General features: G+C 47.6%; 7 protein-coding genes and 2 long non-coding RNA genes across 14 annotated transcripts; 4 read left to right on the top strand and 5 right to left on the bottom strand.

The window, feature by feature from the left end:
* The first annotated feature begins 25,817 nt into the window (after positions 1-25,817).
* On the top strand, positions 25,818-31,370 carry LOC103643027 (30S ribosomal protein S9, chloroplastic). The gene is made up of 5 exons (NM_001346498.3): positions 25,818-26,469; positions 27,294-27,734; positions 30,461-30,541; positions 30,772-30,866; positions 30,968-31,370. Exons 1-4 carry the CDS (start codon positions 25,839-25,841, stop codon positions 30,861-30,863), a joined length of 1,245 nt encoding a protein of 414 aa, NP_001333427.3. The 5' UTR covers positions 25,818-25,838; the 3' UTR covers positions 30,864-30,866; positions 30,968-31,370.
* A 2,364-nt stretch (positions 31,371-33,734) lies between these two features.
* LOC100276889 (uncharacterized) lies at positions 33,735-36,835 on the top strand. 2 transcript variants are annotated; one of them, XR_555384.2, is made up of 3 exons: positions 33,735-34,179; positions 34,278-34,508; positions 36,489-36,835. XR_555384.2 is itself a non-coding variant. In NM_001150591.2 (2 exons), exons 1-2 carry the CDS (start codon positions 33,810-33,812, stop codon positions 34,409-34,411), a joined length of 504 nt encoding a protein of 167 aa, NP_001144063.1. In that variant the 5' UTR covers positions 33,735-33,809; the 3' UTR covers positions 34,412-34,545. The 2 variants fall into 2 exon arrangements, 1 of the variants encoding a protein (NP_001144063.1); NM_001150591.2 differs by lacking the exon at positions 36,489-36,835 and having other exon boundaries at positions 34,278-34,545.
* Positions 36,836-37,803: 968 nt separating this feature from the next.
* Positions 37,804-40,982, top strand: LOC100191945 (uncharacterized). 3 transcript variants are annotated; one of them, XM_008652603.2, is made up of 9 exons: positions 37,804-38,185; positions 38,280-38,313; positions 38,466-38,699; positions 39,194-39,283; positions 39,824-39,889; positions 39,967-40,061; positions 40,367-40,414; positions 40,492-40,629; positions 40,733-40,982. In XM_008652603.2, the coding sequence occupies exons 1-8, from the start codon at positions 37,902-37,904 to the stop codon at positions 40,607-40,609; spliced, it is 969 nt and encodes a 322-aa protein (XP_008650825.1). In that variant the 5' UTR covers positions 37,804-37,901; the 3' UTR covers positions 40,610-40,629; positions 40,733-40,982.
* A 2,057-nt stretch (positions 40,983-43,039) lies between these two features.
* LOC103633522 (uncharacterized) lies at positions 43,040-46,917 on the top strand. 2 transcript variants are annotated; one of them, XR_004851624.1, is made up of 3 exons: positions 43,515-45,809; positions 45,924-46,477; positions 46,886-46,917. It is a non-coding gene; the product is annotated as an uncharacterized lncRNA (long non-coding RNA). The 2 variants fall into 2 exon arrangements; XR_002263896.2 differs by having other exon boundaries at positions 43,040-46,477.
* Positions 46,918-48,973: 2,056 nt separating this feature from the next.
* Positions 48,974-49,338, bottom strand: LOC118473005 (uncharacterized). The gene is made up of 2 exons (XR_004851625.1): positions 49,278-49,338; positions 48,974-49,191 (listed from the first exon to the last, which is right to left on the bottom strand). It is a non-coding gene; the product is annotated as an uncharacterized lncRNA (long non-coding RNA).
* Positions 49,339-49,384: 46 nt separating this feature from the next.
* On the bottom strand, positions 49,385-50,806 carry LOC103632878 (ubiquitin-conjugating enzyme E2 34). Its single transcript, XM_008654594.3, has 4 exons — positions 50,800-50,806; positions 50,407-50,434; positions 50,090-50,181; positions 49,385-49,773 (listed from the first exon to the last, which is right to left on the bottom strand). The coding sequence occupies exons 2-4, from the start codon at positions 50,407-50,409 to the stop codon at positions 49,503-49,505; spliced, it is 366 nt and encodes a 121-aa protein (XP_008652816.2). The 5' UTR covers positions 50,410-50,434; positions 50,800-50,806; the 3' UTR covers positions 49,385-49,502.
* A 135-nt stretch (positions 50,807-50,941) lies between these two features.
* Positions 50,942-52,507, bottom strand: LOC103634427 (L-ascorbate peroxidase 1, cytosolic). The gene is made up of 7 exons (XM_020541818.1): positions 52,406-52,507; positions 52,218-52,266; positions 51,889-51,974; positions 51,726-51,805; positions 51,468-51,570; positions 51,333-51,391; positions 50,942-51,257 (listed from the first exon to the last, which is right to left on the bottom strand). The coding sequence occupies exons 1-7, from the start codon at positions 52,490-52,492 to the stop codon at positions 51,242-51,244; spliced, it is 480 nt and encodes a 159-aa protein (XP_020397407.1). The 5' UTR covers positions 52,493-52,507; the 3' UTR covers positions 50,942-51,241.
* Positions 52,508-53,018: 511 nt separating this feature from the next.
* On the bottom strand, positions 53,019-53,557 carry LOC109941255 (calcium-transporting ATPase 5, plasma membrane-type-like). The gene is made up of 3 exons (XM_020541817.2): positions 53,425-53,557; positions 53,273-53,318; positions 53,019-53,195 (listed from the first exon to the last, which is right to left on the bottom strand). The coding sequence occupies exons 1-3, from the start codon at positions 53,502-53,504 to the stop codon at positions 53,034-53,036; spliced, it is 288 nt and encodes a 95-aa protein (XP_020397406.1). The 5' UTR covers positions 53,505-53,557; the 3' UTR covers positions 53,019-53,033.
* A 93-nt stretch (positions 53,558-53,650) lies between these two features.
* LOC103633521 (protein argonaute 18) lies at positions 53,651-57,623 on the bottom strand. Of its 2 annotated transcripts, XM_020541816.1 has the most exons (6): positions 57,180-57,623; positions 55,847-56,485; positions 55,712-55,775; positions 55,514-55,646; positions 55,371-55,444; positions 53,651-55,284 (listed from the first exon to the last, which is right to left on the bottom strand). In XM_020541816.1, the coding sequence occupies exons 2-6, from the start codon at positions 56,056-56,058 to the stop codon at positions 55,147-55,149; spliced, it is 621 nt and encodes a 206-aa protein (XP_020397405.1). In that variant the 5' UTR covers positions 56,059-56,485; positions 57,180-57,623; the 3' UTR covers positions 53,651-55,146. The 2 variants fall into 2 exon arrangements, with proteins under 2 accessions (XP_020397405.1, XP_020397403.1); XM_020541814.1 differs by having other exon boundaries at positions 55,847-57,623.
* Between the last annotated feature and the right edge of the window lie 10,330 nt (positions 57,624-67,953).

Below are 67,953 nucleotides of genomic sequence, written 5' to 3'. Positions count from 1 at the left end.
TAGGTCGGGCGACGTGGGGGCTCCTCCGAAGCCGAGGTCGAGTCTGTCTTCCGTGGCCGAGGCCGAGCCCGAGCCCCCGGGTCGGGCGAGGCGGAGATCGTTCGGCAGAGGCCCGGGCGGAGTCCGAGCCCTGGGGTCGGGCGAAGCGGAGTTCGTCGTCTTCCGGGTCTTAGCCCGAGTCCGAGCCCTGGGGTCGGGCGGAGCGGAGTTCGTCGTCTTCCGGGTCTTAGCCCGAGTCCGAGCCCTGGGGTCGGGCGGAGCGGAGTTCGTCGTCTTCCGGGTCTTAGCCCGAGTCCGAGCCCTGGGGTCGGGCGGAGCGGAGTTCGTCGTCTTCCGGGTCTTAGCCTGAGTCTGAGCCCTGGGGTCGGGCGGAGCGGAGCTTCCTATGGCGCCTTTGGCAAGGCCTGACTGCCTGTCAGACTCACTCTGTCGAGTGGCACTGCAGTCGGAGCGGCGCAGGCGGCGCTGTCCTTCTGTCAGACCGGTCAGTGGTGCGGCGGAGTGACGGCGGTCACTTCGGCTCTGCCGGGGGGCGCGCGTCAGGATAAAGGTGTCAGGCCACCTTTGCGTTAAATGCTCCTGCAACTCGGTCAGTCGGTGCGGCGATTTAGTCAGGGTTGCTTCTTAGCGAAGCCAAGGCCTCAGGCGAGCCGGAGATGCGTCCGCCGTTAAAAGGGGGGCCTCGGGCGAGACGGAAGTCCCTCGAGGTCGGCTGCCCTTGGCCGAGGCTAGGCTCGGGCGAAGCGTGATCGAGTCACTCGTATGGACTGATCCCTGACTTAATCGCACCCATCAGGCCTCTGCAGCTTTATGCTGATGGGGGTTACCAGCTGAGAATTAGGCGTCTTGAGGGTACCCCTAATAATGGTCCCCGACAGTAGCCCCCGAGCCTCGAAGGGAGTGTTAGCACTCGCTTGGAGGCTTTCGTCGCACTTTTTGCAAGGGGACCAGCCTTTCTCGGTTGCATTTTGTTCCGGTGGGTGCGCACGAGCGCACCCGCCGGGTGTAGCCCCCGAGGCCTCGGAGGAGTGGTTTCACTCCTTCGAGGTCTTAATGCCTTGCGTAACGCTTCGGCTGGTCTGGTTGTTCCCTCATGCGAACTGGCCGTAGCCCGGGTGCACGGTCGGGGCCCAAGCTCTCAGGTTGGTATGTTGACGCTGTCAACGGTCTGGCCGGAGCCGGGTTTGCGAGAGCAGCCCCCGAGCCTCCGCACAGGGCGAGAGGACAATCAGGGACAGACTCGGCTTTTTTACATACGCCCCTGCGTCGCCTTTCCGCAAGGAGGAGGGGGGGAGAGCGCCATGTTACCCTCGATGGGCACCGAACATGGTGTCTCCGGTGAGCTGCAAGCGGGTGATCCGAGTGGACGTCCGTGCCCCGTTCGTTGGGGGTCGGCTAGGGGCCCAGAGGCACGCCCAAAAGTACCTGCGGGTGATCTGCCGGACCCGGTCCCCTAGCGACGGGGTCCGAGGGCTTGATGCCTCCCTTCGATGGGATTCCGTTACAAGATCGTTCCCGCTGGTCTCGGAAATGTCCTAGGGTACCTCGGGAGCGCAGCCCGAGCCTCGGTTATGTATCGAACGTACCCCTGGTCATCCCTCGCTCGGCGTCTGAGGCGACTGTGAACCCTTCGGGGGCCAGCCTTCAAACCCCTGATCAGTAATGGGCGCGGAGCCCGAGTAGCCTGAGGCGGCCATGGAGCCCTTCGGGGGGCCAGCCTTCGAACCCCTGACCAATAGTGGGTGTCGGGCCCACGCGATCTGAGGCGACTGTTGAACCCTTCGGAGGGCCAGCCTTCGAACCTCTGATCAGTAGGGGGGCTCGGAGCCCGATTCCTTCGCGGAGAAGGATCCTTTTCGGGGTATCCCCCTTTCCCGGTCCCTGTTGCAAGAGATAGAGAAAGAGGAAAAAGGAAAAGGATACGAAATCGAACGATGTGGCATACCTTTTTTGGCGCGGTTATTACGGCGAAGGCGAAGCGTCGCCCGCTGCTCCTGCCAGAGGCGCCGCCTGTCCCGCCGCGGAGTTAATGCGACGGGGCGAGTGGTTGGCGGGGCGGCCGTTGCGCGAGCGCGAGCCGTTCGAGGAACGGATCACGGGCGCACCGTGTAACACCCGGATTTTAGGGGTCCAAAACCCGGGCGTAAACATAATCACCAGGTGTGCTGGGACCAAGTCTCACACATATGATGAATCATGGCACAGGATCGAATGTCACATCTTTACTATATAATAGGAGTTCTGTACAAAATAAATAATTACATTATAAGGAGACAACGGTCCAGCAAACCAAAGTTGACTGGGAGACGACGACCTAGACCTCTCACGAACTCGTCACCACATCCTTCATGCGCCTCATCCTGTGGTACCTGTTCTTGACCTGTGGGGGGGTGTGAGACAGCAAGAGTGAGCTCACATACGTTCATCGCTCAACAAGTTGTGGGGAATAATGTGCATGAACTCGCCAAAGGTGGGAGCTCACGTGAAGTGTAAGGCTTACCAAAGAGGATGGCTGAAGCTGAGCATTGCTTTTAAAGTTGGTCAAAATTTTATTAGCCATTACTAAGTATAAGTAAATACCAACCCAATTAAATAGTAGAACAGAAGTAACAACATCACCTGCGATGCAATGCATATGACAAATTGAATTTAAGTTCCATAGATTAATCATGTGAGGGTCCGAGCTGCTCATGACCGTGAGCACGGCTAGTATACCAGTTTTACACTCTGCAGAGGTTGCGCATCTTTACCCACAAGTCATGTTACCCATCTGCCAAGGGATCGCGACTTCCCATACACCTCTACCGAGGAGGCGAGGCAGGGTAACACTACGAGGCCTTTACAAAGTTCCACTAGCTTCAGAAAACCCGCTACAGTTTATAGGAAGTTCCAATGCAGGAATCCCTTGCAGGACCGCCATCACAGCAAAATCCTCCCGAGGGCCTCCCCAGGAATCCCTTGCAGGACCGCCATCACAGTGAAATCCTCCCGAGGGCCTCCCCAGGAATCCCTTGCAGGACCGCCATCACAGCAAAATCCTCCCGAGGGCCTCCCTACACTGACCACTCCCCTACTGCCCTTGCCCCTTTCGGGTAAGGTAGTCTTCCACTAGCTTTCCTAATTAATCGGCCAAGGGCGTCCCATTAAACCCTTGTGGTAGCACTGTTTTCCCGGGTGGTCACTCCATGTTCCAGTTAACATAATGATCTTATCATGAACAGTAATAATAAACATATAATAAAAGTGTGATCATGAATAATATACCTTCATACCCAAAACCACATAAAGCACTAGCAAGTACTACCCAAAAAGTTCAGTGGTAAACAAGGTATAAAGATAGACAAACTAGGGTAACCTATTGGGTCCCATCAAAATTAACCTATGCAGATCATTATGATTAATCAGAACATGGCTGGGTAAAAAGAAGTGATCAAGGGCACAACTTGCCTGGGACTTGAGATTTCCAGGTACCAGGATGATTTCTTCAGATCCTCGTGACCTCACTGCTAATCGTAGCAATACAAACAAACATGGTATAGGCAAAATAAACATCACACCAAACATAAGAACAAACTATGCAGTAATAATCTACACACTAAAATAAAATCCTAGGAACAGGAATCATAATTTTTGGAGTTATAGGTTTTAAGATATGAATTTTCCAAGGTTTTATGTATTTGATACGAGATTAATTAAGAAATAAATTTTTAATACCATTTTCATGTTAAAACAGAGACACTATGTGATAAAAAACATTATTACAAAATTATAGGGATTGGAATGAATCAATTTGGACTAAGTATGCATTTTCTATGAATTAAACACATTTTAGTATTTATTTTTACACTAAAATTCTACTTCCATAACATTTTCCTGATTTTTCTAACCCTTTGGATTGCGCCTCCATTATAGAAAAGTGCAGGGGTGACTTTGTAACAATCCCGAGACTCAGAGCATAGACACGAGGGATGGCGGGTTCTATTCATAAAAATGCATGGACTTATTTGCAAAACAGCGGATGAAGGGGTACGGTTAACTGTGAGCCGCCCGATCAGATATGAGCGATCAAGATTAGATGGTGGATGGTACGCAGCGAGGGCCGCAGAATCTGAGATCAAGGGTCGAATTAGGTTTAGGTTCCTTTGAAGCGGTATGAAATGCGGACCAGTGGATCGACGATCGACGGCCGCGATTTAAATAAACGGAACTGGATCCCCATCGCCAGGCCGGGATCCAACGGCCACGCACACATATCCCTATCAACCATACGGAGCCGTTGATCACAAGATCAACGCCCCGGCGTCATCTCCTTCTCCCCCGCGTACCTGGGCACGGCGGCGCCCGCACAGACGGCGACGCCATTACCGCACCACCCGCACGGTTCCCCCACCCCACCTGACCTCGATTTCGACCGGTCTTGCACGAATACCTATGGATCACTAAGAGAATAAGGAGTATCGTACCAGATTCTGTAGTATGGAAATCTCTGGCCACGGCAACGCGAGGTCTCCCGGCGGCGGAAGCAGTCCGGCGAGCAATTCCCGTTTCACCCGACCCTTCACTCGCCTTGAGGACGCCACCAGCGAGTACCAGATGCACAGGCGGGCCACCCAGGCTAGTGCCTAAGGGCTTGACGACGACTCCCGCGCTACAATGGCGGCAGCGACTCACTTCTCTCCCCTCGTCCTCTCTGCTTGCCGCCATGGCTCACAGTGTAGGTGCTCCACCCGTGACAACCGCGAAGGAGTTAGCCAGCGGCGGTCCTGGTTTTATTGCGCGGTGGTTGGTCTGGTTCCGAGTCTAGTGCCGCTTTGGGGGGAACTCGATTGGAGGAGCGCGGGGTACGCGCGTATCTGTTGCGAGGATAGCGGCGGACGTGTATTGGTGAGGAGGACGATCCTGACAGTGCGGGGCCCGCATAGAAGTGGTTAGAGCGAGCCAAGCAGCGGCTGGCCGCGTGGGCCTTCTTGGCCGGTGACCCAGAGCGCGCACAGCGTGGGAGGCAGAGCGATGGGGGTGAGAGGATGACGTGCGGGTCCCACGCCACAGCGACAGAGTGAGAAAAGAAAAGAACGAGGACGAGATGGGCTGGCGCGGGTGAAGTGGAAATGGGCCGCGCGGGAGGGAAGCCGAGTTGGGCCGCCAGCAAAGACTTTAGGCCCGAGGGCCAGTTCTGGCATTTCCCTTTTCTTTTCTATTTCTGTTTTTTTTTCTTTTCTTATTTCTATTTCTTTGTATTTTGAAACTTTCAAATTCGAATTTGACTCTAGTTTCATATTTAATATTCAGAATCAAAAACCAACATGTGAGGTAGTATTCATTTTACTTTATTTATTTGTTTGTTTATTATCCTACACAAGTAATTACTTTTGGACATGTTGCTCCACATAATTATTTTGACAAAAATAGCTTTGATTGTATAATCTCGATTAAACGATGCTCTAATATTTATCCTTATACAATACTTATCAGCTTCAACAAAGGATAATTTATATAAGAATCCCTTTTATTGTATCTTTGATGTAAAACATTTATATTAGGAGATGTGACTTCAAAAGTTTCGAAAGAAGAAAGAATGAAAAAGAAAATATTCTAACTCAAAATCTTTGGAAGTTTTTATATAATTCTCAAAATGAGATTTTGAGGTGTTACAAATCCTACCCCCCTTAACAGAAATCTCGTCCTCGAGATTTGTAAGAAAAGGGTGTATAACCATGTTATCTCAGAACATATGCACAAACAAAAAATCTCAGCATGATGCATAATTTATTAGCAACACATGGGTCAATTAGACCTTATGATTATTCTTAAAATAGTATCATACCATTTACTAACTAAAGTATCATTTAGATCTTACAAATAGTAGTAATATATATATATATATATATATATGTTTATGTAGTTTGGTGGAGTTGGTGGTGGTGGTAGTGGGTGATTAGGAGAGTATAGGTACCCAGCTACGTATTATGTAGGATATCAGCTGAATAGGTTGAGACAAGAAAGATTATGGCAAGGAAAATAACTTATCCAATATGTTTAAGTCTTGATTCATCTCGAGATTCGCTTTGACTGTTATATCCTTCCTTGTTGATGTCGATCTTTTCTTCTCCAATCTTGGTCTCATTAATTTCAGGGTTAATATGTATCAGTAGAGTTGGGGCATATGGTTGAAATAGTTATGGGTGAGATGGACTATATGACGTAGGTCAAAATCTTGTTTGATGTCAGGTGAGAACAGATAGATTATACAATCCATCATGACTCTATTGTCTAGGTTAGATCTTATGCCCATGGTTGAGTTGGTCTAATGTGCTAAGTTAAGTTAACACCTCGCTAGTAGGGTTTAATCTCTTCTATCAGTATCACCGATCTGTTTAAGTAGACCACATCAGATTAGATCATATTAGATTAGGTAGGGTCTAGATTGGATTGGATATAACTAGATTAGACTAGATGGGTTCAAAATTTAAATTGGTGTAATCAGATTAGACTAGATAAGATCTACTTAATTTATTTTGGAATAGATCATGTGTGTTACACTATTATGAGATAAGCAAAGTGGTGGGGATAGGTATGCTTGTTAGGTCAAGATGAGTCTCTAAGATCATGGTAGAATCTTTTGAGATTAGTTAGATCTATTAGGATGAGATGAAATCTTTTCAAGATAAGATGGGTCTATTAAGGTAAGAGAGTATCTTTTAAGATAAGATGAATCATTTAAGAAAAGAGAGAGTTTTTTTTAAGATATGAGGGATCTATATAAAATAGGTACACTTTAATGGAGGATAAACCGGGTTGTTTAGTTATCTTATGAATTTTATTTATTTATATTTATACCTATATGTATATGCAGATGTAATTGTGGACATTACTCCACAACTCATCCCACGCAATCAAAGATCCAAATCAAACAAGTATCATAAGAACAAACATTCAAGCATACCAATATCTACAAAAATAGTTTTGCTTTTGTTCCTAAGATTAGGTCTCCTATTCCTAAAGGTCACTTTAGGTACAGGATTTCAAAGTGTGAAATCCAAGTTTGTCTTTAGAAGGAAAAAGGTAAGAATAATCAGAGTAAAGCGGAAATAGATGAGAAAAGATTAAGAAAAGTTCAGAAAGAATCAGAATATCAAAGGTAAGTAGATAATGGTTGTCCAGTTCTATCTAGGTTTCGTCCTACAGTCAACATTCCTCTGATACCACTTCTGTAACACCCGGATTTTAGGGGTCCAAAACCCGGGCGTAAACATAATCACCAGGTGTGCTGGGACCAAGTCTCACACATATGATGAATCATGGCACAGGATCGAATGTCACATCTTTACTATATAATAGGAGTTCTGTACAAAATAAATAATTACATTATAAGGAGACAACGGTCCAGCAAACCAAAGTTGACTGGGAGACGACGACCTAGACCTCTCACGAACTCGTCACCACATCCTTCATGTGCCTCATCCTGTGGTACCTGTTCTTGACCTGTGGGGGGGTGTGAGACAGCAAGAGTGAGCTCACATACGTTCATCGCTCAACAAGTTGTGGGGAATAATGTGCATGAACTCGCCAAAGGTGGGAGCTCACGTGAAGTGTAAGGCTTACCAAAGAGGATGGCTGAAGCTGAGCATTGCTTTTAAAGTTGGTCAAAATTTTATTAGCCATTACTAAGTATAAGTAAATACCAACCCAATTAAATAGTAGAACAGAAGTAACAACATCACCTGCGATGCAATGCATATGACAAATTGAATTTAAGTTCCATAGATTAATCATGTGAGGGTCCGAGCTGCTCATGACCGTGAGCACGGCTAGTATACCAGTTTTACACTCTGCAGAGGTTGCGCATCTTTACCCACAAGTCATGTTACCCATCTGCCAAGGGATCGCGACTTCCCATACACCTCTACCGAGGAGGCGAGGCAGGGTAACACTACGAGGCCTTTACAAAGTTCCACTAGCTTCAGAAAACCCGCTACAGTTTATAGGAAGTTCCAATGCAGGAATCCCTTGCAGGACCGCCATCACAGCAAAATCCTCCCGAGGGCCTCCCCAGGAATCCCTTGCAGGACCGCCATCACAGCGAAATCCTCCCGAGGGCCTCCCCAGGAATCCCTTGCAGGACCGCCATCACAGCAAAATCCTCCCGAGGGCCTCCCTACACTGACCACTCCCCTACTGCCCTTGCCCCTTTCGGGTAAGGTAGTCTTCCACTAGCTTTCCTAATTAATCGGCCAAGGGCGTCCCATTAAACCCTTGTGGTAGCACTGTTTTCCCGGGTGGTCGCTCCATGTTCCAGTTAACATAATGATCTTATCATGAACAGTAATAATAAACATATAATAAAAGTGTGATCATGAATAATATACCTTCATACCCAAAACCACATAAAGCACTAGCAAGTACTACCCAAAAAGTTCAGTGGTAAACAAGGTATAAAGATAGACAAACTAGGGTAACCTATTGGGTCCCATCAAAATTAACCTATGCAGATCATTATGATTAATCAGAACATGGCTGGGTAAAAAGAAGTGATCAAGGGCACAACTTGCCTGGGACTTGAGATTTCCAGGTACCAAGATGATTTCTTCAGATCCTCGTGACCTCACTGCTAATCGTAGCAATACAAACAAACATGGTATAGGCAAAATAAACATCACACCAAACATAAGAACAAACTATGCAGTAATAATCTACACACTAAAATAAAATCCTAGGAACAGGAATCATAATTTTTGGAGTTATAGGTTTTAAGATATGAATTTTCCAAGGTTTTATGTATTTGATACGAGATTAATTAAGAAATAAATTTTTAATACCATTTTCATGTTAAAACAGAGACACTATGTGATAAAAAACATTATTACAAAATTATAGGGATTGGAATGAATCAATTTGGACTAAGTATGCATTTTCTATGAATTAAACACATTTTAGTATTTATTTTTACACTAAAATTCTACTTCCATAACATTTTCCTGATTTTTCTAACCCTTTGGATTGCGCCTCCATTATAGAAAAGTGCAGGGGTGACTTTGTAACAATCCCGAGACTTAGAGCACAGACACGAGGGATGGCGGGTTCTATTCATAAAAATGCATGGACTTATTTGCAAAACAGCGGATGAAGGGGTACGGTTAACTGTGAGCCGCCCGATCAGATATGAGCGATCAAGATTAGATGGTGGATGGTACGCAGCGAGGGCCGCAGAATCTGAGATCAAGGGTCGAATTAGGTTTAGGTTCCTTTGAAGCGGTATGAAATGCGGACCAGTGGATCGACGATCGACGGCCGCGATTTAAATAAACGGAACTGGATCCCCATCGCCAGGCCGGGATCCAACGGCCACGCACACATATCCCTATCAACCATACGGAGCCGTTGATCACAAGATCAACGCCCCGGCGTCATCTCCTTCTCCCCCGCGTACCTGGGCACGGCGGCGCCCGCACAGACGGCGACGCCATTACCGCACCACCCGCACGGTTCCCCCACCCCACCTGACCTCGATTTCGACCGGTCTTGCACGAATACCTATGGATCACTAAGAGAATAAGGAGTATCGTACCAGATTCTGTAGTATGGAAATCTCTGGCCACGGCAACGCGAGGTCTCCCGGCGGCGGAAGCAGTCCGGCGAGCAATTCCCGTTTCACCCGACCCTTCACTCGCCTTGAGGACGCCACCAGCGAGTACCAGATGCACAGGCGGGCCACCCAGGCTAGTGCCTAAGGGCTTGACGACGACTCCCGCGCTACAATGGCGGCAGCGACTCACTTCTCTCCCCTCGTCCTCTCTGCTTGCCGCCATGGCTCACAGTGTAGGTGCTCCACCCGTGACAACCGCGAAGGAGTTAGCCAGCGGCGGTCCTGGTTTTATTGCGCGGTGGTTGGTCTGGTTCCGAGTCTAGTGCCGCTTTGGGGGGAACTCGATTGGAGGAGCGCGGGGTACGCGCGTATCTGTTGCGAGGATAGCGGCGGACGTGTATTGGTGAGGAGGACGATCCTGACAGTGCGGGGCCCGCATAGAAGTGGTTAGAGCGAGCCAAGCAGCGGCTGGCCGCGTGGGCCTTCTTGGCCGGTGACCCAGAGCGCGCACAGCGTGGGAGGCAGAGCGATGGGGGTGAGAGGATGACGTGCGGGTCCCACGCCACAGCGACAGAGTGAGAAAAGAAAAGAACGAGGACGAGATGGGCTGGCGCGGGTGAAGTGGAAATGGGCCGCGCGGGAGGGAAGCCGAGTTGGGCCGCCAGCAAAGACTTTAGGCCCGAGGGCCAGTTCTGGCATTTCCCTTTTCTTTTCTATTTCTGTTTTTTTTTCTTTTCTTATTTCTATTTCTTTGTATTTTGAAACTTTCAAATTCGAATTTGACTCTAGTTTCATATTTAATATTCAGAATCAAAAACCAACATGTGAGGTAGTATTCATTTTACTTTATTTATTTGTTTGTTTATTATCCTACACAAGTAATTACTTTTGGACATGTTGCTCCACATAATTATTTTGACAAAAATAGCTTTGATTGTATAATCTCGATTAAACGATGCTCTAATATTTATCCTTATACAATACTTATCAGCTTCAACAAAGGATAATTTATATAAGAATCCCTTTTATTGTATCTTTGATGTAAAACATTTATATTAGGAGATGTGACTTCAAAAGTTTCGAAAGAAGAAAGAATGAAAAAGAAAATATTCTAACTCAAAATCTTTGGAAGTTTTTATATAATTCTCAAAATGAGATTTTGAGGTGTTACACACCGTCTTCACGCCGTGGGAGGAGGCTCTCTTGCTGTCCCTGGATGGGACGTGAGCCTGGCTGACGACGCGACTGCTGCTCCCGCCCGCCTGCCACCGTCATTACTGCCGGCCCACTTTCGGCCGCATTGACCGTCGCGCCTGGCTGGCGCTGCTGGGTCGTGCGCTGGATCGCCTCGAGTCGCGGCGTAGGTTCCGCAACCGAAGAGGTGCGACGGTGGTGCAAGTGGCGGTGCGGTTGCTTGTATGCAGCAACTGGCGCGCTGGTTGCGTGACGTGTGGGCCTGGGCTTCCAAGCTGGCGTGTCAGAAGTCAGAGAAGCGCGTCCACCTGGTGTGGTTGCATGTCGCCTGCATGGCTGCCCGCCCCTTCCGCCCGTTGGTCTGGGCGAAAGTGGGGGGTCGCTTGTAACCGCTGGGCGGTCGCGTGCACCGCGCGCGGCGGTTTGGCTTCTTCTGCTCTGAGCCGGTTTGCATGACATGCGGGACCCAGCCCCCGAGCCGCACGGAGGGCCTTGGAGCGTGTTGGAGAAGACTCAGCCCGTGACGTTTGGGGGCGCACGTAGGGAGAGTTGCCTTTAAAAGGAGGGCGACCCCTTTCGGAAGGCAACCATGCTTTCTTCCTCCCTTATGCGTCGTGTCTTTCCATCTTCCAAGCCCCCGGATGGGGGTATCCACCGTTTTTCCGCCTCCTCGTTGGAGGAACGCAACTCCGTGGGAGTTGGTACCTTTCAGCCATCGTTCGGCTTCAAGGATTTTCATCATGCAGCCCGGTCGCTTCCCCCCGCTGGCGGTCACCCAAGATGGTGACCTCCAGTTTGATGGTGGGGGAAAGCGAGCCGGGCTGCGGCCTCTGCCCCTCCCTCAGCCTCAAGGATTTTCGTCATCCAGGCCAAGATGGAGGACGAGGCGAGTCGGGGGGCTGCCCCCGCATGGGTCGGCTGCCCTTTTCTTCCCCCGACGCCTGGGGGAGAATGTCATCCTTCAGTCTCACGGGGACTTCCTCCAGCCATGCCGGGATAGGTAGGCCGCCGTCGCTTGGCTAGGGCACCAGTAGCCTTGGGTCTCCGTCTCCCGGCCTGAATGGCTGGTTCTCGTCCTCTGCGGGTGAGAGCCCTCCCATCGTAACACCTGCCCCGAAGCTGCTGCCGAAGCCGCTTCGCCGCCCGGGGCGGGGTGTCGTCGTAATCAGAACGGGCGGCGGCGAGCCGCTCGTCAGTCTTCTGTTGCTCCGCAGGCCTTCCCCATGGAGTGGGGTTGTTCGTACCTGCGGAGGGGGAACCGGGGTTCCGTTTGTAATAGCACTTCGAATGCCAGTGTTTTTGTTCATTGTGGCTATCGAGGCCTGAACATGTATGTAATTTCGGCACGGAGCCGTGTTTTTTCCTCATTTTCGAGCGCTAAGTCTCGCATGTTGATTATCTGAAACGCTTCACCAAGCATGAGTCGCCCCGTGTCAAGGTGACGAGTGAGGTATCCCTATCCCGGAGGCGTAGGAGTCCCTCGGCTCGATCGGCCTTGTTGTCTGAGGCTCCTCTAGCTAAGTTAAAGGGACCCCTTGGCCGCTCTTCGATGAGCCGAGGCCAGGGGTAGCGATATCAGTAAGAACAGAGGCGGAGTTGGCTCGAAAATGGGAACCTGGTTGGCCGGAGCCTAGCCGGGTTGCCCGTCAGCGGGGCTGACGCCGGAGTCGATCAACCGAGGCCTCGGGTCGGGCTGGCGCCCTTGGAAGATGGTTGGCCGAGGCCCCAGGGGTAACCGGCTGAGCCGCCTGCTCGGGCCGGATTCCCGGAGAAGTCCCCGGACCGCGTCGCCGTCCGAGGCTGGGTCGGATCTCGCTGAAGGCGTCGTCGATGCCGAGGGTGCTACAGCCCCCTTCCAGCGTGAAGACCCGAGCTTGCAGGATCAGATTATCTTGTAGCGTGTGCCTTCTGCGGCCGCCGAGGCCAGAAAACACACCCTCGCTGCGTCGTAGAGCCGCGTCTCCTTTCCTCTTATTTCGAGCATCTGGACTTTCCGTCGGTAACAGGGATGTTTGTGTGGGCGAGAGTTGCTTCTCGCGGAAGGTGATGAGTGAGGTATCCGTATCCCAGAGGCGTGGGAGTCCCTCGGCTCAGTCGGCCTTGCCGCTTACGCGTACTTTCGCCCGTCCATGAGGCCCTGTCACCGATTCAGTCGAGAAGGCTTGAAGGACCGCCTCGGCAGAAGAGCTTCCGAACGTGAAGACTTGTTCGGTCCGTGGAATCACTTTATCCAAACGCGAGTTACTTATCGCAGAAGGTGATGAGTGAGGTATCCGTATCCCGGAGGCGTAGGAGTCCCTCGGCTCGGTCAGCCTTGGCTGCTTACGTGTACTCCGTCGTTTCCAGGATCCGCTTTTCGAAGTAGTCAAAAAGCACGAAAGAAATTCTGCTAAAAAGAGATCCTTTTTCGAGGAAAATTTCGACGCGGAGGGGGTCTCCCCCCTTTTAGCCCCCGAGGGAGGGTCGGGCTTTGCCGAGGCGAGGCCGGCCCTTCCTTGATGACTAAACTTTGCGTGGGTGCGAGGTATATAAACAACTTGAAAACAACTTAAGGGTAGAAGCGACGTAGCTGTTTGATGTTCCAAGCGTTGCCGTAGATCTCGCCTTGATTGTTGGCCAGCTTGTATGTTCCGGGCTTCAGGACTTTGGCGATGATGAATGGCCCCTCCCAGGGGGGCGTGAGCTTGTGCCTCCCTCGGGCGTCTTGCCGCAGCCGAAGCACCAGATCGCCCACCTGGAGGTCTCGGGACCGGACCCCTCGGGCGTGGTAGCGTCGCAGGGACTGCTGGTACCGCGCTGAGTGTAGTAAGGCCTTGTCCCGAGCCTCTTCCAGCTGGTCCAGCGATTCTTCTCGGCTAGCTTGGTTGCTTTGATCGTTGTAGGCCCTCGTCCTCGGGGAGCCGTATTCCAGGTCAGTGGGCAAGATGGCCTCGGCCCCGTAGACCAGGAAGAACGGCGTGAAACCCGTGGCTCGGCTTGGCGTTGTCCTCAGGCTCCAGACCACCGAGGGGAGCTTCTTCATCCATCGCTTGCCGAACTTGTTGAGGCCGTTGTAAATCCGAGGCTTGAGCCCTTGTAGAATCATGCCGTTGGCACGCTCCACTTGCCCATTCGACATGGGATGAGCCACGGCAGCCCAGTCCACTTGGATGTGGTGATCCTCGCAAAAATCCAGGAATTTTTTGTCGGTGAACTGGGTACCGTTGTCGGTGATGATGGAGTTTGGGACCCCGAAGCGATGGGTGATGTTGGTGAAGAACGCCACCGCCTGCTCGGACCTGATGCTGTTCAGGGGTCGGACCTCGATCCACTTGGAGAACTTGTCGATGGCGACCAGCAGGTGCGTGTAGCCCCCGGCCGCCTTCTGCAAGGGACCGACGAGGTCCAGACGCCATACAGCGAAAGGCCAGGTGATGGGTATCGTCTACAGAGCTTGAGCGGGCAGGTGGGTCTGCTTCGCATAGAATTGGCACCCTTCGCAGGTGCGGACAATTCTAGTGGCGTCAGCCACCGCCGTTGGCCAGTAGAAGCCTTGCCGGAAGGCATTCCCGACAAGGGCTCAAGGCGCTGCATGATGGCCGCAAGCCCCCGAGTGTATTTCTTGCAGGAGTTCCTGACCTTTGGCGATGGAGATGCATCGCTGGAGGATGCCCGAGGGGCTCCGGTGGTAGAGCTCCTCCTCGTCGCCCAGCAAGACGAACGACTTGGCGCGTCGAGCTACCCGCCAAGCCTCGGCTTGGTCGAGGGGTAGCTCTCCCTGGCGGAGATATCGCAGGTATGGGGCCTGCCAATTTCGATCAGGCGTGGCCCCGCTCTGCTCCTCCTCGACGTGCAGTGCCTCGGCCCCTGGGGCCGAGGGTACCTCGGGCCGAACTGAGGGCGCCTCGGGCTGAGCCGAGGGTGCCTCGGGCTGAGCCGAGGGTGCCTCGGGCTCGGGCGTGTCGTCGACCTTGACGGAGGGTTGGTGCAGATCCCGGGAGAAGACGTCCGCGGGGACCGTCGTTCGCCCCGAGGCTATTTTAGCCAGCTCGTCTGCAGTCTCGTTGTAGCGCCGAGCGATGTGGTTGAGCTCGAGCCCGAAGAACTTGTCTTCCAGGCGCCGAACCTCATCGCAGTAGGCCTCCATCTTCGGGTCGCGGCAGTGGGAGTTCTTCATGACTTGGTCGATGACGAGCTGCGAGTCATCGCGGGCGTCGAGGCGTCTGACCCCTAGCTCGATGGCGATCCGCAACCCGTTGACCAGAGCCTCGTACTCGGCCACATTGTTGGACGCCGGGAAATGGAGGCGTAGCACGTAGCGTAGGTGCTTCCCGAGGGGTGAGATGAAGAGCAGGCCCGCGCCGGCTCCCGTCTTCATCAGCGACCCGTCGAAAAACATGGTCCAGAGCTCCGGTTGGATCGGAGCCATCGGCAGCTGGGTGTCGACCCATTCAGCTACGAAGTCCGCCAACACCTGGGACTTGATGGCCTTCCGAGGGGCGAACGAGATCGTTTCGCCCATGATTTCCACTGCCCACTTTGCGATCCTGCCCGAGGCCTCTCGTCACTGGATGATCTCCCCCAGGGGGAAGGATGACACCACAGTTACTGGATGAGACTCGAAGTAGTGTCGTAACTTCCGCCTTGTCAGGATCACAGCATACAGCAGCTTCCGAACTTGTGGGTAGCGGATCTTGGTCTCGGACAATACTTCGCTGACGAAGTAGACTGGCCTCTGAACGGGCAATGCATGCCCTTCTTCTTGCCTCTCGACTACAATCGCGGCGCTAACCACCTGAGTGGTAGCGGCGACGTAGACCAAGAGGGCTTCTCCATCAGCTGGGGGCACCAAGACAGGCGCCTTTGTAAGGAGCGCCTTCAGGTTCCCGAGGGCTTCCTCGGCCTCAGGGGTCCAAGCGAAACTCTCGGCCTTCCTTAAGAGGCGGTACAGAGGCAGACCTCTTTCGCCGAGGCGTGAGATGAAGCGGCTCAGGGCCGCGAGGCATCCCATGACCCTCTGTACGCCTTTTAAGTCCTTGATGGGTCCCATGCTGGTGATAGCTGCGATCTTCTCCGGGTTGGCTTCGATGCCTCGCTCGGAGACGATGAACCCCAGGAGCATGCCCCGGGGCACCCCGAAGACACACTTCTCAGGATTGAGCTTGACTCCTTTCGCCTTGAGACATCGGAATGTCACTCCAAGGTCGGCGAGGAGGTCGGAAGCCTTCCTTGTCTTGACTACGATGTCATCGACGTAGGCCTCGACTGTGCGACCGATGTGTTCGCCGAACACATGGTTCATGCACCGCTGGTACGTCGCGCCGCATTCCTCAGACCGAATGGCATGGTGACATAGCAGTACATGCCGAACGGCGTGATGAAAGAAGTCGCGAGTTGGTCGGACTCTTTCATCCGGATCTGGTGATACCCTGAGTAGGCATCGAGGAAGGACAGGGTTTCGCACCCAGCAGTGGAATCCACGATTTGATCGATGCGAGGCAGAGGGTAGGGAACCTTCGGACATGCTTTGTTGAGACCAGTGTAGTCTACACACATCCGCCATTTCCCCCCTTTCTTCCTCACAAGCACAGGGTTGGCAAGCCATTCGGGATGGAATACCTCTTTGATGAACCCCGCTGCCATTAGCTTGTGGATCTCCTCGCCTATCGATCTGCGCTTCTCCTCGTCGAATCGGCGCAGAGGCTGCCTGACGGGTCGGGCTCCGGCCCGAATATCCAGCGAGTGCTCGGCGACATCCCTCGGTATGCCGGGCATGTCCGAGGGACTCCACGCAAAGACGTCGGCGTTTGCGCGGAGAAAGTCGACGAGCACTGCTTCCTATTTGGGGTCGAGCCCGGAACCAATCCGGATCTGCTTGGAGGTGTCGCCACAGGGGTCGAGAGGGACGGCCTTAACCGTCTCCGCTGGCTCGAAGTTGCCGGCATGACGCTTCACGTCTGGCACCTCTTTGGAGAGGTTCTCCAGGTCGGCGATGAGGGCCTCGGACTCGGCGAGGGCCTCGGCGTACTCCACGCACTCCACGTCGCATTCGAACGCGTGTTTGTACGTGGGGCCGACGGTGATGACCCCGTTGGGGCCCGGCATCTTGAGCTTCAGGTAGGTGTAGTTGGGGACGACCATGAACTTCGCGTAGCATGGCCTTCCCAGCACCGCGTGGTAGGTTCCTCGGAACCCGACCACCTCGAACATCAAGGTCTCCCTTCGGAAGTTGGAGGGCGTTCCGAAGCAGACGGGGAGGTCGAGTCGTCCGAGGGGCTGGACGCGCTTCCCAGGGATGATCCCATGGAAGGGCGCAGCGCCTGCTCGGACGGAGGACAGATCGACGCGCAGGAGCTTGAGGGTCTCGGCGTAGATGATGTTGAGGCAGCTGCCCCCATCCATCAGGACCTTGGTGAGCCTGACGTTGCCGACGATGGGGTCGACGACGAGCGGGTATTTCCCCGGGCTCGGCACATGGTCGGGGTGGTCAGCCTGGTCGAAGGTGATGGGCTTGTCGGACCAGTCTAGGTACACTGGCGCCGCCACCTTCACCGAGCAGACCTCCCGGCGCTCTTGCTTGCGAAGCCGAGCCGAGGTATTCGCCGCATGCCCACCGTAGATCATGAAGCAGTCGCGGACCTCAGGGAACTCTCCTGCTTGGTGATCTTCTTTCTTGTCGTCGTCGTGGGCCCTGCCACCCTCCGCGGGTGGCCCGGCCCTGTGGAAGTGGCGCCGAAGCATGACGCACTCCTCGAGAGTGTGCTTGACGGGCCCCTGATGGTAGGGGCACGACTCCTTGAGCATCTTGTCGAAGAGGTTAGCACCTCCGGGGGGCTTCTGAGGGTTCTTGTACTCGGCGGCGGCGACAAGGTCCGCGTCAGCGGCGTCGCGTTTCGATTGCGACTTCTTCTTGCCCTTCTTCTTGGCGCCGCGCGGAGTAGACGCCTCGGGAGCCTCTTCCGATGGGCGGCCCTGGGGCTGCTTGTCCTTTCGGAAGATAGCCTCAACCGCCTCCTGGCCAGAGGCGAACTTGGTGGCGATGTCCATCAGCTCGCTCGCCCTGGTGGGGGTCTTGCGACCCAACTTACTCACCAGGTCGCGGCAGGTGGTGCCGGCAAGGAACGCGCCGATGACATCCGAGTCGGTGATGTTGGGCAGCTCGGTGCGCTGCTTCGAGAATCGACGGATGTAGTCCCGGAGCGACTCTCCTGGCTATTGCCGGCAGCTCCGAAGGTCCCAGGAATTTCCGGGGCGCACGTACGTGCCCTGGAAATTGCCGGCGAAGGCTTGGACCAAGTCGTCCCAGTTGGAGATCTGCCCCGGAGGCAGGTGCTCCAACCAGGCGCGAGCAGTGCCGGAGAGGAACAGGGGAAGGTTGCGGATGATGAGGTTGTCGTCGTCCGTTCCACCCAGTTGGCAGGCCAGGCGGTAGTCCGCGAGCCACAGTTCCGGCCTCGTTTCCCCCGAGTACTTTATGATAGTAGTCGGGGGTCGGAACCGGGTCGGGAACGGCGCCCGTCGGATGGCCCGACTGAAGGCCTGCGGACCGGGTGGTTCGGACGAGGGACTCCGATCCCCCCCGCTGTCGTAGCGCCCCCCACGCCTGGGGTGGTAGCCTCGGCGCACCCTTTCGTCGAGGTGGGCCCGACGGTCGCGTCGATGGTGCTCGTTGCCGAGGTGGCCCGGGGCCGCAGGCGCGGTGTTGCGCGTGCGCCCGGTGTAGACCGAGGCTTCCCGCATAAATCGGGAAGTCGCGGCGTGAGGCTCCGAGGGGTATCCCTGCCTTCGGGAGGCAGTGCTCTCGGCCCGTCGGGCCGCAGCGCCTTCCAGGAGATTCTTGAGCTCTCCCTGGATTCGCCGACCCTCGGTGGTTGATGGCTCCGGCATCGTGCGGAGGAGCATCGCTGCGGCTGCCAGGTTCTGACCAACCCCGCTGGATGCGGGCGGCGGCCTGAGCCTGACATCGTTGGCGACGCGGTGCTGGAGACCTTGGGGCAGGTGACGTATTTCTCCGGCCGGGGGTTGGCCCGCCCATACCTGCCCGACGTCCCAGCGGATCGTCTCAAGCGCCCCTGTTCCCTCGTCGAGCCTGGCCTGCGCCCCGCGGACTTGCTCGAGCTGTGGGTCGTGACCCCCCGCCGGAACGGGGACCACAGCTAGCTCCCGCGGGATGTCGGCGCGAGGCACCGGCCTAGGAAAATCACCGTCCTCCGGCATGCCAAGATGGTTGCCTTCGGAGGGATCCCCTAGCTCGACGTGGAAACATTCGCGGCTTGGGCCGCAGCCCTCGTTGCCAGGGCTGCGGCTTCCGTCGGAACAGTCGGAGAGGCAGTAGTCACATGCGGTCATGAAGTCCCGCATGGCACTGGGGTTGCCAAATCCAGAGAAATCCCAACAGATGCTGGGATCGTCATCTTCCTCGGACCCAGAGGGCCCGTAGGTCGAGACGTCCGTCAATCGGCCCCAAGGCGACCGCATACGAAACCCCAGTGGGGTTGAACTCGCCTCAATGAGAGCGCCCGCCAAAGCGTGGTCGCTTGGCGGGTTGAGGCCGAGTCGAAAAGACGTAAGATGGGAGTTAGTCAGTACCTTTTGGTCGACGAGGAGCGACGTAGTCACATCGGGGACTGGTTGCACCGTCGTCTCAGGTACGAGGGCGACGTCCCGCAAGCTCTCCGCAAGCGCGCTGGCGTCGTCTTCTTGCTCGGGATCAGCGTATCGCGGGGGGTCGGCGCCTGCCTTCGTCTCGAACGCGAGGTCGACGCCCGGCGTGCCCTCCGTTGGGGCGCTGGGAACGTCGATTCGCTCGACGGCCGACGAAGAGCGGCCTCACGCTTGGCCTTGGTTGCCCCGCCTCCTCCTCCGTTGGCGGGGGAGAGGACGGGGCGAGCTCGAACGTTGTTCTTCCACCGCGCGGGGAAGATGTCGTCGGTTCCGCCGCCGGCGGGCGGGATGTCGGCCGCCATTGTCGCTGTCGCGCGACGGTGGAAGGAGTATCATGTCGTAGCTGCCGTCGAAGGACATGAACTCAAGACTCCCGAAACGGAGCACCGTCCCGGGCCGGAGAGGTTGCTGGAGACTGCCCATCTGGAGCTTGACGGGAAGCTGTTCGTCAGCACGCAACAGGCCCCTACCTGGCGCGCCAACTGTCGGCGTTTCGAGACCGGGGGGTCCCCGAGCCGACGAGTGAGTGTGCCGCGTGCCCCAGCCCAGATGGGTCGAGCGCGTGGGCGAGCGCGAAGGGGGGAGAAGCGAGGTGGCCAGAGACGGGCGTGAGAGAGGTGGAAATCCCGCGGCCTTCGTGTTCGTCCCGCGCCCAGGTCGAGTGCGCTTGCAGTAGGGGGGTTACAAGCGTCCACGCGGGTGAGGGAAGCGAGCGGCCCTAAGAGAGCGCATGTCCCGTCCTCGTCCCGCGCGGCCAACCTTCTCTAAGAAGGCCCTGGTCCTTCCTTTTATAGGCGTAAGGAGAGGATCCAGGTGTACAATGGGGGTGTAGCAGAGTGCTACGTGTCTAGCGGAGGGAGAGCTAGCGCCCTAAGTACATGCCAATGTGGCAGCCAGAGAGATCTTGGCACCCTGCTGGCGTGATGTCGTGGCAGTCGGAGGAGCAACGGAGCCTGGCAGAGGGACAGCTGTCGGAGCGGTCGAGTCCTTGCTGACGTACACCTGCTTCCGTAAGAGAGCTGAGAGCCGCCGTCGTCATAGAGCTTGTGGGGCGCCATCATTGCCTATCTGGCGGAGCTAGCCAGATGGGACACCGGTCTTGTTCTCCATGACCCGAGTCGGCTCGGGGTAGATGATGATGGCGCTCCCTGTTGACGTGGCGGGCCTGTGCCCTAGGTCGGGCGACGTGGGGGCTCCTCCGAAGCCGAGGTCGAGTCTGTCTTCCGTGGCCGAGGCCGAGCCCGAGCCCCCGGGTCGGGCGAGGCGGAGATCGTTCGGCAGAGGCCCGGGCGGAGTCCGAGCCCTGGGGTCGGGCGAAGCGGAGTTCGTCGTCTTCCGGGTCTTAGCCCGAGTCCGAGCCCTGGGGTCGGGCGGAGCGGAGTTCGTCGTCTTCCAGGTCTTAGCCCGAGTCCGAGCCCTGGGGTCGGGCGGAGCGGAGTTCGTCGTCTTCCGGGTCTTAGCCCGAGTCCGAGCCCTGGGGTCGGGCGGAGCGGAGTTCGTCGTCTTCCGGGTCTTAGCCTGAGTCTGAGCCCTGGGGTCGGGCGGAGCGGAGCTTCCTATGGCGCCTTTGGCAAGGCCTGACTGCCTGTCAGACTCACTCTGTCGAGTGGCACTGCAGTCGGAGCGGCGCAGGCGGCGCTGTCCTTCTGTCAGACCGGTCAGTGGTGCGGCGGAGTGACGGCGGTCACTTCGGCTCTGCCGGGGGGCGCGCGTCAGGATAAAGGTGTCAGGCCACCTTTGCGTTAAATGCTCCTGCAACTCGGTCAGTCGGTGCGGCGATTTAGTCAGGGTTGCTTCTTAGCGAAGCCAAGGCCTCAGGCGAGCCGGAGATGCGTCCGCCGTTAAAAGGGGGGCCTCGGGCGAGACGGAAGTCCCTCGAGGTCGGCTGCCCTTGGCCGAGGCTAGGCTCGGGCGAAGCGTGATCGAGTCACTCGTATGGACTGATCCCTGACTTAATCGCACCCATCAGGCCTCTGCAGCTTTATGCTGATGGGGGTTACCAGCTAAGAATTAGGCGTCTTGAGGGTACCCCTAATTATGGTCCCCGACAAAACCAAACAACCCCTTACTTGTTCAACAAATTCCTATACATAAATACAACCTATATTTTTTTTAAAAAAATCTACATGTTTTCCTTGTGTTGTATCTAGGTTCTGCAATTAAGTCTACTAATACCCTGTTTGTCTATCATCTAGATTATATAATCCAATTTAAATAAGTCAATAGTCAAACAAACAACCTAAGTTATTATGATGGATTATATAATCTAGGTACCTATATTATGACAACCCATAAGAAGTCATTAGATTTTTTATTTAGGTTATTGTTTGGCTTTTTACTCACTAATACTTTGTGCAAACAAACACCTGTAATAGAATTATATAAACTTGATAATATAATTTGGATTATATAATCTATATAAAATAAGCTATATTATTATATAATCATGTAAGGGAACAAACACGTCCAAAATCATGATCTCTTTCAGTATAGTTAGTATATTTATATTAAGTAAGCCAAATGTAATGATTGAATTTTTTCTTTCTGCCCAAAACAGGATATTGGAATTTTCAAAGTGAAGGTCATCATTGTGTAATACTCCATCCTTCCCAAATTTTTTATATGTGTCAAGATTCATCATCCATTTAAAATATACATAAAACTAAGAGCTAAAATAAATACTACAACATTTTTAGGTTCGATGCGATGTTCATGCGGATTATTTAACAATTATAACGCCTAGCCTAACGAGTACATACTTATTTTGCCACACTAAAACAAATTGCCAAGGATTTCACACTAAAACAATGATGTAATCCTAACGCCTGGCTAGCGAGTACATACATTAGAGGTGCTTATTTGGGATTATAATCTACCCAGAATATATAATTCAACAAAATTCTAACTAACATTTCTCTATCTCTATCTTTATCTCTATTTCTACTATATTAAAACATCATTTTAGCGGTCATTCCGTGTCATTTTTTTACAAATAATCACTCACATCTACTTCAAATTAACTTGCTGCACGTCCGTCTCTTCCGCGCAACCAACCTCCATGTCCCAAACCACACCTCCACATATAGAAACGACGGTACGGCATGGGCCCGCTAGGCCCGACGCCCGTGGGCCGCAGAGTGTAAAATGTTAAAAAGCGGTGCAGGAGGTGGGGTTCAAACCCACGCCCTGATTGAAGAACGACAAGAGACACCGGGTGAAGTCGTCTAACTAGTAGAACATAGGGGTGAATATCGAGCCAGCTCGGCTTGACTCGACCGAGCTCGAGCTAGCTCGTTAAGGCAACGAGCTAGCTCAACTCGACTCGTTAAGCAACCGAGCCAGAGAACCAGCTCGGCTCGGTTTTTTTGCGAGTTGGCTCGTTTAGCTCGCGAGCCACAACAAAAATAGTATATATGTGTATATACAACAATATAACCAATTGCTAGTTAATTTCATATTAATTTAACACTAGAAAAGATTAACAATACTCATAATTTTATACATCACATCATTTAAACCCTAAATTAACATAGTTCATCACTTATTAATTCATCCAATAGCTCCATATATAGGCTTTGTTTTGTAGATAAATGCTAGCTCATTCGAGGTAACGAGCTGGCTCGTTAACGAACCGAGCTGAGATGTTAGCTAAGCTCGTGACAAAATTGAAACGAGCTGAGTCAAGCCGAGCCGAGCTGACCACGAGTCGAGCGAGCTCATGAGCCACGAGTATTTTGTCCAGCCCTAGTAGAACATCATGTTAAAATGTTTTTAATATTGAATATAAATTATACATATGTGTCGGGGACCATAATTAGGGGTACCCTCAAGACGCCTAATTCTCAGCTGGTAACCCCCATCAGCATAAAGCTGCAAAGGCCTGATGGGTGCGATTAAGTCAGGGATCAGTCCATACGAGTGACTCGATCACGCCTCGCCCGAGCCTAGCCTCGGACAAGGGCAGCCGACCCCGAGGGATTTCCGTCTCGCCCGAGGCCCCCCTTTTAACGGCGGACACATCTCCGGCTCGCCCGAGGCCTTGCCTTCGCTAAGAAGCAACCCTGACTAAATCGCCGCACCGACCGACCGAGTCGCAGGGGCATTTAACGCAAAGGTGGCCTGACACCTTTATCCTGACACGCGCCCCCCGGCAGAGCCGAAGTGACCGCCGTCACTTCGCCGCTCCACTGACCGGTCTGACAGAAGGACAGCGCCGCCTGCGCCACTCCGCCTGCAGTGCCACTTGACAGAGTGAGACTGACAGGCAGGCAGGCCTTGCCGAAGGCGCCATAGGAAACTCCGCTCCGCCCGACCCAGGGCTCGGACTCGGGCTAAGACCCGGAAGACGGCGAACTCCGCTCCGCCCGACCCAGGGCTCGGACTCGGGCTAAGACCCGGAAGACGGCGAACTCCGCTCCGCCCGAACCAGGGCTCGGACTCGGGCTAAGACCCGGAAGACGGCGAACTCCGCTCCGCCCGACCCAGGGCTCGGACTCGGGCTCAGCCCCGGAAGACGACGAACTCCGCTTCGCCCGACCCCAGGGCTCGGACTCCGCCCTGGCCTCTGCCGAACGACCTCCGCCTCGCCCGACCCAGGGGCTCGGGCTCGGCCTCGGCCACGGAAGACAGACTCGACCCCAGCTTCGGAGGAGCCCCCACGTCGCCCGACCTCGGGCACAGGCCCGCCGCGTCAACAGGAAGCGCCATCATCACCCTACCCCGAGCCGACTCGGACCGCAGAGAACAAGACCGGTGTCCCATCTGGCTAGCTCCGCCAGATAGGCAATGATGGCGCCCCGCGTGCCCTGTGACGACGGCGGCTCTCAGCTCTCTTACGGAAGCAGGAGGACGTCAGCAAGGACTCGACCGCTCCGACAGCTGTCCCTCCGTCAAGCTCCGTTGCTCCTCCGACAGCCACGACATCACGCCAGCAGGGTGCCAAGATCTCTCCGGCTGCCACATTGGCATGTACTTAGGGCGCTAGCTCTCCCTCCGCTAGACACGTAGCACTTCGCTACATCCCCATTGTATACCTGGATCCTCTCCTTACGCCTATAAAAGGAAGGACCAGGGCCTTCTTAGAGAAGGTTGGCCGCGCGGGACGAGGACGGGACAGGCGCTCTCTTGGGGCCGCTCGCTTCCCTCACCCGCGTGGACGCTTGTAACCCCCTACTGCAAGCGCACCCGACCTGGGCGCGGGACGAACACGAAGGCCGCGAGATTTCCACCTCTCTCACGCCCGTCTCCGGCCACCTCGCTCTCCCCCCTTCGCGCTCGCCCACGCGCTCGACCCATCTGGGCTAGGGCACGCGGCACACTCACTCGTCGGCTCAGGGACCCCCCGGTCTCGAAACGCCGACAATATGTATATATGATTTTTTATAAAATAAAAATATATAATAGTGTCGGGCCGGACCAGTACTATGGGTCAAGGCTACGATCCAAGCACGACACGACACTCGTGTCGGGCGGGCCCATTCACTATAAATGAGCCATGCATTGGGCTGGTCCGTCAGACACAATCCATTTGACCATCTATAACTCCGCACGATAATCATGACCATCGTCTGAGTTGTCGCCACCTTGTTCATCATCCTATTTCTTTTGTCTCTCCTCTTATGCCTCTGCCTCCGCGCCACCCTTTTCTCAGCAGAGGGCGTGGGAGCAGGATGTTTCACAGTAGTCCACGAGGACGTTTTACAGCATACACGCACGAGCAACCGACTAGTAATTTATAATTTGTTGGATTGTATAATTTGGGTAGGTTACAATTTCAAATGTTTGTGATTATAATCTATCTAGAGTATATAATTCAACAAATTTGGAACTAACATTTAATTTAAAATCTATACTAATATATTAAGAACCTAATGTGTGCATCTATGCTACCACGGCTTCAACTTCCCCACGTCTAGGACCTGCAAAAAAATGCAAAGTGCACACTCGAACTCACACCCCTCTGCTCTAGAAATTTAGGATAACCACCACACTACATGTACTTTAATGTTTAAAAATAAATAATAATTATATTTGCAGCTTAGACACCGCTCCACACGCTCTCCAGCCTCGTGGCAACGCACGATCACATATCTAGTAACAGATTATAATCTCAAACAATTATCCCTAACTTATGAGTTTTTGGAACTTATTTGAGAAGTTTATAAGTTGATGGATTAGTATGCATCCACTTGCCAAGTTGGCGTATGCGGTCAATTTATTCTTTCATTTTTTCGCCTTTGCTGTTGCTACTTCTACAGGACCACCTTCGAAGGCAGTTTACGCTTTCGATGTTGCAACACGTAACAGCGATTGAGCAGCATCTCTAGCGGAAAGGCGGAAAGGCTAAACAAAAACGAACCAAGCCGCTAAAACCCTAGACCCCCAGCCGAATGGTCGCCGTCCTCCTCCGCGCGCCGCCATGCTGCTCCGCCGCCTTCTGCACTCCACACGCCACTTCCGGCACGGCCTCCGGACCGTAACTCCGGCCACCACCACCACCACCACCACCACTTCCTCCTCCTCCACCCCCCTTCCATTTCGCTGCTTCCCGGACCTCCCCCTCTCTCGCGTCCTCTCCCCGCGGCTCCTCTCCACCTCCGGCCGCGACGACGACCGCAACAAGCCGTGGAGCTTCGAGGCGGACTCGGGCGATCCGGACCCCTTCGCCAATGAGGACGCCGCGGCCGCTGGCGCTGCCGAGGGGCCGCCGGTAGGACCCACGCGCGCCGCCGACAAGCTCTGGGCGACGGAGTTCGGCGGGGAGGACGGCGAGAACGGCGACGTGTTCGAGGGGATCTACAAGGAGGCTGCTTCGGCGGCGCCCGGGCGCGGAGAGGCGGCTCCGGTCGGAAATGACGAGCAGTGGACGCTGAGTGGGGACCACGAGGATAAGGATCCCTTTGCCGAGTCCGTGCTCGGGGAGGGGATCGAGGGGATTCAAGGCGAGTGTGATGGGCTAGATGACCTCGGTGCTGGGGAGGACCCCGAGGTTGAGCTGAAGCGGCAGCGGAACAAGGAGAGGGAGAAGGAGTTGATGGAGATACTCAAAGGTGATAACCCACAACTGCCTTTGTGTAAATCGTGTTTTGGTTTCTTGGTGGTGCGATGATCGAAACTGGAAGCATGATCTGGTTGTGTTCATCTATGATGTTTTGTGTTAGTTGGATAACAGAGCAAATGCTATGCTACACTTTGAAGTTACATAATTGTCTGAAACCTAATAGATTCCTGCGTTTGGAACGAGAACTACAAATGTTTGTTAGATATTGTTCAATAGTGTAAGAGTGACCTGGCTGGAAATGCACAATTTCTTGAGTGCTTGCGAGCTATGATACATTATTACATTTCCTTTGTGTTCTGCTTTTTATGCCATCCATTTCATTGTAGCTTAGGCCAAGGCAATTCATATTGAAAATGCAGATGCTGAAGGTAAATATTGACATCGAGTGACCAGTAGAGTTTCACTTTGGATGTGGCTATACATCTTGTAAACCGCCCAATATAATAAGGTAGCATCACAATGGGCAGATAGCTTATTTACTACTTCGGTGCTCACGACGTGTGTGCTGTTTGACTTGACTTATTGGCTATCATAACTACCATGATCACGGTAGTTGCCTTTCATTCTTGGTTGAGTTTTTTATTATGTGTTTGGCTGGGAATGGTTACTTCTAAATCAGCATTACTTGTAGATTAAGGGTGGGTGCAATCAACATTTTATGGTTGTAGGTCTAGATCGTGCATTTGTTGTCAGTTTGTTGCCTTTCATTTTCGTATTTAGTTTTTCTTGTGGATTTGGCTAGGAACGGACATTTCCAAATCAGTACTATGGACAGGCATCAGTGTTAGTGAAATCAACATTTTATGATTTCAGGTCCAAATCGTGCTTTTGGTGATCTCATTGAGGCCTCTGGGATCACAGATGGAATGATTGATAGTTTGATCCTCTTAAAGGATGTCAGAGACGTTCCAGGGTTGCCTCCCCTAAGAGAAATAGAAGATGAAGCTATCCAGAATATGAGTGTAACATCAAGCAGAGCTGAAGTTGAGCGCCAAAACCAAGAGGCCATTGCTAAGGCACGAGTAAGACAGGTTGATGAGAAAGGAAGAGCTTATGGAACAGGGAAAAGGAAATGCAGCATTGCTCGTGTTTGGATTAAGCCTGGTGATGGTAAATTCATTGTCAATGAAAAGGAGTTTGATGCTTACTTCCCAATCCTGGACCATAGAGCTGAACTTCTTCGTCCATTTAATGTGACCGATACTTTGGGGCGTTTGGATGTGACCTGTACTGTGAAAGGTGGTGGCGTATCAGGTTAGTGTTCATATTTTGTACAGCTATCTTCAATACATTTCTGCAATGGGGCTAGGTGTTTGCCTTTTCATGATAATTTGAGTGGTGTTGTTATGAGCGGCAGATAGCTTCGAGGGTTAGAGGGTGATGCCTAGGGTTATAGGGCGACGACTAGGGTTAGGGGCGCTGGGGAGGCCAGCTGTAGGGCTTTGCCCATGGCGGGCAAGAGAGAAGGTATTTCCTTCTAATCTCTTGTTTACCTTCAATTGATACAATCCTTCTCTTTATAAAGAGAGGGTTACTTGACCTCTAAGCACTAGATCTAATCTTATCTCTAATTCTAATCCTATCCCAAACTAGCCTTATCTTTATCTAACCTACCGAGGGGCATGATGCTACAGTACCTACGTCACTGTAGCGGGCCCTATTGGGCCCTGGCACTACACCCCTCCTGGACAAGCAGGTCGTCTTCGAGCTGCAACCTATCGATGACGTTAACAATGACTTTGCTAGACACAAACCTAACACCTAAAAATAAGCCTTTTATATCCTACCTTATTTTATTATTCTGAACTCGAAATAGAATGCGACTATTTTTTTGACCCCTTAAGATGAGACATACACCTTCCGTGCACTGGACCTGCGCGTGTGTAGCCACCTGGATCCCATGGGCACCATCTGGACGAAAGGGGAGCACATGGATGTCCACCTAGAATGGGTCGCAACAATGACAAATGGAGGCGCCCTCGTGGCGGTCGGTATCAGAATGTGGTGGCGCTAAGCAGTGCGCCCTCATCGATGACAAGGAGGGGAGCGCCTTCCCTACCATCGCAACCTTAGAGTTGGAGTTCGTTGCCCATGAGACACGCACCATGCTCGCACTTGGAGACAGCGGGCTGGCATGGTTGCTAATGGTCATCCGACTGGGCGAGGTCGCGCCCCCCGTGTGTCGAGGTCAACTGCGACCAAGGCTGCCCCGAGCGTCTGTAGGTGCACCTCTTGTAGTCGCCGGTACACTAGGAGGCCACGCGACACAGCCTGCAGCCGCACCGCCGCAGACACCTTGTAGGCACTCGACCGTGCTATCGCTTTCCTCTCGTGGGACGATAATGAAGGATCGATCACGGACAAGGCTGACACGGATTGGACCTCGATCGCCCCCAATCGATCAGTCAACGCCGGTAGGTGGTTGATGATCAACGTTTGAGAGTCCTGCACCTGTCGCTGGAACGCCATGAAGGAGTCTTGCGACATGGGCGCAGTGGGCGATGTGCTGGTGGTGTCTGTTGCCCTAGAGGTCGCCGAGATGTGGCATGTCGCCGGGGGAACAGAAGGCTGGGGAGCTGGTCCTTATGGGGTCGGCATGGGCTCAGGCAACATGGCCGCCATGTACGGAAGCCGACCCCCCTGCGGTGCGCCGTAGGAACTCCGACCCTCGACGCTGCCGAAGGGGGCGTCCTGGCCGTATGGAGGTGGGTGATGTTCCGGAGATGTAGATGCTGGTCCTAATGGCGATGGTGATGTCGTCATTGTATACTGTGTTGTTCCCATTGGGCCAACACATGATGGGATTGGGGATGGGGACACTGACATTGGCAGGAGGTCAAGGGGCACGCCTGGCGTGGTGGTGGATGGAAGGCCGTAAAGTGGTGGAGGTGGAGAGGGCGGTGGTGGCAGGGTTGTGGTCAATGGTGGCTGTGGGAATTTGGGTGCCGTCATGAAGGCCTTCATGGTCGCCATGGATCGGGCCAGGTCCTGGACTGCGGCGGCTACAGTTTCAACCGTGAGGTGGGGTGGGGGGTAGATGTTGTGGATGAGGATGTGGCAGGTCTGGGCACCGACGGTGTAGATTGGCAGCATGGTGGAGGAGGCCGGTGGCTGGATCGTGGTGGATGGAGGGCCTGGCATATCCGATACCAGATTGTTATGAGCGACAGATGGCTGCGAGGGTTAGAGGGTGATGGCTAGGGTTAGATGGTGACGACTAGGGTTAGGGGCGCTGGGGAGGCTGACCACATGGTTTTGCCCATGGCCGGCAAGAGAGAAGGGATTTGCTTCTAATCTCTTGCTTACCTTCAATTGATACAATCCTTCTCCTTATAAAGAGAGGGTTACTTGACCTCTAAGCACTAGATCTAATTTTATCTCTAATTTTAATCCTACCCAAACTAGCCTTATCTTTATCTAACCTACCCGAGGGGCATGCTTCTACAGTACCTACGTCACTGTAGCGGGCCCTATTGGGTCCTGACAGGTGTATTACAAAATTTACAATTGCTCAGAGATGGGTGTGCTGAATTTATGCATTTCTCAGCGTTTAACTTATGCATAAATGAATCCTTGAGCTTTGTATACTAGAATAAAGTTAGTAGCTCTGCATAGATATAAATTACATCGACATTTAAACGGGTAGGGTTTGTTCATACACCGCCATTATTTGTCATGGCACGGGTTCCAGTAAATATTGAACAAACATGTGTATGCCTTTCACTTCGGTAGCACGAGAATATCATTGCAATTCTAGTTATTCTACTCTATTCTGTGTGTTTGTTAGTCTTGACTGCACATATACTGTTTTTACATATTTCATTTCTTACTAGATTTGTGAGGTTCTTGCACTTATTATATTTTATTGAATACTGGCCGTCAACTGTTGGGTTTCATGAATTTACTCTTTTCCTATGTTCTTAATTGATCATAGATAGCACCAAACCTCATCCTAACTGAACATCTGCTCTCGGGCACAGGACAAGTTGGAGCTATCCGCTTAGGGATAAGCAGGGCCTTGGAGAATTGGGAACCAGGATGGCGTCCATATCTCAAAGCAGGTAAGATCAGATGACTTTCACCACAGTCCACAACCCATGTTTATTATCACATTATGCTTCGGTCGCACACTCGCACTATGAACTCCTGTTTTCTTGCAACCATTCAGGCATTCACAAGTACATTTAAGTGAATATCTAACCGCTCTTGTCATTTAACATTTCAATATGGGCCTTCCAGAAGTTGCTTATATCTTGTCATTTAACATTTCAATATGGGCCTTCCGAAACAGCTGGATATTTGACGAGAGATTCACGTGTGGTCGAAAGGAAAAAGCCTGGAAAAGCGAAAGCAAGAAAGAGCTTCCAGTGGGTCAAGCGGTAACAGGTAAACTTGCTCTGTTTTGCCAAGTTGTCAATGGATTATGGTTTTGATGATGTTTTTTTTTGGGGAGGGGGATTCTGATGTTGACTTCTCTAACGTTTCAGAGCTATCTGCATGGCTACGTATTTTGTTGTGGCGGGTCTCTGCCCTTTGACTTTGATGTGGGTTTTCTACTCAACACAGATCACTTGATCTGCTGTTATTTTTTCCGAAGGTCCTGTCCTTTTCAGCTTCTCCAACCTGTGTCGATACGAGGACCATGCTACACTTTGGATTCCGTTTCCGAAACGTTGTGACAGCAAAATTGATGTAGAAAATACCATTTGACCTAATCAAGACCGAGAAGTTGCTTTGCAATGAGCTGCCAATAAAACAGGCTGTGCCAATGAGACTACATGTTCGTCTCATCAGAAGGAAGACCCTTCTCGACCCTTATGATTTAATGGCTGGGAAACGGGTTTCGGATGCCAACTGATGATTATGATAATTTGCTTCGTTATTTTCTTCCTCTCCGTGTATGTCTTGCGCAGTACTGGTAAAGGAATGATAAGCGTTCGTTTTGTGCCTGAAATAATAGAACCAGGCAAACTGCTTTCTGCGGGTTTGAATCATGCAGTTTCGAATTGTTGTGTCATCTGCTTGACATCAGGTTCATTGAATGCTATGTTACCATGACTACATCAGATAGTTGGGTGGCCTGATCCGGAGCTGTAGACAACCAGCTTGAGGCTATCTCCAACAGCCTACGTAAACGACCCTACAAAGTACTATTTTGTACTATATATTTCACTGTTTGTTGAATATATAGTTTAAAATACAGTGAGGTAGTCTGCTGGAGATAGTAGGATCCAATAGACTCTCTATTCTGCTTTCTATCTTACTTTTTATTTTCGATTTTATTCTGTAAACAGTGTAATGTACATTGCAAAACAGTGTAAAACTTTCCACGATCATTTACACGAGAGATGGCAGTAAAAAAGATGGAAGAAAACGTTATGGTCGTGGATTATTGGTTTATTAGGATTTCTACAAAGTTGGCATGCCACAGATACTTCTCCTGTGACCACCTGTACACAAAACGAACATTAACAATTAACGGAAGATCTCCTCGACGTGAACATTATTAACTTATTAACGATTAAATAAAGGAAAGCATGAGCTCTATGAGTTTGTTTGGTTTAACTTTTTCTGATGAGTTTTTTTAGAATATGGTTGATGAAGAATTTAGCTATAGAAAAAAATCTAGGTATCATGAAAATTATGTGTGGAGAAAGATAAAAGGAGGTAGAAAGTGAGACGATACCGTTTCATCGATTTTTTGAAATCACGTCATGATTAAAAATTGCTCTAATGTTTATCTTACTATAACGTGACTCTCATCCAAACACGATACAAAATATAGTCGCTTCTTCCATGGCTTCTTATACGTCAAGCAAACACTCACCAACCCGCCGGATTGGATTCATCCATCGCACCAGCTTCAACCACGCATGTAGCATGTTGGATGAATGTGTGGGGGTGGGGTCACGCTAGCTTCTGGTCTGGCCGGCTGCACCAGCTACAACCACGTGTGCTACGGACTGCCGACGAGACATGTTACTTTAATCCAAAGTACATGTTCATTGCTGCGATTTTTATTTATATTTTAATATAAAGTATAAAACACAAACATATATATATTTTGTTGGTTAGGTGAATGTAAATGCAAGTTTAAAACTACAATAATGGTTTGAATCTTTATTTATACATAATTTTTCTTATAACCAATTAAATGTTTAAATGTGGATCCGACCAAGTCAGAGGGACCATGATTGATTAGAAAGAAATATAAGTTTTTTTTTTTTTTTGTAAAAGTGAATACGGAAACCGTGGAACCAGGAAAACTTGTAATTTAGACGCTGCTTGGGAGAGCTATACTTCAATAATTTCAGGTCTATTTTAGCTTCTTCTATCCAAACAGGTCGAGCTCAACGAGCTCTAGTTTAAAAAAAATTAAAACAAGAGACCAGTTTTATGAAATTTTTTATGCTCCTCAAAGTGTGCTTCACAAACACTGTTTTTATACCTCTTTATGAAGTTACATAAAAATTACCCACCAGCTATTCGTTACATGATGTATCGATTCATATCTCTTTCTCCACCCGCTAAACATCAAGGGTAATTAAGAAAACTCGCACAAGTCAGTTGTATTATAGAAGCTGGAGTCTATGTGCAAGTCAAACACTTTTGAACCCTATCTTATCAATCTTTTGAAGTTGTCTTTTTGGTGAAGTTGGAAAATGGAAGCTGCAATTTAAAAATGAAGCCCTCTCAAATAGGATCTTAATATAGTATAGATTTTGGTCTCTAAACTTAATGTGTCGTGTCCCTTAGGTCTCTAAATTTAGCAATATTGTGTCATTTGGATCTCCAAACTTTCATTAATATGATTTAGCGTTGTACACCACGTCGACATCCAGCTTGATCAAATTTTTTGGATGTACTGATTAGGTTACAACATCCGTTTTTTTTCTAGTTTGAGTGACACATCATGCCAAATGTGAGGATGATGATATACTTTACTTAATAAAAAACATGGTGCTTCGTCTGCTTGATCTTTGCTGCAGTCAATTGCTGCCGACCTGATCGGTGGCGGCCTCGGCTCTCTTGTTGCTGCTGTGACAACAGTCAGTCGTCAGTTGGAACTGGATGCACCGACTCCTCCGCGCGGGCGCATCACACAGCGTTGAGCGATACAGTCTGCGGGCAAGCTGAACGATGGTAACGGAACGTCAGTGGCTCTGAAATCTTGTAGGGAAAAGAACGTGGAAGCATGCATACCGACTTGGCTGACGTGCTGACTATATATAAAAAAAATCAGAGTTCACCCACACCGTACGTAGCAGAGCATCAGTTTCATAAACAAGTCCATACGTACTACTTCACCTTCAAGCAGCAGCAGCAGCCATGGCAGCACCCACCGTCGTCTCCTTGCTCGCCATGGCCGTGGTGGCGATAGCAGCGCTTCAAGCTACGGCTGCCGGTCCGCCGCCACCGCCACCGTACGGCAGGCCGACGAACTGTGTTCAGACGTTATACGAGGTCAGCAGCTGCGCTCCGTTCCTGTCGACCGGAACGGTTATCTCTGGCCCTCCGGCGAGCTGCTGCGCGCCCCTGAGGGCGGTTCTCAGGACGCCGGCATCCATCTGCCTCTGCCACGCCATTGGCGGCGAGATCAACGAGCTCTTGCGCATTAACATCGACCCCATCCGACTCGCCTTGCTGCCTGTTGCCTGCTGGGCGATCGTGCCGCCTCAGCTCCCTGCCATGTGTTTCGGTAGGTTTTTTCTCAGTTGCTATGATTGATCGTACTAGTATCTAATCATGTATTTTTCCCATCAATACCACCTTGTAATTTCTTTCTTTTGTACACAGTTGGACCTGTGCCACCCATATTCAACATCCCGACTATGTCTCCGTCGCCGCCGGTGACTCCTCCGCCACCTATGCCTCCGGCGTCGCCGATGAGGCCTCCGCCCTGGGCCTCGACGCCTCCTGGCCACATATAGGCCTACTAGGCCTCAACGCCTCGTCTAGACGTCTACCTCATCCATCCACAACGACCAGCTTGGCCAAACGCCTTGCTTCGGATGTTTTACTTCTGAAGTTCGTTATGATAACACTGAAGGCTTTGTTCGGTTGAGATTGAATTTTTTTTTTGACTTTTTTAGGATTTAAACCCACTAAATCTCACTTTATTCATATGGATTGAGACCAAACAAACAAGCCCTCAAGTGGTACCATTTAGACCCATAAACTTTAAAAACATATTCCTTGTTCCTTCAATTTGTTTAGTGGTGCATCTACGTGAATCATATGGTCTACAAATAGACGCGGCCATATGGTCACAAATAGACGGCCAGTGCATCATTTAATAACTTTAGGACTTTAATACACCACTTAACAAGTTTAGAGATCCAGAAAGACATTTTCAAAATTACTAGACCCAAGTGGTATTCCTGGATCGATCATGCCTAAATTCTTAACAAATTATTAAGGGTTAGTTTGAAAACTCCATTTTGTCAAGAAAAAATGAACTATTTTTCTTTGAAAAAATGGGATTTCCAAACTAGTTCTAAACAAATATTTTTGCTCTCTAAAAATTTGAACTAGTTTGTTCTATGCAGAAAAGTACAAATCATATGCCTAAAGTATTCTAAATATATAATGTATCGGCTGGTAATTTATTTAAATTTATTTGTATTTTATTTATTATTATCGGTAGTATTTTATTACTTGTAGTCATGTTTGCTATTTATTTAAATGCCATTTTTATAAATTATAATATTAGAAAGTCTCTATAAATATAGAGGACTCAGAAATGGCCTACTGTACTATGGATGTGTTTGGCATGACTTCAGATCAAAACTTCAAGGAGGAGTTAGACAGAGCTATCCAAACACCCCAACTCTAGAGTTACAAACTCCATAGAATTTTCAGAGTTGTAGTACCAATTTTTGGAGTACCACTTTTGCTGTTCCCAAAACTCTAAAAAGCAATCTAGGCATGGAGTTTAGAGTTATTTACCCGACACTGCCACTTGTTATAAGAAAGCAATTTAAACTTTAGAGTTCTGTTCCACTTAGAGTTTTGGAGTAGAGTTGCTCTGCAGTGGAGCAGAGCCATGACAAACACGTCCAGGTGGAATGGTCAAGGGGGCCTGGGAATACAAAATATAGACATCCAGAACAAGTGATTACTAAGTAAGTGACTGTTCAAATTAAGTAATGAAGAAGGTATGCGGCAAGAGTTACTTCGTAAAAAGTATTTGGAATACATACTGTGTCAAAAGTGTCATATAGAGTGGGGGATTCTCATTTCTGCTCCGGTTTGATGAAAGTAAAGGACACATTTTTCGGTATGAGCTCCTTCACGCTCAGTAATGGTGAAAATGTTAGGTTATGGGAAGACAAGTAGTTAGGGAATAAGCCCTTATGTGTCAATATCCTACCCTTTACCAGATTACAAGGAAAAAGAGTGATACAATGACAAATGTGTTAAGATCTGCCCCCTAAACATTTCCTTCACTAGAGCTACAGTGGGAAATAATCTAGCCTTATGGCATAATTTGGTAGGTCGGTTGGCTCACATCTCTTTAACCAGTGAAAATGATAGATTGAAGTGGACCTTGACGGCATCCAGGGTCTTCACAATTCGATATATGTATAGGGTCCTTATTAACAATGGTATTATTTTGAATAACAAATTTATATGGAAGCTTAAGTTGCCTTTGAAGGTCAAAATTTTTGTGTGGTATCTTCTAAAAGGTGTGGTTTTAACTAAAGACATTTTGTTAAACACAATTGGCAGGGAAGTAAGAGATGTGTTTTTTGCAGCTCGTATGAAACTATTCAACATCTCTTTATTAACTGTCATTTTGCTCATCATATGTGGACATTGTTATTTATCTGTTTTGATTTACCACCGCCTAACTCGATTAGTCATATGTATGGAAATTGGCTGGTTGGTTTTGATGAAAAAACTAAGCGCCTTATTATCACAGGTGTCTCTACTCTTTGTTGGACTATCTGGTTAAGTAGGAACGACTTAGTTTTGGATAAAACATATATGTTTACTTATTTACAGGTACTATTCAGGGAACCCACTGGCTAAGGTTTGGGCTCAACTCCAAAGAAATGAAGACGATGCTGAAGCCATTAGAAGCCCTTGCAGGAAATTGGAAACGGTGGCCATGCAGATTTTGCTTATTTTGGTTGGAAGTTCTCAAATAGGATTTCATGCTAGTATTCCTTGACTGTATCCTAGTTTGTTGTGGAGGTTTGTCCCTCCAGTTTGGTGTAGCAGTGTTTGCTAGGTTTCTTTGTTGGTCATAGCCTCCTAGGAGGTGAAGGCTGGACTTCTTTTGTTCCATTATCAAAAAAATATATTTAGAGGTGGATTTAGATAATATTGTTAAAAGCAGTGGCAGAACTATTCATCTATACCTGAAACCACCCGGTCCATGGCTTGGACGTGATCTAAGTTTATTCTATCTAGTCTGAAAAGATTAATATTAAAAGGAAGAGTGAAAATTCAGTAGGCTCAATCGAGAGCATAAGAGATTTTAGAACTACGCTTGAATGAAGGTTATAGCAGAGAAGAAACTTTCTTTATATTTTGATTATAGGTTTTATACGATGTTATTGAGGACTAAGGATTCAAACTTGTTAATAGTGGATAGAAAAGAGATTATGCTCCGTTTAAATGTTTATATTAGAGGGTATATAATTGAATTGGGTGCAATACTAAATCAGTCATGAGATGCAATTCCAATTTTATTATTTTGATGTCACTATATTGGAGTTTAGAATTGTGTTGTCTAATTCTACGCATACAAAATGGGTGACGATGACGATCTGTATTGGTAGAAAGAGTTTCCAGTTATAGTCTAATACTAAAGAATTGAATTTAGAATTTCAAATCTCAATTCCATATATCCAATAACAGAATTTAGAAAAACTAATTTTAATTCTTAAATCTATGCATCAATATCTACATCGGCGTTTTACGTTTGCTCTCAAAGGAAGCAGGACTGCAGGAGGTAGTAACGGGTGGCAGGCTGACAGCCAACCTGAGCTATTCGACCTCGAGGCTATCTGACACGTATGTAGTGGCGTCAGGATCCAATTGTGTGCTTCTAGAAGTCCGTCGCCGGCGTCCAATCCAGAACCAACGCTCCCCGACTCCCCGTCCAGGTCCAGGCGTCCAGCTCGACCGGCCCGGAATCGGAACGTGGACGCAAGTACGCAACGGGCGCAGCGCACAGCAGGCGCAAACGCAACACAGAGCAGCGACCCAACCTACGAACCCAGAGTTCCCGCCAGGCCCAGAGCCCAGAGCCCAGAGCCCAGAGCCCAGAGTTCCAGTTCCCTCCCCCAGTCCCCCGCCTCGTCGTTGTCGCATTGAATTGCTTCTCGCGGTACCGGTCACCGGTGGAACCAACTCCCCACCACCCGCCCCCGCGCCCGCGGGCTCCAGGCCGAGCCGAAGCTAGGCGCGATGTCGCTGTCACCGGCGGACGGCGCAGCGTACTGGCTGCGGTGGCAGGTCCTCGTCTGCGGCGCGCTCATCGCGCTGCCCACGGTGGCCGCGGCGGCGCTGCTGCCGCGGCTGCGGAGCTCAGCGCCGCCCCTGCGCGCGGCCGACCTCTGGGTTCCTTGCTGGGCGCGCCTCCACCCGGGCTGGCTCCTTGCCTACCGCGCCGTCGCGCTCGCCGCCGCTGTAGCGCTTCTCGCGCGCCTCGTCGTCGCGCGCGGCATCACCGTCTTCTACTTCTACACCCAGTACGGTCTCTCCATCCTCCTCAAGGCTCAAGTCGTCCTACTTCCTTCTCTCTCATTTTGGATTTAAACTTTATTCTTCGAAATGGTTTTGCAGGTGGACGTTTCTATTAGTCACCATATATTTTGCGGTAATGTGGTCTGTTTCTTTCCGTGTTCCGCTTCCACCTTACCAACAGCAATCAGTTTTTCGAAGAATTCAATTTTCTTGCTAGTTTGTTAACCTTTTGTTGACTTCACTGTTTTTTTTGTTGGGGGCGGTGGTGGGTGGTGTTACTCTTAGTTTGCCACAGCTATATCAGCCCATGGATGTTTGGTTTACTCAAGGAAAAGTTTGAGGAAAGCCGACGAATCCCGTGGACTTCTTAATGCTGATGTCGAAAATCGTGATGTTTCCAATTCTGTTTCTGGAGAGAGGAAAACAGATGAGACAAATATGATGATGAGCTATTATGAACAAATAGTGAATGAGAGAAGAGCTGGGTTCTGGGGCCGGTGCATGGAAATCATATACCAGGTTTGTACTATATTGTTTTCCTTGTTAAGAATTACATATCTGTGTGTTTTATGTTGTACACGTAGTTTTGCCAATTCAATGGCACCACTATTTGGAATGTGCCACACCAAAATTTGATGATTGGTCGCAGCATCATGTTTGATGATCGTTTATCCATAAAAAAATTATGTTGTACTAATATCTACATGTGAAATGTGATTCAGAAGTCAAAACGAATTCCATGCCTAAATCTATGGAGTTTAGCTTATGCAATTTTCTTTGGTTTTTCCTCTCTTGGTCATTTACCAATTTTCTTTCCTAAAAACACCCCCATATGCACCACAGTGCAAAGCTTCTGCCTGCTAATGAATACTTTTCTTTTGAGGAAACAGGAGTGGCCCGTACAGGTTAATATATATTAATAATAGAAGAAAAGGCTTCTGCCTGCTAATGAACGCTTAAGTGAGCAATTGGTGATGCGTGTAGTCTTCATTGATATTCTTTGCCTTCTGCAGACTAGCGCAGGTGCAACAATGTTGACTGATGTCACATATTGGGGCCTTCTTGTGCCATTTTTCTACCGTGACAAGTTTGGGTTAGCTTTGGTATGTCGACAATCCTACCTTTGTACATATTATTCCTACTATGCTTTCGTAGTACTAGACTCGGTTGTTCAAAGCATTAGCAAGCCCTGTCTCGATAAAAGGGCACAACTTAAATGCTCTCTATATAGCAGTAGTATCCTGTACTCACCATTATATCGAGTGATAAAAAAACATAACAGGAACTCTAAACACCAAGTCAAATAGTCTGTGTTGAATGTGTCATTGTCTCATTATGTTAGTTACCTAGTTAGCAAAGTCTATCTGACATATGCTATAGCAGTCGTGCTGTTATTTCTGAATTTCATGCTGCCCATCTTCCAGCTGAAGCCCTTTGGAGGCAAATCTAGTTCTGTCTGATCTCTGTTATGGCCTAACCATGACCACCTGAATATTTGGAAAGTCGAAGTCCCAACGTGAGACATAGGCACGAATGACTGCAGAAGATTAACTGATTAAGATGTTTTATTTTCACCAAGTTAACCGTTTTCTTTTATGCAATGCCTTATATCTTGCCATCTTGCCCATCAACATTCCATGCAGTTCACTGATGGCATGCACTCCTTAAATGCTGTTTTTCTACTTATTGACACACTTCTCAACAACATGGTAAGTTCACTTGCAAGTTATTTTGATTTGCCCTTTGTGCAGTTGGCTTAATTACTTAAGACTCAGTGGATTTTCAGCCCTTTCCCTGGTACCGAATGTCTTTCTTTGTTTTCTGGAGCTGCGCCTATGTAACATTCCAGTGGGTCCTTCATGCTTGTGGAGGCGTATCCTGGTAACTTTTCTCCCTTGCTGCATAATTCGGAGAACTAAATGGAATGCCTTTGTTTTACCATTTGTGTTAGTAAATTGTGTACACTGCGAGAAAGATGAAGCAAAACCTGCAAGTTGGTATATTAACTTATAAAGAGAAGAGCATACTAACTTAAAAGAAAAGGAGACAAATGCAAAATGCTTTTGTTGAACCCTGCAATGTGCCATGCCTGGAACGTTGCTTCGGTTCTGTTGTGCATGCATTTGAATGAGGCTTGACCTGGTACCTTCAGCGACGAAACTGTGACCCTTTCTTTGCCTTTTAAGGTGGCCGTACCCATTTCTGGACCTTTCATCATCTGGAGCTCCTCTATGGTACTGGCATCTACCTCCTCGTTTCATCCTTCACTCTGTCATCCGGGAATCCTTACAGCAATCTGAATTTGGTGCAGGTACCTCGGCATGGCCATCGCTCATGTCCCCTGCTTCTTCCTGTATTGGTTGATCGTCAAGGCGAAGCACACTTATTTCCAACGGATGTTCCCACATGCTTATGTTAGGGCAACATAGACCCATTTATCTAATCACAGGTTAGGATAAACTCATAAACATGTATAAATAAATATCTGTATCATACTACTTCTGCACCTGCCGGGCTTAAGTGTACACCTGTATAGTCTCGTGAATTTACAGCCCCTTTGAGATGGGTATGAGACCTGAGAACACGCCAGGACCGGCATGTTGATCAATGAATCGCAGAGGTTCACTGTCACCTGGGAACACGGTCTTGTGCTCTGTGCCTCTGTGTGTTCCTTTCCTTCGCTTGAACTTGAAGTGCACATTGGAAGCACGCCCATGGTTTCCCTTTCCCCCAAGGATGATGTATTGCATTTTATGGTGATAAAAGGACGCTTTTGAACTACAGTGCTCGAGTATTTCTTCACTCCCGATGTGGTGTCCAATTCATCATGAATACTCGTTCAGTCACAACTCACAACATATTCTCACTTGAAGGCTTGAAGAAACTGTCAGCGTATTTTGTATTTGGCGCAATTGTGTTCCTGTCCCAGGATGGAAGTGCAATTATGATTTTGCCCATCAAAATTCGACTTTGTGATTTCGGGCCCCCCTTTTTCTAAAAACGGAAAATAAGTTTGTCCCTGCTTATGTTAGGTGGCATAGGGATGAAAACGGTCGGTAAACACTAAAATCATTACCGTTTTCATATATTTTATCGGAAACAAAATCGAAAACGGTAACTCCGGAAACGAAAACGATATCGGTATTTCGGAAACATCGGAAACGAAAGTTCGGTGCGGAAAATGCACCGGTAACGATCGAAATCTAAAATACGATCGGTAAACATATCAAACTTCACAATAAAACAAAATTGACAAAAGATCACAAATACCACAAGTTCACAATTCATGATATAACAAGTTCACAAGGATCACAAATTTATAATATAAAAAGTTTACAAAGATCACAAGTTCACAATATAACAAATTCACATTATAACAAGTTCATAAAGATCACAAGTTCACAGACTCAAATTTCACAATATCCACTCGATTTAGTTGACATGGCATGCTTACTCATGAAATATTTTTTCCTCACATAAAGGGTTTTTCACAGCCTCACAGGAAAACCCTAAAATCTAGTGTGTGGAAAAGACAGATTGTCGGCTCTCTATCATTATATATTACTAATACATAACATGTGCATAGAAAAATGGTGGATTCGTTCGAGAGACCAAATCGTTAATCTCAACTGCCTTCCAATATCATCTAACCCCCAAAAAAATCTTAAAGCGTCCAAAAAAATACAAAAATAAGTAATCCTTATCCAGAGATATACAGGCGATGCGAAAAAAATCACATGCTGGAAAATTTCGAAAAAGTTCCAAAAAAATCCGAGACACAATTCCGGAAATTTCCGAGACACAAATCCGGTAATTTTCGACAAAAACCGGTAACCGATGGAAACGATCGGTAAAACACCACGCCGATTCCGATACCGATTCCGACAGAAAATTCCGAAAACCGATTCCGTTTCGAAAAATACCGTTACCGGTGAATCCGATCGAAAAATTTTGAAATCGGTTTCCGGAATTCCGAAAAAATTCGAAATCGTTTTCATCCCTAGGTGGCAGTAACGGTGTATAATAGGACATACAAAGACAAATTTATCTTTCAATCGTAATTGTGATTTTGCCCCTCCTTTTGAATTTGATTGTTCTTCAATTATGATTTTAACCCTATTTTTTTTCCAAAGAGGGGCAAAATTATAATACAGTTGAAGGGTAAATTTGTCTTGATATGTCATATTTCACATCGTTATTGCCATCTAACAGAAATATAGGCATACTTGTTTTTGTTTTTTAAGAAGAGACTCAAAACAACAAAGTCAAATTTTGAAGGACAAAATCACAGTTACACTTGCGTCCAAGGACAGAAACAAGATTGTCCCGTATTTCTGTGCTTCTATCTCTTTAATGGGCTAGGACCATATACTTGGTATATTAAGGGTCTGTTTCGGTTCACAAGGCTAAACTAAAGTGACTAAAATTTAGTCCCACGTGTTTGGAACAAATTACTAAGCAATATTAATGAAATTTTAATAAAAAATAATGGTGCGGGGCCCCTCGGGTGGACTGTGTGCTGAACAAGTGGGTGGAATGAGGAGTTATGAGGGACCAGCTATAAAGTACTACCTCCATTCTCAAATACTTGACGCAGACTAGTTCATTCTCAAACTAAAAAACGTCAAATAAAAACAACGGGAGTATGAGTTTTAGACAGCTTTAGCTCTTTTTTGGGAGCTAAAGAAGCTAAAACATTTTAGTCATTTTTAGTTCTTTGTGTTTGAAAGTTTAGCTTCTAAATTGACTAAACTTTAGTTATTTTGCTTTAGTCACATGGATCCAAACAGGCCCTAGTATATCCTTGCCCCCAATTAGGCTTAGGCATTGTAACACCCCTGGTGTTACGATCACTAAAACTCTGACATGTCATCATCAGCATTTGCATTAACTTGCTTGATACACTTAGAATGCATTCACTAGGATCCAAAATAATCTAAGTATGATGTTGTGATTAGTGAAGAGTGAAGGACCTGGTTTTGAAAATCTCAATTTAGAGCTCCAAAAGTGGAACTTGTGATTTGGCAATAATTTGCCAAAAGGTCAAATTACCAAATTTATAGAGTTCTCCAACCCAAACAACTTTCAGGTATAGATATTTCCATGTTTTATAGGAAGAAGTGGAGAAAACTCAAAAATTAACTTTTTGGACCTAAGGTTGGATGGCTGGAAACAATATCAAGTAGCTGTCTTTGAATCTTCATAACTTTTGATATATAGGCAATTTGAAGATGGTCACAGTAGCAAAGCTGTAGAGCTACACTAAATGTGTAATTTTGTTTAAGCTACTTAACCCTAAGTTCATATAGAACTAGGTGGAAAACTGGTCCAAAGTGGGAATGTCAGAATCTAAATTTCAGACTGCAATATCTGAAACTGAAGATTTTATATGCTGAAGTAACTTTGGAAGCCTGTTGGTGGCTGATCCATACAGCTATGGGTTACAGTTTATGTACCAAAGTGGAAGACCACATGTTGAGGTATAAGTTTGGTTAAGGTTCATACCCCTGAAACTATTTGGAACTGGTAGAAACAGTGGTCCAAAAATGTAGTGTTTAATTCTGGATTTTCAGACTTAGTGAAAAATCAAAGTCTGAATTTGTGTGTTTAATGCCAACTTTGGGCTTTGATGGTTTGGAATCCATATTGTTCTAACTAAGGGACATTGTACCAAACTTGTGGAGCAACATGTGGAGCACCAATTTGATTAAGCAACTTGGCCTCAGAAGCATTTGGAACTTGGAGAAAAGGGTGAGGTTATCTCGTTTCGAAGAGAGCAAGAGAAGTTCAGAGACTTTGTTTGAAATCTACAAACAAGCAACTTTTAAACTAATGGAAATTTGGACATGAGCTCTATACACCAAAGTTGGGTTTGAGCTTAAGGTTAACCTTGTTTTTAGTAGGATGCAATAAATTGATGAAGCTCTTGAAGCAGATCAAGTCCAATTTCAACTCTAAACTAGCCCAAAAGTGGATTTTAAGATTTAGCTATGTTTTGCTAAAAGTCCGTATATAAAAGTCGTGGAGCTTGGAAAAGTGAATGATTTTCATATTTGGAGCTCTCCAAGTGATGTGGGAGAATTTGAAGTAATTTGCAAAAATTCAGATTTGGGTCAGTTGGAATCAGCCCAAAACAGTTTTGTTTATCTGTATTTGGATCCCTGTAACTTTTAATCCATGAGTATTTTGGAAACAGTTGTTATAACAAACCTGTAGAGTAACTATAGGAGAACAATGTTTATGAAATGTAGCAGCCCTAAAACCATATGCAACTAGGAGAAAAAGGTGTTCAAAGTGGGACTGTCAGACTTATGGATTTTCAGGCTTCGAATAGTTGCCAAAGTCTGAAATCAGTGTTTTTAGTGCCATTTTGGGGCTGTGTGTTGCCTGTTCTAGGAAGTTTTGGACCATGGTTGCTATGGGAGAGTTGAAGAGCATATGTCAGTGAACAAATTTCGTTGTGTGAGTTAGGCTTGATCTGACCCAGAACATGGAGTACAAGTTACCCAAAGTGGGGCTGATAGTTTTTTTCAGTTTTCAGACCAGGAACAGAAGGTTAAGTCTGAATTGCAGTGTTTGTGCTGTTTTTGGAGCTCATTTGTGGAAAATCTAAGGAGCTTTGGGCTGAGACGTCTATAGAGGAGTTAAAGACCACAAGTTAGTGTACAAATTCATTTAATGGGAATGGGTGTAATCCTACGCAAAATGTGGAGAAAATGTGGCTCAAAATTGGACTGTCAGTTTAATTGGGCTGAATTTTGTTCTGTCTCTGAAATCTGAATTTCAGTGTAGAATGCCTAGTTTGGAGCTGTTTTGTGATCAATATGAGTGGTTTTAGACTGTAGTTTCTATAGAAAACTTGGAGACCACAGTATGGCGAATACGTTTCATAAGGTGAGATTGACATGGTGCTACATAAAAAGTAGAGTAATGTTTGCCTAAAGATCAGTTGTCAGGTGTTGGGGATTTTCAAACAGTAAAACATCTAAGTCTGAATCTGTGTGTTTTTACCCACCTTTGGAGCTATGTGGTAATTAATCCAAAGATATTTGGGTTAAGAGTCTGTAGCAAAATGAGAGACCTGATATAGATAATCAAGGTTTGTGCAATGAGTTGGCTTGCTACTGTATAGAACTTGGAGAACAGCCTATTGCAAATCCCTCTGTCAGACTTAAACTGTGCTGTCCAGTTAGCTGAATTTGGACTTTTCAGTATTTATACTCTACTTTAGCGCATCACAACTTTTTATTTGAATATTTCCAACCTATGGGCGTTATACCAAAGTGAAAGAACTATGCTTAGGGAGTAAATTTAGTTAAGGGAGATGGGCCTGTTGCTAAGAGAATTTGTGACATAAAAGGGGATCAAACAGAGAGCTGGGCAATGGGCAGTGTGGCTGATTCAGTGGATTCAGAAGATTGAAACTATGTTTCAGTGAAGTATAGCCGTTCAGAGGTTCCAAATATCTGAAGGAAAAATTACCTTTCTCCATGTGCTGGCCGATGGCCTTTATCCCCTAGCCGTTTCTCCTTATCCCCTCCCTGCCACACATTTTCTATTATCCTTAGGTCGACCAAATCCTTAGAATGCTCCTGTTCTTATCCAGTTGAGGTCTAGAAGCTTACTCATGTACGCTCCTTCTCATGCAAGAAGACGTACTCAATTTCTACTCTCTTCTATCAGTCTCCTCACTCCTATCTCTCATGTCTCCTTTTCCTCCCACCGTTCCTGTCACCCACGCAGCACGCCGGAGCAGCAGTAGCAGTCGAGCTCGGCATCAGCTCCCTTGCTGCTCACTTTGCAGCACCTCGCCAGCTCCCTGGTAACACTCTGCACCTGCCGTCGAACTCTCTCAGGTTCGGTCATCCCTGCTCCCTTCCAAATCAACGCCCCTCCACTCGACTCTACTACTGTGTCGTGCGCGCGCTTCCTCCAGCTTCCGTCGCTGGGTGCGTGCTCATCTTCCGTCGCGTGCCACCTGGTCGATAGAATGAGCAGTTTGGTCGTCCCCATCTCGCCGTGGTTCGTCCTCACCATGTTTTCAGATGTGTTTGGGCTGAGATGCCATTCAAAATCGATGATCTGTTCGTCGCCACCGGCCGCAAGCACCAGTTTTGTTGAACGTGAGAACGTCTTAATCTGTTGATATGAGTTGAAAATTGATGTGTCGATCTGTGGTTTGACCTAGTGTTCTCGTCATGTCTATGTTCTGGTCGAGGCCCTAGATACGTGATTGAAGATCCTTTGTGGTGATGAAGGTGAAATCAGCATAGCACTCGCCAAGCATTCTACAGAAGGTCTGGACTAGAGAACCATGTTGTTTCACGTTTGTTGAGTTCGGTTGGATTAGGGTGACCTGATTCATTGCTCTGGCTATTAGGTCTAATTAATAGGCTTGGATTTTAGAAATAAAAGTGCAGTGCCAAAAAAAAGTATGGCAATGTTTGAATAACCTTGTTTTGGTCATTTAAGCACTTGGTAAAATTTGGGGGCTATTTGGAAATCCTTTGCTTAGAAAGCATTGTAAAGTTACAAATAGGATGGATTAATCCCTTTAGAAAAGATGAAGTAAGTTTATGGATGAAATCTAATGTGTTCAGTCCCTTGGTAGTCATAGTTTGTAGGTGTAGTCTGGTAATGCTTTTAAATATTTTTGTTGCAAACTGCATAAACATAAGCATCCATGATCATGTCATTTCATGTAGAGCTCCCAAAATAAAGAGTGAAGATTTAAGATGAAGTGGTTGTTGAAGAGGAGTTTACTCCAGTGCCTGTTCATCAAGTGGATGGAGCCATCTAACTGATCATCGTGTTAGAAGTATCTAGAACCTCTTCTCTGCAACAAAGGCAAGCCCCGGTGCATTTGCCCCTTCCTTGTGTTTTAAATGCTTTATCACCTTAAATGATGCATTAGGTGATAGGAGTTGTGTGATGAACAACTGATGCATTACCATTCCTTGGAATTTAAATACTATACCTTGATCCCTGATTTATAAAAAGAACTGATAATGCTTAACCCTGCTTAGAAACTGAAAAATCATTTGTTTTCAAAAAGAATGATTGCGGAACATTAGTTATGGGCTTTTTGATTCAAAAATCAAAGCAAACTAAGGTGATGACTCCACTTCGGCCGGAGTGGGATCATCATTGGAAAAGAGTACCCCTGTCGGGTGCCAAAAATGGGGAAATGGTTAATAAATCTAGACCAGACGCTGAGCAGACAGAGTCGCCCGTCTGTGTCGATTAAGGACCGTACCGTTGACTGGCCTGTTGTGGTTGAGACTTTGCAACTAGCCACATACCCTGGTATGGGACAGGGTAAGCTTGAACCCGGCTATTCCATACGTGAAGAGACAATCGCGCACTGGGAGTGGAGAGATGGCGGGAGTAGCATGTACCCTCCTGGCATAGTAGCACGCCTGGTAGGGTAATGTGCTCTCGGGTGGCGCGGACCTGTTCATGTAGTGGAGGACTCCGTGGGAACGGTTGACATATGCAAGGGTTAAGTGCTACATATGTCGTGTGGTTAGAGATCCCCAGCTGGGTATAATCGGTTCGAATCGTCGTTGCTCCTCGGTTATGGAGACTCATCCCTGTGACCATCATCGTAGTTAGCAAGTGAAATATGAGAATGAATAAAATGGAGCTAGTATAGGCCAAGTGCTTGAACTAGATCAGGCAAATATAGATTCAGGTAATAACCTAACTAGTGAAATAAAATTTGGCTTAAGGATCAACTGGTAGCAAGCTTTTCTGCAAAAAGGAGTCTTTGATCATTGATAAACTTTACCTTGATTCCCAATCAGCTAGCATACCCTTGAGAGTCTTTTCTTTAGTCGGATAAGTCTTGCTGAGTAATTGCGTACTCAGGGTTTTATCCCCTGTTGTTTTTGCAGGAGAAGTTTTATTCCCTTATTTTTTTGGTTAGTTACTTCATGTGGAGGCCTTGAAGCTTAGAATGTTTATGTATATATCTTATGGAAAGGCTTCACCCTTCCAACTATTTTAATAAGTTATGCACTTTGGGTACTATCAGGACTTGTAATAAATACATCTCTTTCTACCTTGTAAAACTTGAGTTCTGGAATGTAAAGTGTACTTTGTAAAAGTCTTCCGCTCTATCTCCAATGTGTGTGTATCAAATGTGATTACTGTAATATACCTGTTATGTGGGAGATCCTTGGGATGATGAGTTCCAGTTGGCGAACTCGATAGCCTTGTTAAGTTACCCGGTACACGTGCACAGCCACCCGAGGCCATTAAGGCAAGGATTGGTGCATGTGGGCCCGATAACTTGGGAGGGCTGTCACAGCGTGGTATCGGAGCGATCCCCCATTAGCATGGATATTAAAGTGATCCTTTGATAAACTTCAAAATGATTTTGAGTCTAAATGATTTGTATAAACTTAAGAATCTATAATCAAGGTTTGATAGTAGAAGTGCAAATAGTATGTGGTTAAAACTAAGGACTATCAGGTGGCTTAGTTTAAGATGCTAACCACTAACCCACAACCTGGGAAGGGTAATGCATACATGTGTAATGTTTTTTTTAGTGCCATTCAGTTTTGAATGGATCGACGCTCAGGTAAAGATGAGTTGTGAGAGCATGACTGAACAAACGTCGGTCTAGGGGAGTGCTTAAATGTGGCACTAGACTATATACATATTCTACATATGTATATACTAGGAGAGTGCCCGTGCGTTGCAACGGGAACGTATAAAACCACGATAAACTATGTACAAATGTGTGTTATACTTTTATAGATCAGTGCCCGTGCGTTGCAACAGAGACATATAATATCTCGATAACTTATATATGCACATGTGTTATATATACAAAATGTGTCTTATATTGTTATAGTAAGATGCCCGTCCTAACGATACTACGAACCTATAAGCCTGCCTATGATGGAGCCTCATTGCATTCATAATTCAATCCATCTGAAGCAAGGGCAAGTGATTCTCGACGATTCAACTCAGTGTATTTCAGAAAAGAAGCAGCACGCCAACACTGAAACAAATAATAAAGAAATTTATCATATTTCGTAAATTCAATGTAAAAGCAAACAAAGTAACACCGGTTGATGCCTAGCTTACCAAGGCTATGTTGAACGCATGCAGTATGCTCCGTGGCTCCCGCACAACTAAATGATTATTTCTGGCTTGTTTTTTAAATAACATGCACCATACAACTCCAATGCCATCTCTATGACTCTACAGCCATAGCAGTAGCCATCACTCAGACAAACCAATAGAAAACTATACAAAATTACGGCCCTGGCATCACACGTTCTTATTGTCTTTATTATTGTCAAAGTTGCATTAGGGGCACGCCATCACAGCCCCGAAAACTGAAAACATGACCAGCACCATCCAGAAGGGCACCGCCTTCTTCTGGTTCTTGTCACGGCGCGCCTCCGCCAGTGGTTGTGCCCTATTGGCCACGGTCGGGGCTTGCTGGGCAGCAGGGGATGGAGCAGGTGCAGGATTCTCCTGAGGCACCGGCTCTGCAGTAGTGTTCTCCAATTGTAGCTGTTGATTGTACTTCTCAACATACTCTGGGAAAAGTTTCCTGAAGTGCGGACAGTTTTTGCTGCAAGACAAACACTTGAACTATTGAGCCACACAGACTTGCCACAATGAACAAGTGGGGTATTTAGAACATGACTTCAAGCAGATGAAGTGATGATAGTAACTTAACAACTTTACATAGGAACTCCAATCAATGTTTGCACTTAAAAACGGAGCACACCGACCAAAAATTCAGTTGTTTCTTTCATGTAAAGGTATAAACACTACACTACTTGTTCAGAAGCTAATGACCATTATGTTCCTGTGGGGGTAGTTTCTAACAGTTCTACAAAAAGAAAATGGTCAGAATGAAATAGCCTGCAGAGAAATGCATCTACCTCTCACAATTGTAGGCAAGGGAAGCTTTTGCTAAACGCCTCTTTTCTGCATCTGATGTCTTGATGCTTCCAGTTGTCAGTGCATCGTCCATCTGCAAGTATGAGAATTATCAACATTGAGAAAACACCTTAAAACAAGGAAGTTCTGGCAAGGGAAATGCCAAGAATTGCTTGCTGCAATGTTGAGCAACTAAGCCTGGAGCAACAACTGATCTTCCAAATTTTATATGCGTGCTAGAAATTATGACTAAACCTAGACATTCTTTTTTGGAAAGGTTAACTCATAGTGAGGTACTGAGGTGCAAGGAACAACTTACCATGAAGGACAGAAGCCCAGTGAGAATGCTGCAGCATAAAGTTTTACATGTCAGACCAACAAAGGAAAGAAAATGCAAACAATTTGAACTGAAGCATATTGACTGCTAGATAGTGAAGGATGAAGGATCCATAGAACAGCACGGTTAAAGTACTAACAATGAGACTATCATTTCAGTTCTCTCATCTCATGGCAACAGAAGTTGAAATGGTTGAGAGCATTGATTTGCCTAGCAGTAAATTAAGAATTTGTACATTGTACAGTAGCTGAATAATTAAAGGTATGCTGTGTCTTCCAAAAAAACATTACTGTTCATGTAATTTCAGAAACATACATGGTACATAGATGACAAGTGAGAGAAGTTGTAAATAAGTACTTCAGATCAGAAACATACCTCAAGATATTAGGTAAGTGCCCGTGTGTTGCATCGGAAACTTATAATACCATGATAACTTATGTATAAATATGTGGTATACTAAGAAAAGATTTTGTAATAATACAAGTACTTCGCTGTCCCTCAGCTCCTCAGCTGGGAATGCAAAAACAAAAGGTCTTCTTAGAGGAACGAAGTTTTAGCAGTAGCAATTCCAAAAGCCAAACTGTTGTAAAACACTGGTGGTACACCATCCAAACACAACAGTATGAAAAAATGAGAGAGAGCATGCTGATAAGAATAAAATGAAACTAATTAATAAACTGGTCTTGAGAAATAAATAATCCCAAAACCACATAATCCTGTGGTACGTTACAGCTACGTTACAGCTGAATCCAAATGCAAAAGATCGCACGAGTCCATACAGGCAGCAGTTTGTATCCCGCTCCAGGATATGGGCCATTTAAGCATCAGCATACCTGCACCCCAGAAGAGTAAACGATCAGATTTGTTCCACTGACCAAGCACAAATTGTGCAACCAATGGTTACTCACCCCAGTTCGGAGAGCTTGAGGTGGGCCTCTTTGTAGTCATCAAAGAATGCCTTCTCATCCTACAGAGCACACGATAATCAGTACTTGCCTCCCTACGAATCTCCATACCCTGGATAACAATGACCAAGGACATACTGCAGCATATTTCTCCACAAGAGGGCGGAAGACAGGGTCGCTCAGCAGGGCTTTGTCACTTGGGAGCTGAAGAAGGCCCTCCTTGTCACCACTCAGAAGTTCCCTATGAAAATATGGGAATAGTAGGAGATATGGGACGGCTATTAATTTCTAGCACAGCATTCAGCTGCCAAGTAATGACATAACAAAGGTAAACAAATTTTAAGTATTTCTTAACTAAATGCAGTTGCTTTTCAATAGTAAACAAGACAGACTCACTTGAAGTAAGAGTTGTCAAAGACCAAAGGGTTCGTAGTCCAGGCCCCCTCAAAACCAGACCGCTCTTTGTGGCACCTTCCCTAATAAAACCTCAAAGAAAACTAAATCAGTACAGGCATACACATTACATTCCTGAATCAAACATGAGTGGACAGCAAGAAACCAAGGTGTGGCCACCAGAGAGGGCAACGATGTCCTGATCACTCAAACCCATCTGCTTGCCAAAGACTTGCCTCAGGTGGTTAGAACCTGGTTTCAAAAAAAAAGCAAGCAGCAAGTGCCAGTCCTCGTGTCAATAGAAGTGACATCAAAACCAGTGTTTGGTCTAGACGCCTACACAGTGCCTCGGCTAAAAGGCACCACTGTTACCCAAAGCAAGCTGGGTACAGGGATGCCAAAACAACACCTTTGAAACACTTAACAAAGGATGCAAGGTGAATGTAACTCATTAACTCAGCATTCATGCCAATCTAGTAAAGATTAGAAATCTACCCTTGGTGGCATCAGGAAGACGGCCCTCAGGTGGCGGCTGAGGCTTGTCCTGAAAAAGACAAGAAACGATATAAACACTCAGAGTTTTTACATTGACCAACATTGATGACGAAAAAGGCATGGAACAAATAATATCATCACTCAGTCATGTCTATAAAAAGAAAAGATCCAGTGCAGGAGACTCCCACATGAGTAGGGTGCGGAAGGGATAAACCGAGTAAGCCCTCCCCTGACTCAGTTCTCACCACTGCAACAGGTCTACCCTTCTCAGTCATGTTTCTCTATAGTTATTAGAAAATAGAAGGGATAGAATCTAGCAGAAATATATTTAAATAAAGTACATATGACAGACACATCTCCACGCATCTCTGGAGAAAACTGGAGCCATTATTTCAACAAACCTGTACAGCAAACACATCAGGTAGGTTCCTTGATACAAGCCAACCCGAGTAAGCAGATTCAGCTGACATGGGGGCAAAATTACATACCCAGCGCACGGGGGGACATGAGGATCAGAGCACCAACCTTCTCTCTCCTCTGTAACCCTGTCAGAACCAGTTTCATAAGATAGCATTCAGCTTTCAAACAAGGATTCAAAAGAAGAAAACTGAAATTACTGCAGTGCATGATGATTCAGGAAGTAACATCCATGTAGTATCAATGCTAGGGTACACATTAGTCCCTTTTGGGGGAAAACTACTATCAATTTATAGTTAACTTAATATTGATTCTTTTCTTTTGGGAACAATCCAATGTCAGTATGTATTTGTCTAAAAGGTGAAGCAAGATTCGTCCACTAATGTTCTGTTATGATTCTTAAATTATTGAAGAACAAATACTCCACTGGCAAAATACAAATGTGTTGAAGATGAAAGTATTTGTTACCTTCTCAGCATTAGATCGGCTTTCATTCTGCAGACGCAGAATCCTTACTCCATCAAAATCGAAAATCAGAAGAATTGCTACTTGGTAAAGGGCCTGTGTAAAATTCCAAACATATCAGAACAACAAAGAGTTTTTAACAGAATCCAATTGTATAATGAAGGAATACTAACCTGAACAAACAAGTTTCTCCACATGATATTTGTAACAAGAGGTTCCCTGCAGTAGAAAAGTATGGGTAAAAATGTTTCCAAATTCAAAAAGCATAGTATATAGGTATTGGACACAATGTTGTCAACAAGAAATTTTGGATCATTTGACATGCCTTCGACCAACAGGATTTCTCTTCATAAGGTTGTCTGTTGGAGGCTCGGTTGCTAATGCAAGAGCTCCAAGTGTGTCCATTATGAGGTTCACCCACAGAAGCTGAAAAGTGAAAGAAGTATATGATACTGATGAGAAACAGCCTGGAAATACATGTGTCTCAGGTAAAATGTTGTGTCCAGCTATTAAATGCACTCGGCTACTCCACTGTACTACTGGAGTAGTACGCTGGTAGGACAGGAGCGGGAGCGGGACCTCACACCGCACCTGGAGCTGGAGGCTGGAGGAGGAAGAAGGGGCACGCTCACTCATCACAAGTCACAGCCACACCACACATGAGCTGTGGCATTAATGGATCATCATCAGAGGAGGAGGGGAAGTAAGCGGTCTGGGTCCCAGCCCTCCTCTGGAACGAACCAAACAGCCTAGACCAGGGAGGAGGAAGATGGAGATTCATGGAAAAGGGAGAAAAGGTAGCAAAGGATCGGCTCATCTCCTCTCCTCTCCTCTGACCCTGTCCAGCTGTCCCGGTCCCTGTTCATGCTACAGTGCTGGTATAAGCTCTGGCTGCGTCTGCTAGTATAGGAGAGCAAAATACAATCCAATCCAATTCTATGCAGTAAGCGCTACCTACAAGCCACTCCTACAAACGAGCTTCCGTTTCTTCAGGGGGAAAACCCCCCAGATTAATACTAATATGCAGAGAGAGAGAGAGAGGCGAAAGAAAGAAAGAAAGCAAGCAAGCTGCCGTCTTGTACTCACATCACATTGGGCCTGGTCGTCGGGCGTGTTGAACATGCAGAAGATGCCGGCGCAGCCCCGCACGGCGTCGGCGATGGCATGGTGCCAAGCGGTTAAAAGACCGCGCAGCCTCCCTCCACCTCCCACGGCTCCACCACCACCTCTTGCTGTTCTTCCTCCCCACTTTCCCCACAAAAACCATCGCCAAACCAAAACCCACACGCATCCAGAGGCAAAGCTGGACAAGAAAAGCGCCAGGCCGACAGATCATATAAAAATGTGTGTCTGTTGTATGAAATATTACTGCTCACAAATTTAGCAAAGAAATATATGAAAAATACACTGATCATATAAATCACGCTAAATTTAAGAAATTTAGAGATAAACTTATACATTGTGGAGGACCCATGCTCAAGGTATTGGTGTATCTTATTGAACTAAGTCAGGCGGGTTCCTAGATACATGAATTTACATAATGTTAACATGCATGTATTGGCTCGAAAAAATGGGGCGTTACCTCAAGATAAAACATAAAATCCAATGTATTCCTGCAATCATGCTAATGCAGTTTCAAACCTACAACTAATGCAAAACTATGAAATTGCATGGAAAATGCACATACATACAAGTGTAACTAATTAAAAATGTAGCATAATTGAACTTGAATTGGTTTTGCAAGCAAAATACACAGAGTTAATTTCGTGGTTACAAAAAAAGGAGTGGGTTCACATGATGTTGGTAAAAAGAGAGAAAAACAATATGGGACATGTTAAAATTTTGAGCACAGTGCACCAAACATGAAGGAAGATGACCTACATAATACATACACATAAGCATGTATTCTGCAGTATCTAGGTTGTTTAATGTATCTGCTTTCAAGTTTAGCCCGAAATTTGCAAGACTGGGAGAAAATTAGGACTGTATAGACACCAAACAAACATGTAAGAACCTCTAGGGATATGGACAACTTCAATTTTCTGGTTCAATTGGAGCAAGCTGCTTCCAGATAAGTACCCAGAATTGCAACGCATAGAAAAGAAGATGCATTCAGCCCGTAAGCATCTGCGGTGAACTTGTTGTCATCTCGTAGCACATGGTAATGCGTAGGACGGCTTGTTCCCTGCAATTCCACGAGCAGCTATAATCTTCAGATTTCTCATTTGGGGGAAAAATGTCTGAATTAGTTGTAACATGCTACACACATACCTTGGCCCCAGCATGGCCGCACAGGAAGAAATCAAATTCTGTTGGGTGGCAGATATTATTATCAACTACGGTGCCTGCAAATTCCATAAACGTTTCATCAAAAGCATTGTAAAAATAACAGCAAATGCGCCTGCATCCCTAACCAGCTCGAATATTCCCACTCTTGTCCGCGTATTGGCGATCCTTTGGTTTGCTGGGGAAGAGCCTTGTGTGGTGCCTCTTCTGCACCACTACGAAGGTGATCTTTGGCTTCTCATTGTAAAGAGCTGTCCATGCCTGAAGAAAGTATAAATGTTATACTAACTGAGGGAACAACACTTGATGTCTCAAATTGTTTCTACCTTCTCTATCTCATGGATTTCTTGCTCCAGCACTTGTTTGAATTGGCCCTCACTTACGCCATCCCTAACGGTGAAAGAGGGAGTCAATTACCATTGCATGTCAGTCAGAAAAGTTTGGAGGAAGATACTACTAACCTGTAGAAGATCAGCTGCTTGGGTCTCTGCTTAGACCGTTCCACGAATGCAAGTAGGAGTTCCCTAAAAATATTTTGCAAATTAAGGAACTCTCTCAATCGGGTATGGGGTGCCATTTGAATTTCAGAGATGGTGATGATGATCGTACTTGACAATGTTTTCCAGCCCATCGATGAGCTCTTGACGGTGACCTTGTGCACGGATAATGCCATTATAGTTAGCCACCTAGGGCCAGTCTTGGGAGGCAACAACCTACAAGGAACCACCAGGCATAAAGTGTTATTGTAATAAGATGGTACTATCCGTATTGTAAACGGAAAAAGAGCTTAAAGAAGCAATGGACGGGGAAGTATCATCTAGAGCAGCAGGGTGAGTGACATCAGCACCAAATATAATTGTTGGTTCAGTCGAAAAAAACAATAAGCTTTCTTCAGGATTAGCAAATTCTAAGTTCCTTCCTCCAAACTACAGAGAGAGTGAATATATTAGTACCAATGTTGCTCAACAAATTCTGTGAAGAGATATCTGCAGCCATCAGTCAGCAAACATATATAGGTAAAAAACACTCTTACCTTTGTCTCACCAGCTGTTCTCTCGCCTCGTGGAGTTGTTTCCTCATGACGGCCTCATCATCAAGTACTGAAAAAGTAGAAAAAATCAAATCAAAATTAGCACGATCTACCCCAATGTCATTACAACCACTTAATCCCTGAAGCATAGTAAGAACCGAATGCAAAATTAAATAGCAACCGACCAGCTACGCAACCATGGCTTTCGCTTCCTCGAATGCCAAGCAGAGCCTCTACCCGGATGTGGACCAGTCCCACCCTGATCTCAACACCCCTTTCTTCTCCGCACCCACCACCTCCACCGGCGTCGCCACGGGCAACTCCCTCTACCCCACCGTCGACCCCAACGAGCTCGCACAGAACCTCTTCCCCGAGACGGTCGAAGAGGACGCGGCCCAAACTCAGATGACACAAATGCTATAGCATATACAGATGACTTCTTGTCATGCTAAGGATTTAATGATTGCAAACTCTTCTAAGTTCCTACAAAACCAGTAACAACATAGATTACAAGGGATGCGTCTGCTTATATGTAAGATCTAGAAACATCTTGTTGCTCCCATAGGATACCCTTCTGTTTGGTGTAGTTCTATTTGCAAGATTAAAAGTATGTGGAGAAGCCCATTGACCAAAATTAGGATTCAGGACACATCAAAACTCAGTGCAAGCAAAAGCATAGGGTATTCCATATGAGTGTTTAAGGTACGTCATTCCATCCTATTATTTAATTTCTTTCTCAGGCAAAGCAAGAGCCTTCTAATTACCTCCTTGAGCATCACTGAGAGATCAAGCCTAATAATTGATGGATCAAGATGCCATAAAAGCAACCTACTACAAATAAAAGATATGACTAAATCAGTATATTATAGAGAGCAAATGTTTAAAAGTCCAAGCAGTAACAACACAAATACACTCTTTGCTTAATATGTAGCAAAGAGCCAGCTCCATCGGTGTGAGGCATCCTGTTTCCGTGAGAACCCTCTTTGCATTTGTGATGGAACATGGAACACTGTTTTCTTGATACAAACGTACTAAATAAGGAGAGGTTACCTTGATGCTGGAAGGAGAGAGGCGGATGGTCTGACCAACGCCGCTAAGAGCACACTGCACAAACCCGGAGCCAAGTATGGTTCGTGAGTGAAAGGGAATTAGGCTTTCACCTAGTTCCTAAATAATTTTGGTGGTTGAATTGCCCAACACAAATCTTTGGACTAACTAGTTTGCCCAAGTGTATAGATTATACAGGTGTAAAAGGTTCACACTCAGCCAATAAAAAGACCAAGTTTTGGATTCAACAAAGGAGCAAAGGGGCAACCGAAGGCACCCCTGGTCTGGCGCACCGGACTGTCCGGTGTGCCACCGGACAGTGCACAGTACCTGTCCGGTGCACCAGGGGACTCAGACTCAAACTCCTCACCTTCGGGAATTCCAGGGGTGACTCGGCTAAAATTCACCGGACTGTCCGGTGTACACCGGACAGTGTCCGGTGCGCCAAAGGAGGTCGGCCTCAGGAACTCGCCAGCTTCGGGAAAAGCCAACGGCTCGTCCGCTATAATTCACCGGACTGTCCGGTGTGCACCGGACTGTCCGGTGCAACTCCGGGACAACGGTCGTCTCCGCGCCAACGGCTCTCTGCCGCGCATTCAATGCGCCGTCTGCGCGCGCAGAAGTCAGAATCGCCCATGCTGGCACACCGGACATCAAACAGTACCTGTCCGGTGTGCACCGGACACCCAGGCGGGCCCACATGTCAGGAGCTCCAACGGCTAGAATCCAACGGCAGTGATGACGTGGCAGGGGGCACCGGACTGTCCGGTGTGCACCGGACTGTCCGGTGCGCCATCGCGCAGACGCCTCCAGCCAACGGTCAAGTTTGGTGGTTGGGGCTATAAATACCCCAACCACCCCTCCATTCATCGCATCCAAGTTTTCCTACTTCTCAACCACTTACAAGAGCTAGGCATTCAATTCTAGACACATACAAAGAGATCAAATCCTCTCCAATTCCACACAAAATCCTAGTGACTAGTGAGAGTGATTTGCCGTGTTCATTTGAGCTCTTGCGCTTGGATTGCTTCTTTTCTTTCTCACTTGTTCTTGAGATCACAACTCCATTGTAATCAAGGCAAGAGGCACCAATTGTGTGGTGGTCCTTGCGGGGAAGTTTTGTTCCCGGCTTTGATTTGAGAAAAGAAGCTCACTCGGTCCGTGGGACCGTTTGAGAGAGGGAAGGGTTGAAAGAGACCCGGCCTTTGTGGCCTCCTCAACGGGGAGTAGGTTTGCAAGAACCGAACCTCGGTAAAACAAATCTCCGTGTCTCACTTGCTTATTCGCTTGGGATTTGTTTTGCGCCCTCTCTTGCGGACTCGTTTATTATTACTAACGCTAACCCCGGCTTGTAGTTGTGTTTATATTTGTAAATTTCAGTTTCGCCCTATTCACCCCCCCTCTAGGCGACTATCAATTGGTATCAGAGCCCGGTGCTTCATTAGAGCCTAACCGCTCGAAGTGATGTCGGGAGATCACGCCAAGAAGGAGATGGAGACCGGCGAAAAGCCCACTACAAGCTACGGGAGCACTTCATCGGAAGAGTCCCGCACCAAAAGGAGGGAGAAGAAGAAGAGCTCCTCCAACAAAGGAAAGGAGAAGAAATCTTCTTCTCACCACAAAGAGAAGAAGGAAAAATCTTCTTCCCACAAGCCGCATCGGAAAGGCGACAAGCACAAGAGGATGAGGAAGGTGGTCTACTACGAGACCGACACTTCATCAACTTCTACCTCCGACTCCGATGCGCCCTCCGTCACTTCTAAGCGCCAAGAGCGCAAGAAGTATAGTAAGATCCCCCTACGCTACCCTCGCATTTCCAAACATACACCTTTACTTTCCGTCCCACTAGGCAAACCACCAACTTTTGATGGTGAAGATTACGCTAGGTGGAGCGATTTAATGCGATTTCATCTAATCTCGCTCCACAAAAGCATATGGGATGTTGTTGAGTTTGGTGCGCAGGTACCATCCGTAGGGGATGAAAACTATGATGAGGATGAGGTGGCCCAAATCGAGCACTTCAACTCTCAAGCAACGACGATACTCCTCGCCTCTTTAAGCAAAGAAGAGTATAACAAAGTGCAAGGATTGAAGAGCGCCAAGGAGGTTTGGGATGTGCTCAAAACTGCGCACGAGGGAGATGAGCTCACCAAGATCACCAAGCGGGAAACGATCGAGGGGGAGCTCGGTCGGTTCCGGCTTCAAAAAGGGGAGGAGCCACAACACATGTACAACCGGCTCAAGACCTTGGTGAACCAAGTACGCAACCTCGGGAGCAAGAAGTGGGACGACCACGAAGTGGTAAATGTTATTTTAAGATCTCTCATTTTTCTAAATCCCACTCAAGTTCAATTGATTCGTGGTAATCCTAGATATACTAAAATGACCCCCGAGGAAGTTATCGGGCATTTTGTAAGTTTTGAGTGCATGATAGAAGGCTCGAGGAAAATCAACGAGCTTGGCGAGCCATCCGAAGCTCAACCCGTTGCATTCAAGGCGACGGAAGAAAAGAAGGAGGAGTCTACACCAAGCCGACAACCAATAGACGCCTCCAAGCTCGACAATGAGGAGATGGCGCTCGTCATCAAGAGCTTCCGCCAAATCCTCAAACAAAGGAGGGGGAAAGACTACAAGTCCCGCTCCAAGAAGGTTTGCTACAAATGTGGTAAGCCCGGTCATTTCATTGCTAAATGTCCTATGTCTAGTGACAGTGACCGAGGCGACGACAAGAAGGGGAGAAGAAAGGAGAAGAAAAGGTACTACAAGAAGAAGGGCGGCGATGCCCATGTTTGTCGGGAATGGGATTCCGACGAAAGCTCTAGCGACTTCTCCGACGACGAGGACGCCGCCAACATCGCCGTCACCAAGGGACTCCTCTTCCCAAACGTCGGCCACAAGTGCCTCATGGAAAAGGACGGCAAAAAGAAGAAGGTTAAATCTAACTCCTCCACTAAATATGAATCTTCTAGTGATGATAATGCTAGTGATGAGGAGGATAATTTGCGTTCCCTTTTTGCCAACCTTAACATAGCTCAAAAAGAAAAGTTAAATGAATTAGTTAGTGCTATTCATGAAAAGGACGACCTTTTGGACTCCCAAGAGGATTGTCTAATTAAAGAAAACAAGAAACATGTTAAGGTTAAAAAGGCTTATGCTCTGGAAATTGAGAAATGTGAAAAACTATCTAGTGAGCTAAGCACTTGTCGTGAGATGATTGACAACCTTAGAAATGAAAATGCTATCTTAAATGCTAAGGTTGATTCACATGCTTGTAATGTTTCAATTCCCAATCTTAGAGATGATAATGTTGACTTGCTTGCTAAGATTGATGAATTGAATGTATCTCTTGCTAGCCTTAGATTAGAGAATGAAAGTTTAATTGCTAAGGCTAAAGATTTTGATGTTTGCAAAATTACAATTGCCGATCTTAGAGATAAGAATGATATACTTCATGCTAAGATTGTTGAACTTAATTCTTGCAAACCATCTACATCTACCATTGAGCATGTCACTATTTGTACTAGATGTAGAAATGTTGATATTGATGCTATTCATGATCATATGGCTTTAATTAAACAACAAAATGATCATATAGCAAAACTTGATGCTAAAATTGCCGAGCATAACTTAGAAAATGAAAAATTTAAATTTGCTAGAAGTATGCTCTATAATGGGAGACGCCCTGGCATCAAGGATGGCATTGGCTTCCAAAGGGGAGACAATGTCAAACTTAATGCCCCTCCAAAGAACTTATCTAACTTTGTTAAGGGCAAGGCTCCCATGCCTCAGGATAACGAGGGTTACATTTTGTACCCTGCCGGCTATCCTGAGAGCAAAATTAGAAAGATTCATTCTAGGAAGTCTCACTCTGGCCCTAATCATGCTTATATGTATAAGGGTGAGACATCTAGTTCTAGGCAACCAACCCATGCTAAGTTGCCTAAGAAGAAAATTCCTAATGCATCAAATGAACATAGCATTTCATTTAAAACTTTTGATGCTTCTTATGTGCTTACTAACAAATCCGGCAAGGTCGTTGCCAAGTTTGTTGGGAACAAACACAAGGGCTCCAAGACTTGTGTTTGGGTACCCAAAGTTCTTGTATCTAATGCCAAAGGACCCAAAACAGTTTGGGTACCTAAAGTCAAGAACTAAATTTGTTTTGTAGGTTTATGCATCCGGGGGCTCAAGTTGGATACTCGACAGCGGGTGCACAAACCACATGACCGGGGAGAAAAGGATGTTCTCCTCATATGAGAAAAACCAAGATCCCCAACGAGCTATCACATTCGGGGATGGAAATCAAGGTTTGGTCAAAGGACTTGGTAAAATTGCTATATCTCCTGACCATTCTATTTCAAATGTTTTTCTTGTTGATTCCTTAGATTACAACTTGCTTTCTGTTTCCCAATTATGTCAAATGGGCTACAACTGTCTATTCACTGATGTAGGTGTCACTGTCTTTAGAAGAAGTGATGATTCAATAGCATTTAAGGGAGTGTTAGAGGGTCAGCTATACTTGGTAGATTTTGATAGAGCTGAACTCGACACTTGCTTAATTGCTAAGACTAACATGGGTTGGCTCTGGCACCGCCGACTAGCCCATGTTGGGATGAAGAATCTTCATAAGCTTCTAAAGGGAGAACACATTTTAGGTTTAACAAATGTTCATTTTGAGAAAGACAGGATTTGTAGCGCATGCCAGGCGGGAAAGCAAGTTGGAGTCCATCATCCACACAAGAACATCATGACGACCGACAGGCCGCTTGAGCTACTCCACATGGATCTATTCGGCCCGATTGCTTACATAAGCATCGGCGGGAGTAAGTATTGTCTTGTAATAGTGGATGATTATTCTCGCTTCACTTGGGTATTCTTTTTACAGGAAAAATCTCAAACCCAAGAGACCTTAAAGGGATTCTTGAGACGGGCTCAAAATGAGTTCGGCCTAAGAATCAAGAAAATAAGAAGCGACAATGGGACGGAGTTCAAGAACTCTCAAATTGAAGGCTTCCTTGAGGAGGAGGGCATCAAGCATGAGTTCTCTTCTCCCTACACACCTCAACAAAATGGTGTAGTGGAGAGGAAGAATCGAACTCTATTGGACATGGCAAGAACCATGCTTGATGAGTACAAGACACCGGACCGGTTTTGGGCCGAAGCAGTCAACACCGCCTGCTACGCCATCAATCGGTTATATCTTCACCGAATCCTCAAGAAGACATCATATGAACTCCTAACCGGTAAAAAGCCCAACATTTCATATTTTAGAGTTTTTGGTAGCAAATGCTTTATTCTTATTAAAAGAGGTAGAAAATCTAAATTTGCTCCTAGAACTGTAGAAGGCTTTTTACTTGGTTATGACTCAAACACAAGGGCATATAGGGTCTTTAACAAGTCCACTGGACTAGTTGAAGTCTCATGTGACGTTGTGTTTGATGAAACTAACGGCTCTCAAGTAGAGCAAGTTGATCTTGATGAGATAGGTAATGAAGAGACTCCATGCATCGCGCTAAGGAACATGTCCATTGGGGATGTGTGCCCTAAGGAATCCGAAGAGCCTCCAAATGCACAAGATCAACCATCCTCCTCCATGCAAGCATCTCCACCAACCCAAAATGAGGATGAGGCTCAAGATGATGAAGGGCAAAATCAAGAAGATGAGCCACCTCAAGACAATGGCAATGATCAAGGGGGAGATGAAAATAATCAAGAAAAGGAGGATGAGGAAGAACCAAGACTGCCACACCCAAGAGTCCACCAAGCAATCCAACGAGATCACCCCGTCGACACCATCCTCGGTGACATTCATAAGGGGGTAACCACTCGATCTCGTGTTGCTCATTTTTGTGAACATTACTCCTTTGTTTCCTCTATTGAGCCACACAGGATAGAGGAAGCACTTCAAGATTCGGATTGGGTGGTGGCAATGCAAGAGGAGCTCAACAATTTCACGAGGAACGAGGTATGGCATTTAGTTCCACGTCCTAACCAAAATGTTGTAGGAACCAAATGGGTCTTCCGCAACAAGCAAGATGAGCATGGTGTGGTGACAAGGAACAAAGCTCGACTCGTGGCCAAAGGATATTCACAAGTCGAAGGTTTGGATTTCGGTGAAACCTATGCACCCGTAGCTAGGCTTGAGTCAATTCGCATATTATTGGCCTATGCTACTTACCATGGCTTTAAGCTCTATCAAATGGATGTGAAAAGTGCCTTCCTCAACGGACCGATCAAGGAAGAGGTCTATGTTGAGCAACCTCCCGGCTTTGAAGACAGTGAGTATCCTAACCATGTCTATAGGCTCTCTAAGGCGCTTTATGGGCTCAAGCAAGCCCCAAGAGCATGGTATGAATGCCTAAGAGATTTCCTTATTGCTAATGGCTTCAAAGTTGGAAAAGCCGATCCTACACTCTTTACTAAAACTCTTGAAAATGACTTGTTCGTATGCCAAATTTATGTTGATGATATTATATTTGGGTCTACTAACGAGTCTACATGTGAAGAGTTTGGTAGGATCATGACACAGAAATTCGAGATGTCGATGATGGGGGAGTTGAAGTATTTTCTAGGATTCCAAGTCAAGCAACTCCAAGAGGGCACCTTCATTAGCCAAACGAAGTACACTCAAGACATTCTAACCAAGTTTGGAATGAAGGATGCCAAGCCCATCAAGACTCCCATGGGAACCAATGGGCATCTCGACCTTGACACGGGAGGTAAGTCCGTAGATCAAAAGGTATATCGGTCGATGATTGGTTCATTGCTTTATTTATGTGCATCTCGACCGGATATTATGCTTTCCGTATGCATATGTGCAAGATTCCAATCCGACCCTAAGGAATCACACCTTACGGCCGTAAAACGAATCTTGAGATATTTGGCTTATACACCTAAGTTTGGGCTTTGGTACCCTCGGGGATCCACGTTTGATTTGATTGGTTATTCGGATGCCGATTGGGCGGGGTGCAAAATTAATAGGAAGAGCACATCGGGGACTTGCCAGTTCTTGGGAAGATCCTTGGTGTCTTGGGCTTCAAAGAAGCAAAATTCGGTCGCTCTTTCCACCGCCGAAGCCGAGTACATTGCCGCAGGCCATTGTTGCGCGCAATTGCTTTGGATGAGGCAAACCCTGCGGGACTACGGTTACAAATTAACCAAAGTCCCTTTGCTATGTGATAATGAGAGTGCAATCAAAATGGCCGACAATCCCGTCGAGCATAGCCGCACTAAGCACATAGCCATTCGGTATCATTTTCTTAGGGATCACCAACAAAAGGGAGATATCGAGATTTCTTACATTAACACTAAAGATCAATTAGCCGATATTTTTACCAAGCCACTTGATGAACAATCTTTTACCAGACTTAGGCATGAGCTCAATATTCTTGATTCTAGAAATTTCTTTTGCTAGCTTGCACACATAGCTCACTTGAATACCTTTGATCATATCTCTTTTATATGCTATGACTAATGTGTTTTCAAGTCTATTTCAAACCAAGTCATAGGTATATTGAAAGGGAATTGGAGTCTTCGGCGAAGAAAAAGGCTTCCACTCCGTAACTCATACTTCGCCATCACTCCGAGCAACTCTCTCTTCTTTGGGGGAGAAATGAGCATCAAGGAAAAGGACTTCATCCTTTGGGGAGAGAGTAAAAGCTCAAAAGCAAAAGGACCGGATTTCGTCTTTGGTATAATCTTAACTCATTTTCTTATGACCAAAGGGGAAGAAATTACTTCGAGGGCTCTAATGATTCCGTTTTTGGCGATTCATGCCAAAAAGGGGGAGAAAGGAGCCCAAAGCAAAAGGACCGCACCACCACCACCACATTCAAAAACTTAGTGCTTTCCAAAAGTATTTATCATTTCGTATCCTATTGTGTTCAAAAGGGGGAGAAAATAGTATTTCAAAAATGATATATCAAAACCCTCTTGAACACTAAGAGGTGGATCTCTTTTAGGGGGAGTTTTTGTTTCGTCAAAGGAAAAGCATTTGAAACAGGGGGAGACAATTTCAAATCTTGAAAATGCTTTGCAAACTCTTATTCATTTACCTTTGACTATTTGCAAAAGATCTTTGAAATGGATTTACAAAAAGAATTTGCAAAAACAAAACATGTGGTGCAAACATGGTCCAAAATGTTATATAAGAAAGAAACATTCCTTGCATATCTTGTAAGTAGTTATATTGGCTTAATTCCAAGTAACCTTTTTACTTACATTATGCAAACTAGTTCAATTATGCACTTCTCTATTTGCTTTGGTTTGTGTTGGCATCAATCACCAAAAAGGGGGAGATTGAAAGGGAATTAGGCTTTCACCTAGTTCCTAAATAATTTTGGTGGTTGAATTGCCCAACACAAATCTTTGGACTAACTAGTTTGCCCAAGTGTATAGATTATACAGGTGTAAAAGGTTCACACTCAGCCAATAAAAAGACCAAGTTTTGGATTCAACAAAGGAGCAAAGGGGCAACCGAAGGCACCCCTGGTCTGGCGCACCGGACTGTCCGGTGTGCCACCGGACAGTGCACAGTACCTGTCCGGTGCACCAGGGGACTCAGACTCAAACTCCTCACCTTCGGGAATTCTAGGGGTGACTCGGCTAAAATTCACCGGACTGTCCGGTGTACACCGGACAGTGTCCGGTGCGCCAAAGGAGGTCGGCCTCAGGAACTCGCCAGCTTCGGGAAAAGCCAACGGCTCGTCCGCTATAATTCACCGGACTGTTCGGTGTGCACCGGACTGTCCGGTGCAACTCCGGGACAACGGTCGTCTCCGCGCCAACGGCTCTCTGCCGCGCATTCAATGCGCCGTCTGCGCGCGCAGAAGTCAGAATCGCCCATGCTGGCACACCGGACATCAAACAGTACCTGTCCGGTGTGCACCGGACACCCAGGCGGGCCCACATGTCAGGAGCTCCAACGGCTAGAATCCAACGGCAGTGATGACGTGGCAGGGGGCACCGGACTGTCCGGTGTGCACCGGACTGTCCGGTGCGCCATCGCGCAGACGCCTCCAGCCAACGGTCAAGTTTGGTGGTTGGGGCTATAAATACCCCAACCACCCCTCCATTCATCGCATCCAAGTTTTCCTACTTCTCAACCACTTACAAGAGCTAGGCATTCAATTCTAGACACATACAAAGAGATCAAATCCTCTCCAATTCCACACAAAATCCTAGTGACTAGTGAGAGTGATTTGCCGTGTTCATTTGAGCTCTTGCGCTTGGATTGCTTCTTTTCTTTCTCACTTGTTCTTGAGATCACAACTCCATTGTAATCAAGGCAAGAGGCACCAATTGTGTGGTGGTCCTTGCGGGGAAGTTTTGTTCCCGGCTTTGATTTGAGAAAAGAAGCTCACTCGGTCCGTGGGACCGTTTGAGAGAGGGAAGGGTTGAAAGAGACCCGGCCTTTGTGGCCTCCTCAACGGGGAGTAGGTTTGCAAGAACCGAACCTCGGTAAAACAAATCTCCGTGTCTCACTTGCTTATTCGCTTGGGATTTGTTTTGCGCCCTCTCTTGCGGACTCGTTTATTATTACTAACGCTAACCCCGGCTTGTAGTTGTGTTTATATTTGTAAATTTCAGTTTCGCCCTATTCACCCCCCCTCTAGGCGACTATCAGTGAGCACGAGCCCACTTTCCTCATGCCATCCTCTGAGGAGAACGTGGGACCCAGCCCGAGAAGGATCGCGCGCTGGGCGACCGGAACCACCTCTCACCGGGGGGGACACATTGGGATGGGTGGGGGCCTTACCACGTGCGGCGGACGGAGGTCGCCGAGGCCTGCCAATGGGCACGACGACGGGGTGACAAGGACCGGCGGCGAGGGTTAGGGTTTGAGAGCAGTCAAGTGCGGAAGGACGGACGGGCGGTGGGGGGAGCTAGGTCTGAACCGAATAGGGCCATGAGACGGCGGAGGATCTCCTCTGCAAACACGCACAGTGGGATGGGCAGGAACTTACCTCGCGCGGCGGCGGACGGTGATTTGGGCTTGGGAGTCGCTCATCTCGCCCGACAGCCGCCTCCCCTCTCCTTCCTTTCTCCTTCCTCCCACGCAACCGGTGCTGTGGGGCGGGGCGCGGTGATTTGGGCTTGGGGGCGGAGGGAGAGCCGGAGAGGGAGGGAGCACCGCCCAGGCCAGAGGATGATGGTGTTGGACGAGTTGCCATGGATAGAGGAGCGTGTGGGGATGAGGACGGCTCTCATCGCAGACAAGCTCGCCGGCTGCATCACCGGCCGCACGGGGGCATCGGTGGCGGTATTCTCGTTCGGCGAGTTACGGGCGGGCGATGCGAGGAGGGTGAGGCGATGCGAGGAGGACGACATCGTGGGTGGCCAAGGAGGACTGAGGCGGTGTCGGTTGCAGCTGCGAGGGAGGCGGGGAGGGGAGGGCGGTCGAGCAAACGAACGGTGCAGCGGGCGCGAGGGTGATGCTCGACGAACGGACGGCTTAGATTGGCTGAAGGCAGAACGCAAGGGGCAGCCTAC

Source organism: Zea mays, chromosome 7 (assembly GCF_902167145.1).
Source record: "Zea mays cultivar B73 chromosome 7, Zm-B73-REFERENCE-NAM-5.0, whole genome shotgun sequence".
In the NCBI taxonomy this organism is placed as follows: domain Eukaryota; kingdom Viridiplantae; phylum Streptophyta; class Magnoliopsida; order Poales; family Poaceae; genus Zea; species Zea mays.
Note: the sequence above shows the minus strand (reverse complement) of the source record. Positions and strands in the feature narration are given on the sequence as shown.

Excerpts from the sequence above, each read along its gene's own strand:
- LOC103634427 (XM_020541818.1), bottom strand. The coding sequence starts at position 52,492 with ATGACTGAGAAGGGTAGACCTGTTGCAGTGGTGAGAACTGAGTCAGGG. Across the intron at positions 52,267-52,405 it reads CCCTTCCGCACCCTACTCAT|GACAAGCCTCAGCCGCCACC; the intron begins GTGGGAGTCTCC and ends TGTCTTTTTCAG. Across the intron at positions 51,975-52,217 it reads TCTTCCTGATGCCACCAAGG|GTTCTAACCACCTGAGGCAA; the intron begins GTAGATTTCTAA and ends TTTTGAAACCAG.
- LOC100191945 (XM_008652603.2), top strand. The coding sequence starts at position 37,902 with ATGTCGCTGTCACCGGCGGACGGCGCAGCGTACTGGCTGCGGTGGCAG. Across the intron at positions 40,062-40,366 it reads GCTTGTGGAGGCGTATCCTG|GTGGCCGTACCCATTTCTGG; the intron begins GTAACTTTTCTC and ends TTGCCTTTTAAG. Across the intron at positions 40,415-40,491 it reads TCATCTGGAGCTCCTCTATG|GTACCTCGGCATGGCCATCG; the intron begins GTACTGGCATCT and ends AATTTGGTGCAG.
- LOC100276889 (NM_001150591.2), top strand. The coding sequence starts at position 33,810 with ATGGCAGCACCCACCGTCGTCTCCTTGCTCGCCATGGCCGTGGTGGCG. Across the intron at positions 34,180-34,277 it reads GCTCCCTGCCATGTGTTTCG|TTGGACCTGTGCCACCCATA; the intron begins GTAGGTTTTTTC and ends TTTTGTACACAG.
- LOC109941255 (XM_020541817.2), bottom strand. The coding sequence starts at position 53,504 with ATGGACACACTTGGAGCTCTTGCATTAGCAACCGAGCCTCCAACAGAC. Across the intron at positions 53,319-53,424 it reads AGAAATCCTGTTGGTCGAAG|GGAACCTCTTGTTACAAATA; the intron begins GCATGTCAAATG and ends TTTCTACTGCAG. Across the intron at positions 53,196-53,272 it reads GGAGAAACTTGTTTGTTCAG|GCCCTTTACCAAGTAGCAAT; the intron begins GTTAGTATTCCT and ends AATTTTACACAG.
- LOC103643027 (NM_001346498.3), top strand. The coding sequence starts at position 25,839 with ATGCTGCTCCGCCGCCTTCTGCACTCCACACGCCACTTCCGGCACGGC. Across the intron at positions 27,735-30,460 it reads GAAAGGTGGTGGCGTATCAG|GACAAGTTGGAGCTATCCGC; the intron begins GTTAGTGTTCAT and ends TCTCGGGCACAG. Across the intron at positions 30,542-30,771 it reads GCGTCCATATCTCAAAGCAG|CTGGATATTTGACGAGAGAT; the intron begins GTAAGATCAGAT and ends CTTCCGAAACAG.
- LOC103633521 (XM_020541814.1), bottom strand. The coding sequence starts at position 56,058 with ATGGCATTATCCGTGCACAAGGTCACCGTCAAGAGCTCATCGATGGGC. Across the intron at positions 55,776-55,846 it reads AAGCAGCTGATCTTCTACAG|GGATGGCGTAAGTGAGGGCC; the intron begins GTTAGTAGTATC and ends TTTCACCGTTAG. Across the intron at positions 55,285-55,370 it reads GCGGCCATGCTGGGGCCAAG|GGAACAAGCCGTCCTACGCA; the intron begins GTATGTGTGTAG and ends GTGGAATTGCAG.
- LOC103632878 (XM_008654594.3), bottom strand. Across the intron at positions 49,774-50,089 it reads CTTGCCTACAATTGTGAGAG|CAAAAACTGTCCGCACTTCA; the intron begins GTAGATGCATTT and ends TTTGTCTTGCAG.